This window comes from Triticum aestivum, chromosome 7D (assembly GCF_018294505.1).
Source record: "Triticum aestivum cultivar Chinese Spring chromosome 7D, IWGSC CS RefSeq v2.1, whole genome shotgun sequence".
NCBI classification, from domain to species: Eukaryota; Viridiplantae; Streptophyta; class Magnoliopsida; order Poales; family Poaceae; genus Triticum; species Triticum aestivum.
The window spans coordinates 582,701,078-582,772,999 of NC_057814.1; the positions used below are offsets into that span (position 1 = coordinate 582,701,078).

Here is a 71,922-nt window from a genome sequence, read left to right on the forward strand (position 1 = left end):
CGTTGATCAATAGATGGTTACGGTTTCCTGACCATGGACATTGGATGTCGTTGATAACGGGATCACATCATTAGGAGAATGATGTGATGGACAAGACCCAATCCTAAGCCTAGCACAAGATCGTGTAGTTCGTTTGCTCAGAGCTTTTCTAATGTCAAGTATCATTTCCTTAGACCATGAGATTGTGCAACTCCCGGATACCGTAGGAATGCTTTGGGTGTACCAAACGTCACAACGTAACTGGGTGGCTATAAAGGTGCACTACAGGTATCTCCGAAAGTGTCTGTTGGGTTGGCACGAATCGAGACTGGGATTTGTCACTCCGTATAAACGGAGAGGTATCTCTGGGCCCACTCGGTAGGACATCATCATAATGTGCACAATGTGACCAAGGAGTTGATCACGGGATGATGTGAGTTACGGAACGAGTAAAGAGACTTGCCGGTAACGAGATTGAACAAGGTATAGGGATACCGACGATCGAATCTCGGGCAAGTAACATATCGATAGACAAAGGGAATTGAATACGGGATTGATTGAATCCCCGACATCGTGGTTCATCCGATGAGATCATCGTGGAACATGTGGGAGCCAACATGGGTATCCAGATCCCACTGATGGTTATTGACCAGAGAACGTCTCGGTCATGTCTGCATGGTTCCCGAGCCCGTAGGGTCTACACACTTAAGGTTCGATGACGCTAGGGTTATAGGGAAAGTATGTACGTGGTTACCGAATGTTGTTCGGAGTCCCGGATGAGATCCCGGACGTCACGAGGAGTTCCGGAATGGTCCGGAGGTAAAGATTTATATATGGGAAGTCCTGTTTTGGTCACCGGAAAAGTTTCGGGTGATATCGGTAATGTACCGGGGCCACCGGGAGGGTCCCGGGGGTCCACCAAGTGGGGCCACCAGCCCCAGAAGGCTGCGTGGGCCAAGTGTGGGAGGGGACCAGCCCTAGGTGGGCTGGTGCGCCCCCCCACCAAGGCCCAAGGCGCATGGGAGAGTGGGAGGGGGCAAACCCTAGGTCCAGATGGGCCTTAGGGCCCATCTAGTGGGGCGCCCCCCCCCCTCTCCTCCCCTTGGCCGCCCCCCTTGATGGGATCTAGGGCTGGCCGCCTCCTCTTGGGGGTGGAAACCCTAAGGGGGGCGCAGCCCCCTCCCCCCCTTATATATAGTTGAGGTTTGGGCTGCCCAAGATACAGGAGAACGTCTCTCTTTCGGTGCAGCCCTACCCCTCTCCCTCCTCCTCCTCTCCCGCGGTGCTTGGCGAAGCCCTGCGGGATTGCCACGCTCCTCCATCACCACCATGCCATTGTGCTGCTGCTGGATGGAGTCTTCCCCAACCTCTCCCTCTCTCCTTGCTGGATCAAGGCGTGGGAGACGTCACCGGGCTGCACGTGTGTTGAACGCGGAGGCACCGTTCTTCGGTGCTTAGATCAGAATCAACCGCGATCTGAATCGCTACGAGTATGACTCCCTCATCCGCGTTCTTGCAACGCTTCCGCATTGCGATCTACAAGGGTATGTAGATGCACTCCCCTTCCCCTCGTTGCTAGATTACTCCATAGATTGATCTTGGTGATGCGTAGAAAATTTTGAATTTCTGCTACGTTCCCCAACATCCCTCCCCCCCCATTCTACATAAAGTGATCAACTCTTTCACATTAGCCATTTTTTATGGTACTTGTGCTTCAAAGACGAGTTTTGGTCATGGGCCCAAGGATAATTTTTCGCCGTGCCATACCAATTGACTCAAACATAGGTGGCTCCGGCCACCGCCCTCTCCTTGGAGAGTTTGTGTCTCTTTTTGTCTGTGTTGTCTCTTGCCTCTCTTCTTTCGTGTCGAGCTTGTGCTTGTGGTGTCCAGTGTGTTAGCTCTTTGGTGTGGTCTCTCGCTTGAAGGATCCGTGCTTCGGTGTTCTCTCTTTTAGGTGAAACTGTCTTTTCTTGAGCTCACGGTACTACCGCGGCCTGCCACAGTACTACCGCAAGGGGGGCGCGCGGTACTTCCGCACCCAGCGCGGCAGTAATTTTTTACTGCCGCCTGGGGGAGCGGTACTACGGCCTCGGTGCGGTACTTCCGCCCGGGCGGTACTACCGCAATGACGTGCAGTACTACCGCGTGAGGAGCGCACGGTACTTCCGCACCCAGCGCGGCAGTAATTTTTTACTGCCGCCTGGGGAGCGGTACTAAAGCCACGGTGCGGTACTTCCGCCCAGGGCGGTAGTACCGCGATGACATGCGGTACTACCGTACGGTCGAGGGTGCGTGGGGGGTTAAACACGGGCAGGGGGAGTTCTAACTCCCCCATACCCATTCGTCTCTCTCCCCACTCCGTCTCTCTCTCTCTCACTCAAGAACGGCGCCGGAGGTCCTCGCCGGATCTCCGTCTCCGGCCGCTCTCCTCGGATTCCGACCGGTGGGATCGTTCCCCACCACTCCCTCTTGCCATGGAACAAGGTTTCTCCACAATCCCTCCCTTTTTCTTGTTTGTCTTGTTGCTTTTAGGTTTTGGGGAGATGCAAGTTGTTCTTGAGATTTTAGGCCAAATCTATGCAAGAGTAGGATGTAGGAGAGTAGTTTTGTGTAGTGTTGGTACTTGCTATAGTTGCCCCGTGATGGATTTGATCGACCGTAGTACCGCGTGTTGACACGGTTGTGCTCAGATCTCCATGGTTGTTTCGGATCTGCAACCGTGCGGTACTACCGCTCTTCAGGTGCGGTACTACCACACGTCCGGTACTACCGCCCTGCTAGTGCGGTACTACCGCGTCTACGGTACTACCGCTCCTTGGAGCGGTACTACCGCACGTGACGCACCACACGATACTACCGTTGTCTCAAATCCCTCTTGTGGCACTTCTCATGTGCCATGTCTACTTGTTTCTCCTGCTTTGCTATGGTCTTTGCATTGAACCTTATCGTGTTTTGTGCATGTTTGTTTTGTGGTGTGTGTTTTAGGTGGTGGCTCAGGTGCTCCGGCTCGCCGCTCCAATCCAAGCCGTGACACGGGATCCAAGCGTATGCGCAACACAGAGGCAGCAGAGGGCTCCAATGCCCCCCAACGCAGAACCAAGACCACTGCCACCAAGGAGAAGGAACCCTCCCAGGGTATGGATGAGATACCGCTTGCTGAGTTCATCGCTCGGAGGAAGATCAATCCGTATGGAAACCCTCGTGCCAACTTTCGAGGGAATGAGCTCTTCTGGACCAAGCAGCAGAATCTCATCTATCTGGATGTCATCAAGGCCAAGCAAAATACCTATGTGGAGGTGAAGTGGATCAACATGCATCACATGCGTAAAGAGGCGCACCGGGAGTACTTTGGTGAGGCTTTGGACCTAGTGGAGCAATTCGGCATTGAGCATATCATCTCATTCCACAAAGACTATCATCCTGAGATCCTTGCTCAGTTCTTTGCCTCAGTGCATTTTCATCCCAATGAGGAAAGGACCATGACTTGGATGACCAATGGTCCGCAGCTGACTGCTACTTGGAAGGAATTCATGACCTTGCTTGGGGTTCCGGATGAGGGGCTCGCCACACCCCAAGGTGTTCGCCCTCATGCCAATTCCGAGTTTGCCAACAAGAACAAGCTTATGCCCTACTATGTGGAGAAGAGGCTCTCCAATGGCAAGTCATCTTGGGTACTCAACTCCTTTCTTGACATCATGCACCGGATCTTCCGCAACACTCTCTTCCCACGCATTGGGGACAAGGACAAGGTGCATGCCTATCTTGCGGATATGATGCTCCTGTGTGAAGATGCTCGCAACTCTCAGACACTACCACTTGATGTCTCACATATCATGTGGCATGAGCTTCGCTTTGCGGTCTACAACCGCAAGGTCCCCATCTATGGACCTTATCTGTTTGAGTTGATATCGGCTACCTGGGAGCGGGTCTACCCTCAGGATGTGTTTGAGGCCCCTGGTTGGATCCGGCATGAGCCCATCAACCTCTGTATCAAGCCTCAGTGGTCCAACACTACCTCTCGTGCTGATACTGCGGCTGCCATGAACATGGATGCAGATGAGGATGAGGAGGAGGCAGCAGATGAGGATAGCTCTGAGGGTTACATCCCTCCCACCTCTGAGCCTTCTTGGGCTAAGCGACTGAAGAACAAGATGAAGATGTTGTTCTGTATGCAGGCAAACGGGCAGTACCAGACCCATGTGGCTTCCAAGGAGACTCGCCGCCGCGACAAGCAGATTTTCAGGACCTTTGGCGAGAACATCTCTAGCGGGTCAGAGGTGAACATCACCCCAGAGGCAGAATGGCTGCACAAGTAGGGTTATCGGTGGACCGAGTCTGAGGAGGAGTCCGTCCCAGCTGCAGAGTCTGACGAGGAGCGTGCAAGTGACTACTCCGCTTGAGCCACCACTATTGCTGTAGGTGTCCTCTCTGCCTTTTTGGCGTCTCGATGCCAAAGGGGGAGAGAGTGTAGGATTTGCGAGTTGTGTCGTGTTTGGGTCAGTTGAACTTCGTTTATTTCGTTTGCTTTGGTTTGCTTTGGTTTGTGCTCCTGAGACTTTCGATCATATGGTGTAAGACATATGCACTCTATCGTTCCGTAGTGAGCTTACTCTATCTTGTGCTTATTACCTATGCTCATGTCGATCTTGCTTAGCTTTAGCCTTATTGCAAGATTTGCCATGTCTATAAAATATAGGGGGAGTGTTGATCCTAGTATGTGTGCCGTGCAGTCCAAAGCACTCATCGAGATAGCACACATCTAGGGGGAGCCCGTCTATATTTTAGAGACTTGGGGTTTGCCCCTGCTCTTTGCGTTATACTCTCGTGCAAATCCCGTGTTGTCATCAATCCACCAAAAAGGGGGAGATTGTAAGGGCATTTTTATCCCTTAGTTGGTTTTGGTGATTGATGACAATGCTTTTGCGGACTAATCATGTGCATCGAATATTTCAGATATATTGACTTGGCACAAGATGATTTGGTTCCCCTCGAAGGCTATGGAAGACGGTGTTTCTCTTCGGTTCTTTTCGGTGGTATTGAGTCGTAGGGAAGCCGTACTATTAAGAGGGGGTCCGCGTTGGAAAGGTTGGGTGGATTCATCACGTACACATCTCCCTTTGCTCCTCCTTTCCTCTAGCCTTTGGAGCATCCTATGTTTTCCTTGTCTATGCAAATATTGCTCTTGCTTGCCGAACTAGGGCATGCGGTAGTACGGCTCCCTAGAGCGGTAGTACCGCAGGACCTTGCGGTAGTACCGCCCACTGGTGCGGTAGTACCGCAAGGGCCCATGGTAGTACCGCTTCTAGTAAGCGGTAGTACCGTGGTCCCTGACTTAGTTCCGCAAGTACGCGGCAGTAAGGGGCGGATGTAATTTTTTACATCCGCGCCCCGCGGTAGTATCGCTGCTGGCTTACGGTACTACCGCGTCGGGTTTTTGCATCGACTCCAACTCTGCGGAAGTAGCCACGGATGTAATTTTTTATATCCGTGCCTTCCCATCCCTGGACAGTCCCTGCCTTGCGGTAGTACCGCAAGGGGGAGCGGTAGTACCGCGCCAGCAGTACTACCGCCCTCTGCTTTAGTGCACCTTTGGCTGTTCTGGTCTCTGCTGCGTGGGCGGTAGTACCGCGGGGCCCTGCGGTAGTACCGCGTGCCCCTGCGGTAGTACCGTGCCTCAGGTGCGGTAGTACCGCGCCTCAGGTGCGGTAGTACCGCGCTGCGCAGGCTGAGTTGGTGGATAACGGTTGGATTTGTTCTTCCACTATATAAGGGGTGTCTTCCTCCTCTAGTTGACTACCTCTTTCACCTCCAAGCTCCATTGTTGCTCCAAGCTCCATTTTCGCCCGATCTCCTTCCCTAGCCAATCAAACTTGTTGATTCTCTAGGGATTGGTTGAGAAGGCCCCGATCTACACTTCCACCAAGAGAAATTTGAATCCCCCCACTAATCCCTTGTGGATCTTGTTACTCTTGGGTGTTTGAGCACCCTAGACGGTTGAGGTCACCGCGGAGCCATAGTCCATTGTGGTGAAGCTTCGTGGTATCGTTGGGAGCCTCCAATTAAGTTGTGGAGATTGCCCCAACCTTGTTTGTAAAGGTTTGATCGCCGCCTCCAAGGGCACCACTAGTGGAATCACGGCATCTCGCATTGTGTGAGGGCGTGAGGAGAATACGGTGGCCCTTGTGCCTCCACACCGCTCCAACGGAGACGTACTTCCTCTCAAGGGAAGGAACTTCGGTAACACATCCTCGTCTTCACCGGCTCCACTCTTGGTTATCTCGTGCCTTTACTTGTGCAAGCTTATTTGTGTTGTATCTCTTGCTTGCGTGTGTGCTTATTGTTGTTGCATCATATAGGTTGCCCACCTAGTTGCATATCTAGACAACCTACTTTGATGCAAAGTTTAAATTGGTAAAGAAAAGCAAAAAATTGTTAGTTGCCTATTCACCCCCCCCCCTCTAGTCAACTATATCGATCCTTTCAGAGGGTATTTAGGTCCTACCTCATACTGATGATCATGTGCTAAGAACAAAGTAGGGTTGGCTCGATGACTATCAGGATGATGATCGTATGACTTGTTATTAATAACGAGTAGAAGTTGTACGATGATGATTAGTAGGACTTGTTATTATGATGATGCATGATGCGAGCATGAAGAGTTATTATATATCTGTGGATGAAATGAACATGGATTGGATTGAAGTGAAGGCAACATGCATGTGGTGCATGTCGAAAGTAGTACAATCCATCAAGTTTGGATTGTACTACTTTCGACATGCAACACATGTTGTCTCACTTCAATCTAAGTCATGTTTAGGCATAGCAGTAGCAGTAGCACGGAGATAAGAGAGGACACATCTCTCTATTAGCTACCTATCCCAACCTAAATTAACCCCCAAAACCCCTAAACCACCTCCTTTAAAAAAAACAGCCGCTGAAATGCTGACGCGTGGAAGCTTATTGGTCCCGGTTGGTGCTACCAACCGGGACCAAAGGCCCTCCTGCCTGGGCTCGCCGGAGCGGCCACGTGGAGGCCCATCTGTCCCGGTTTGTATAAGAACCGGGACTAAAGGCCTAGGGCATTAGTAACGACCCTTTAGTCCCGGTTCCCCAACCGGGACAGATGGGCCTTATGAACCGGGACAAATGGGCCTTTTTCTACTAATGCTCCTTGCCATTGACAATGCAGTGATTGTTCCTGGTTCTATAAAATATTGCAAGGAAGTTTTGCTAGGCATGAATCAAGAAATGCGGCATTTAGATATGCGAGCAACCATCTATAAAATACTGTGTGTATTGAACTATTAAAGAAATTATCATCTTCTAATCTCCCTATTTTGCAGATTTTGTATGCTAGATCCCCACCCGGGTTGAACGGCTGCATCCACCTGTTGTTATGGTAATGGAATCCCTCCAATTACATGAAGAAATATAGTTATTGGTTTATCTGATAGGGATCGTAATTGTAGCACCCTAGCCTGGATTTCTCAAGGGTGACCATAGTGATTGTTGGAAACCGACCTAATGATTGATGGTGTTATCATGAGGAGGCAGTGGACCAGCGGTGGCGTGATTCAAAAGTAAGTTCAGATTGCCTCTGATATTTGATTTTTCTTTTGAATCTAAAATATCAGTCTCTGTGTTGTATCCAATCTATTGGATTAGAAATAGTTGGAAAACTATCACATGATTTTGATTGCACACTGTCCAATGGATGTAACAAGATTAGGTACTTAGGTTAGTTATAATATAATTCATTCTGCCATTTTATCGACTATAACCATTAATTATGATTCATTTTGATCCTGTTTATACACAGGAATCTTATGTTGTACTTAGATTAGGTACTCATCTGTTGTTCTCATGTCGTGCTGCCTTTTCTTTTACATAGCTGCTGTACTTAGATTAGGTACTCATCTGTTGTTCTCATGTCGTGCTGCCTTTTCTTTTACATAGCTGCTGCTGATTCTGCATTTGAGGATTTCACGGAGCCAAGCGATCTTCTCGTGCTCCGAGGAGCTTATAATTCAAGCAACCACGGGTTCACGGCGGCCTCCGCGCTTCCGCACCGATAAGGCGGTAATGTACAAGTATTTGCCCCAGCCGACCCACATGGACATGGCGTTGTACTACTAGCACCAACACAACAATTAAAAAGTTCTGTGTGATTCGTTGGTATAACTGTCTACACCAAAATCTGAATTCCAATTGGATAGGTCAAGTCCAGCTAGCTAGCATGCACACACTTTAGCAAATGTATTTCCGTCAATTATCTCTTTCAGAAAGAAAAAAAATATACAATCCTCATGATTTTCAAGTCGTGTTTAGAGGCACAAATTATAGCAGAGCGGCATTGCAAAGGAAATCATGTTTTCCAAACTGCACTGCAAGATGTTGGAAACCCTGTCAAAGCTTGAATATGAAATCTTTGTTGAGCTCACCCAAGTAAATTAATTAACACACGAGGGGCATGCAGTTAGTCAGAAGCAGAGGATATCATTCCAACATCACAATGAATCTACAACAGAAGGAGAGCAAATTTTTGAGAATGCATCTTTTCCCCCATTTTATCAGTTATTCTATACCTAGCGGTTTACTTTGCAAGTGTGCTTTCAAGCAGGCTAAAGTTCTCCACCGCAAAAATAAAAATAAAAATGCAGGCTAAAGTTCTAGAAGGATAAACATGCAATTTTTCGACAAATTAGGTAATGTCGATCAGAATATAACTGCACATCGCACGAGCAAGGTGCACATGGATATTCAACGGGTGTGCCTCACACCAGAGGCGGAGGCAGGAGTGCCCAAGCCACGATACCGAAAACCATGACTCCAACTACAAGCTGCTCAAAAGGCATAAATGGCAATCCATGCATAAATACTAGCTAGATAGAACTTCAGCTCAGTTTACATCACTGAATCTCCGTGCACTGCAGCTGCTACTGGTATGTAACCCGCACTCTAACTTTACCATGGTGGCATTCTCCATGGTTGGCACTGCAGATTATTTTTTCTTCAAACTGGTCACGGTAAAACGTAACGTTGTCACGGAAGGCCATGGTACGACGACCACCATCATCATGATCACAATGAATTGGAACATGCAGGTCGAACTTGAGCATCAGGACCGGCTCCAAGTATACAGGAACAACCGACCTCCGCTTTCTTCTCTTCTCCGCGAGAGAAGAGCAAGACGCTCCGGCCGTTGTAGAGCTGATGGTGCGCGGTGATTTCACCGTAGACATGGTAGACGGCGCCCGTCCTCGTGGCATCATCGCAAGATGCAAAATCAAGGCTGACATGCACATTGGCCTGTATGGCCGAGTGCAGTGCCATGAAGGTCAATTCTATTTTGCGGTTGCGCGTAACCGAGATGACGCGGGTCATGACATTGTTGCAAACGTATGGGTCGACTGTGGAGAAGGAATGACAAGCATCATGATCAGTTGTGCCGTCATCCTCTATGGTTTTGAACCTTAACCCAGAAGGTGTCGGTGAGGGCGCCGCCTTCTAAGTGGAGGATCAAATTGTTCTGCACATGTATTTTAAGTTAGCATCATATAATTAACAACTCAGAAGGAGATACAAAAAATAGAAAATAGAAAATATTGCATACCTTTAAATCAACACTGTGATAGTCTTTTTCTTCCTGGGAGGCCCAGTAGTAGGAATGAGCATTGGTCGCAACTAAGGTGCGCACGGCAAACAGCTCCACCCGGTACTGAGAAAAGGAGTACGCTGCGCGTAAATTATCACCGTCTCCATCATAGGAAATTCCATGACTTGGTGGTGGCAACTTGTTATGACCGGCATATTAGGGGCTTAGCCCAGTTAGTTGTGGCTTAATCCAATTATCTTAGTAAAAGGATTATATAAACTTGTGTAAAGATCCGTTTTGGAATTAAGCAAGAAGCAATCATATAACCCTAGCCGCCGCCTTCCCTGCGCCACATCTCCCTCTCAGCCGCCGCCTCCTCGCGCACGACAGCGCCCAGCCGCCGCCGGCCGCGAGTTCGCCCACGACCAGCTCCCTCCTTCCCCTACAACCTCCGGCCTAGACCCGGTAGAACCCTAGTTTCTACCACAACTCCCTATCGATATCGTCGTCACTGCTGCTGTAGAGGCCACGGAACCCGTTGCCGGCACCATCATCGCCAATGTCGTCATGGTACCTGCCATCATCCTCATCATCTTCTATGCTGCTGCCAACGCTGTCGTCGTCATTGATACCATGGTATCCGTCGCCGTAGTTGCCGTCAGCATTTTTGTGATGGCAGTCACCGGAATATTCTTTTTCTTCCGTTCCCTTCATCGTAGCATCGACGGTTTCTCCTCCCTCTTGGGTTTTCTCTTGCAATTTTCTTTCCCGGTCCTGGATTAACAAGTCGTCGAAGAATACTCCGTGTCCAGTAATGAATAACCCTAGCGGGTGCCTGTTTCAGGAGAGGGAGGATCCAGTGCTGAATGCGATGAAAAAGTCGACATATTGATATAACCGGGCAAATCAATGATGCTTCAATCGATCTACGTAAATCTCTTGAAAGTTACTTGCCTAGCTAGCTAGCAGAATCAAAATAAGAAGGGCGGATACAGGAATGATCGTACTGCCTGCAGATGACCCTCCGGCGACAACGGCCGGCGACATACCGCTCACGTACGCCCTTGGCTGGGTTGGCGGCAGACCTTCACGGGTAATGAAACCCTGGCTAGATGGAGCAGACGGTGCTTGCCTTCCTGATCGACCACTGCCATTTATACAGGATATCCACAAACCAATGCTGGCTCCTCCTGGGCTCATCTATTTCCGTTTCTCATCTAGGAGTTTAGTCAGCCAGGCCCACTGCTGCTTATATTTCCGGCGAGGGAGGTATACGGGGCACCTGGTATGATGGCAGACCAAGGCGACGGTGACTAAGCCGATGAGGAACAGCTGGAAGGCACCGGTCAGGATCATCGGCCCAGCGATCTGCCAAAGGGTCTTGCACACGTCCGGCAAGGTCCTGCAGCCGGTCATGGGCGACCGTCTCCGCGGCGGCCGGCGCCACCACCTGCTCTTCCGGCACGCACGGACTACGTACACTGAAGCTCCTCACAGCAAGCACACCAAGCTAGCCGCCATTCGTACATGCCTCGTACCTTTCGTAGTTCTGTACGTACAGGTTCAGTTTGCGGTCCAACCTTCCAGTTGCAACCAAGTGCTGACTGACCTATGGTTTGAGACTTTGGGCCCAAACTGTAAGTAGAAAATGGTCTGGATGGATTTGGCTTGCCTGACAAGGGCTATTCCTAAAGATATGTTTTCAAGACAAAAATCTTTATCGGCGTAGCTGCTTTATAGTGCATTATAGTGCATTTTATCGGCGTTTGTTGATAAAATTATAGTGCATTATAGTGCATTTACATGTGTCTTTTAATACTAGTTTGAGTTTGTTGAATTTTATCGGCGTAGCTGCTTTATAGTGCATTTTTTAAAGACACAAATGCATCTAAACCATTTCTTCTTTTATTTTGCAGGTGACCTTTTATTTACAAGGTAAACCATTTATTCCCAGTCTACTGATGGTTCATTGTGTTTCCTCGCCTCTGTTTCCTTGACAACGAACATGTTACTCAGATACTCCAAAATTCTAAACAGTCACAAATTTTTTTTTCTACTTTTTACTTCCTGGTGTAGCAAAAACTCTTTAAAATGTTCTACAAAAAGAGGTGACGTGCAGAATATGGTTTCTTCAAATAATAAATCGCTAAGAGATTAAAGCATGATTCAGCTCAGGTTTGCGCATTAAATTTCACAGGTGAAGAAAATACTGCTTGTTTAGACTCAGCTTCCCAAGCAAAGTCATTTACCTATATTTCAGATCGTTGCTGGCTGCTAAGGTTATCAGCCATATTCAGGCTTTCTTAATAAGCCTAACAAAAACTGTGTAAATGAGGCGAGTAATGGTCTCATGGAAACACGCATGCAAAATCATTCAGCCACTCACCAACACTATATAAACCAGGTAGCTATAGAACCAACTTTGTCTGATCATATCACCAACACCTAGGACCTAGTACTAATTAACAACAGACCATCATAACTCGTAACAAATAATCTCCTTCAAGTCGCCTTCGGCTTCTTGGGCATCCTGTAGCCACCGACGACGCAGGCATGGTCACGCTCAAAGGGCTCCAGGGTCACCTGCTCCGAAGGCTTGAACTGCTCAAGCTTCAGCTTCTCAACTTCGGCGGCGAACACGGCCTCGGGAGCCTGGGTGGAGTCGATACAGTTGGCCTGGCAAGAGGAAGAACCGTCAGATCAATGCAAATCTCCGACATTTCCAGGACATCATCTTCCAGGGCAAATGCAATGTTTCCTGAATCTGGAATCAGTACATACCTTGATTGAAATGACAAAGTGACCACCATTCTTCAAGAAGTATGAAGCATTAAGAGCTAAGATCCTAGCCTGCAGGACAGAAGATAGTTTGACAGGTTTAAGAACAATGGCACAGTTCAGAATCACTGATAAACATTGGCATATTTGTTGTTCAAGCTGATATTTGAACACTAAATTATAAAACAAACGACCTGCATATAATGTACTCCCTACGTTCCTAAATATTTGTCTTTTTAGAGATTTCAAATGGACTATCACATACGGATGTAGTCACTTGTTGAATCATTTCATATAGACATTTTAGGGTGTAGATTCAATCATTTTGCTCCGTATGTAGTCACTTGTTGAAATCTCTAGAAAGTCAAATATTTAGGAACAGAGGGAGTATTTAGCTAACACAAAAGACAATTTACATTATTAATCTTGGTCAATAATCATCAGTATGTTGTAAGAGATGAAAGTGCAGACTAAATATCCCAAACAAAGCGAGGTACTCCCTCCGCTCCTAAATATAAGTCTTTAGAGATTGCACTATGGACTACATACAGAGCAAAATGAGTGAATCTACACTCTAAAATATGTCTATATACATCTGTATGCAGTCCATAGTAGAATCTCTAAAAAGAGTAATATTTAGAAACAGAGGGAGTACAATTTAACCAAACATAAATAAATTCAGTTGACACTTCACAACATTAACCGGCCATTTAACCCTGCAACCTTAAAACGTATACATATCAGTAAGACAACACCGTAAGTAGTTTCAACACAATTTAGCCAAGTTAGTCACTTATAGGGCTTCATGATAACAATTTCAGTCAGTCATCAGCAGTAGTAACTAAAATGAACCACCATATGCACACATAATTCTTAGTATTATAGTACAGAAGCTACGCATGCCGCAACAAAGATCAAAGCAAAAGACTTTCAAGGAGCATCGTTCTATCAGCAAGGGAAAGTTGCAAACCAAAGCGGAAAAACGGAGAAGCAATTATACTTTCATCAAATCTGAAATTGTGCAGTCGCAAGGTTCGAAAAGTAAGGATAAATCAAACTTCCAAACTGAAGGTTACAAAAAACTACCAAGGAAAGGGGCGAATGAAATGGAATCAACTCATGCACCATTCAAAGTGAAGTAAGAAAACCCAAGTGTAATCAAAAATCAAGAAGAAAAATATGGTGATACAAAAAGTAAGAATTTTGGGCATTAAGAGCATCAGAGACTCGATTTTGCATCATCCATTGTGATGTCCTGAAGGGGAATCCGAGTAAGCTCATCATCAGCAATTGCACCAATACACCCAAAGAAAAACAGGAAAGCAATGCAAACAGATAAACCATAACAGCAAACAATAATCCAATGTAAATCATTATTACAAAAACTGAGCGGCCCTGTTCGAATAATTATAAACATAGGGAGTACCTAGAACTCATCTAGATGAGACGTAATTTGGTCTCATTCACCTGGAAAGCAAGAACGGATACAACCCACGTCAGCATACACGCATCTTATAGCATCACATCCAGTGGCTATAAAAGATGAATGAGACCAAATTAAATCTCATCTAGATGAGTTATAGCAAAACTGATAAACATAAATGCATAGTGCTATTTGATACCATTGCAATGGGAACAGTTTCATGAAACATCCAATGGGAACAGTTTCATGAAACATACAACAAAATGGAAGCCTAGCAAATTCAAGACAAAAGAATGCAGCAAGATAAATAAGAAATGGACTGGCATTGGGCATAAAATGCATCAGATACTCGATTTTGCATCATCCATTGTGATGTCCTGAAGGGGAATCCGAGTAAGCTCATCATTTGCTAAGCTCCAATGTAGCCACAGAAGGTGATCAAAACATAGCAGACAATGAAATATCACAACGGACAGGGGACAGGTCTACCGATAGGCAATCTTAATGAGCAAATAGTTATTGTGGGCATTTATATGATGACAGGTATACCTGGTCAGGCTGTGCAACATCTGAGAAGATAACATCAACCATGCCGACCAACATGCGGTACTTTGCAGGGTGCCTAGCATCCTCAATGATGGGGATCACATTGGTCCTCTTCTTGGCCATGTTGACAAGATCCCTGCCACTGCGGTGCGAGAACTCCACGGCATACACCAACCCAGTCTGCAAGTCACAAGATTTCTGTAAGACAATCTCACATAAATGGAAGCCTTTTATCAATCGTAAGTAGGTATGAGATCTCACCGGGCCAACAATATCAGACACATGAGACACTGTCGTTCCCGAGGCAGCACCAAGATACAGCACACGAGCACCAGGAGCCTGAATTAACAAGCGCAGGGTGAGCACATAAATAATGCCACAAGTTTAATCTACAGAACAACCTGGAACATGAAGGTTTTGACACAAAGAATGCATGCTAAAGCACAACGAACTTACAATCCAGATGTTGTCGACGCCGCCGAGAACAGCGGCAGCCAGCTTTGACCTGAAGGGGTTCCACACCCTGTACTCAACCTTGGTCCCGTCCTCGTTCTGCAATACCAGAGCAGAAATAAGCATGTTTTCATTAATATAGGTGCACAATGAGCACAGCAGAGCAGGAAATCTGATATCACAAGGAAACAATCATCTAACAAGATCCTACGAACAAGCGATTGCACTGAAGCTAAGCTGGTTCAACCTAGGTCTATCAATCCTCCTCCCCTCGTGGCAGACGGAGGAGCGTGATATGGTGCCGTATGAGAGTAAGAGCGGGGGCAGCGAGCGAGCACAGACCTGGACGGAGACTCGCTTCTCGCCGTAGACGGACTCCCCGGCGACCATGTTCTTGGTGCAGAGCGCGTCCTCCTTGGCCTTGGCGATGAAGACGCCGTCGTGCTTGTGCGGCACCACGACCACCTTGCTCCCGCCCTTCATGCCGGGCCCTCCCCTTCCGCCGCCCCCACGGCCGCGGCCCCTGGGCGTCCTGCCACCCCTGCCCCCGCGGCCTCCGCCGTCGCTTCTCCCGCCGAAGCCCCTGCCCCCGCGGCCGCCGCCGTCGCTCCTGCCGCCGAAGCCCCTCCCGCCGCGTCCTGCGTGAATCGTAACAGCGTCAGCGGATGAGAGGAAGAAGAATAAGGCAGAGGGCAGGGAGAAGGATGATGATTACCTCCTCGTGCCGGTGGCCTCATGGTGTCGGAAATTTGTCGCTGCCGCCGCCGGAGATGGAGGGAGGAGGAGGAGGAGGCTAGGGTTTTTGAGAGGGTTAGCGGCCGCCGGGGGAGCGGTCTTTTTATAGACGAAGACTAGGCCCATTTTTTTAGAATAAGACTAGGGCCCATTTAGAAATACGTAATGGTTGAAGCAGGCCGAACAATGTAAGATGATCCGCTGGCCCATGTATTAAGGTGGCCTTGTGTCCCAATAACATTTAGGTTCTGGGTTTCGCCGCTTGTAACATAATCAATCCGTTATTTTTCCGTCATTTATCGAGTGGATTTACCTCATCGAACGTGTTTTGTTAGGTCATCACATGCTAGAGAAGACCCGCAAACTATTTAATCTATTTCTTCATTCATTCAAGGAGATTTTAAGGTTAAAATTCCATAATATGAAAGTGAGGCGGGTCTTATTTTTTTCATGTACAAGCCACTGATATAGTACAATCCGAGTTAATTCTACTTCGTTATTTTTTCGTTCATTGATCGAGGTGATTTAAGGTGTGAAGTTCCATGTCTTCTCTTTTTCGTGCATCTAGCTCAAGTAGCTGTGTCTTCTCTTCTCTTTTCCTCGCGTAGCAATCCTCAGAAAATCCAGGGTCCTTTCGTAGCTAGTTCATCCATCCATCTAGCTCACTAGAGCTAATTCCTTTTTAAATAAATTAAGGGTCCTTTTCAAGCTACCTCAAGTACCAATCCATCTAGATTAATCCATCCATCCTTCACCAAGCTTACTATGCGTAGTTTCGCACATGTATATAAATTGATATGACTATATGTAAAGTAGCAATGTGATAATATTTAAAAAAATCCTTATTTCATAGGTCGTTGGATGGCTAAGTTGCTTGGGCTGTGAAAGGCCCAGGCACACAAACAACCTTGTAAGGCGCGAGCAAAAATCCAAAAAGAAAGACAACATAAAGGATCAAACTCACGACATCAAAGTCCCGACCATGTGTTGCCAGCCACTCAAACAAAACACATCCTGCTATTTGACTGAATGTAGAGCAACAATGTGTGACTATTTAAACTTTTTTTGCCTTGAATTTTGAATGAATTTTTCTGTAAAAAAACTCAAACCATTTTGTGAAACAAAAACAATTTTTAGAAAATGGGAAAGTTTTTTAATTTGAACAAAGTTCGGAATGAAACCAAAAATTTAAAGTTCCAAACATTTTCCAAAACAGGAACAAACTTATGGAATTCTGAGCTATTAAATTTGTTTTTTTAATTATGAACTTTTTATATTGAATTTTCAAAACAAAAGTGAAAAAAACGAAAAGCAAAATTTGAAAGGCAAAAAAGAAAAAAAAAAGAAAGAAAAAGAGAAAGTAACAGAAACATAACACAAACAAAAAACTGGCAGCCCAATCTTCGTAGCCCTGTGCGAAGCTCCGACTATTTTTGCCACAAGCGGCCAATAGGGTTTTTTCTAGCTGCGTGAGTAGAAAAAAAAAATGGCTGGCTTCACTGGGCCACAACGCTCGCGACCCACGTACATAATTCTGAACAAATCGTTTTTCATTTTCTAGCATATGGACACACAAAATTTAGGAGCACCTTGAATAAAAAGGAAATGATTTAGGCAGTGAACCGATGAAAATAATCAGAGAAACGCACCTTACTTTATTAGTAAAAAATAGTAAAAAGATAAGATATACTAGATCTCTAGCGCCGGCCCCGCTCAATGCTTGTGGGATCGCCCAATAAGGGACGCATTGAGGAGCGGTTTCGCGTTGATTTTATTTTTCCTCTTTTTTTCTTTTTCTTGATTTTCGTTGTTTCTTTCTTATTTTTCTATGTTTTTCTTTTTTGTATACACAAGAAATATTTTTTATATGTGTTTAACATTTGTCAAATACATGATTATCAGTTTTTCAATATATGTTTTGACACCTACTATTTTAATGCATATTACTCATTTTTTAATAAATATGAAGCTATTTTATAACGTTAATATATTTTAAATACATGATTTTTTAAAAATATATGTTTTTCTACTTTTTCATACTCATTGTACATATTTTATACACCTAAAATACTTTATGTACATGGTTAACATTTTTCAAATACATGGCCAATACTTTTTTAAACACACGTTCTTGAACATTTCTTCGAATGCGTGTTCAACATTTTTTAAAATTAGGTGAATTTGTTTTTGCATTTGTATAAATATTTTTCATGAACACGTTTTTTGGAACTCAAGAACATGTTTTTGAATGCTATCAACATTTTTTGTAATTACGCTAACAAAAAAATTATGCCGCGCTAACATTTTTAAAATTCACTTATTTTGTAAAATTTTAAGTTGTTTCAGTTTTTTGGAAATATGCATTCTAGTATATATTTTTGAAAATAAAGGAAAAGAAAAAAATGAACAAATGAAAGAAAACATTGAACTAAACAAACTAACCTGGGCCGGCCCATAGTGACGGGAAGACATGCAGAATTCGCTGCTTGAGGCGACACCTCCTTCTGATTATGTATACGCGGCATATAGCCGCGCCCATCAGAACACCATCAATGTTCATCTTCATGTTGTCGGGTGCGGAACAAGGGTGCAGTTAGAGTCTTCTCAATCAAGAAACAAAAAGATGCAGATGGAGTTGTTTGCCGAGATGAGCATGGAAAGTTCCAACGGGCGTCAGCACTCGGAAGTGTTGTTTGATGTTATCAGTGATCTCCCCACCCATTTGTACATTCTTTTTTAGGGTACATTATGCAATAAAACGGCGTTGCTCTTCCAGAAAAAAAGAGTCGAAACGGAGCCTAGACTTAATTTGCCTATATCTTCTAAAAAAGCACAAATTTTACCTAGAAAAAGGAACACAGCATTAATTATGTCATCTAAAAATGTTAATTATGTCTCTATAAGATAACCAGGAATCATTCTCCAAATTTTTTTCCTAAGGAGGAAAATCGAATCAATATGAATTGTTGTGCATGATGACAGCCATTCCATTCCATGATAAGGTGTTGCTTTTTAAAGTTAAGAGACTCTTGGCCCTTGACTAGTCCCTGTCCTGGCAGAAGCATTCAGCGGCTGGTGGCTGGCCAGATGGCTGGCCTAACAGAAGGACAAAACAGCAAGGAAGAACCTGATCCACGGCCATGTAAGATTAGGTTGCAAGAAAGATGAGGGCCTACCAGGATAGCCATCCAGCTTTGTCCCCAAAGGTTCTTCCAAAGGAGACATGGGAATGAAAGCGAGGCTCCTGTCATGATGGCTGACAGGGACACCAAATCTGCATAAAACATTTAGTAGTACGTCTGAGTCATGGTGTACTAACCAGCACCACCATAGCCTGAACAAAGAGAGAAAGAAAGAGAAGGTACGTAGTACAACCATGTAGCGTATTTTGATGTTTTGCCTTTTGTTTTTTACTCAAAATGTTGATCGTTTTAGCTATAAGTGGTTGAGAGCAGAGCTAGCTGCTAGCACCCATCCTCCTGCTGATATGATACGCATGTCACACCGTTAATGTACACTGGCTTATGTTTGACAGCTCGACCTGACGGCTACCCCTCTTGTGCTGTTGTCCGGTCATGTCGCCGATGGCCTTGCTTCAGGCATGGAAAGTTTGATGATCATGCATGCATCGGCGTAGCTTGCGCAGCAAGATCTCCAAAGTAATGCACAGTGACATGCACCTAGAACCTGACAGGTCAACTATCTTTTCTTTTCTGAGGGCCACCAGAGGACATCGCTCTGATTTGAGTTGGATTACCGGGCGGTGACGGCAGAGAGTAGCACGTACAGATCCCCAAGGACTCCATGAACCGTCGTACAGGTGGTACCTGTGCTGGCCAGATCACCATGGCAGATGGCACTACACTTGTACTGCCGCGAAATTTGCCGGTGTACTAGTACTACTCACCGGTCACCACCGTCCGGCCGGTGACCTGCCTTGGGGTGTGAAAGGTTGATAGGCAGCACAAGAAGATAGCTTTGCTTTGGAGAAGTCTCAAGGGAAGCTCCACCAACCCTTGGCGGCACACGCCGACGGACAATTTGCCGGTGACGTTGCGGGACACACTCATGCCGCGCACCGCACCCACGTACACAACACATGATGGGCACGCCAACAACTCCTCACGCATGGCATGGATCGGACGGCCACCTGAATGTATAATGTGCCCCTCCATTATTCTAGTTGGTGCAGTGTATTATTCTACCGCTGTCACCCATGATTCACTCGATCGTCAGGGTCTCCTCGGCGCACGTGCAGATGCAGAGCAAGCACACAGGATCTGGCTCTGTTGAGTAAATCAAAGCCGGTGGTACAGCTGAGTGCTTCGTTTAGTCTGCATTTTGCTATGCTAGTTAGTAGTATACGTTGTTGCAAAACCTGCTCCCACGAGGGCATCCACTTCGAGCCATGGCCTCTGGTACGTGTGGCGGTTGGGACTTGTGGGAGCGAGAGGCGATCAAGTGAGGCGCGACGCGGCGTGCACCGGGTGGGTGGGCTTTTGGGCGATAGGTCTCCATGTCTTGTCCTCCTGACCTTGCTTTCACTTCACTTGCCGTGCTGGGGTGGTCCAGAAAAGGAGTGTCTGCACGCGACCGACCAGCGTCACCGTCACTTTGGTAGTATCATGGACAAGTGGTGCTGCCATGCATCTCCGCAAACAAGGTGCCTTGGCTTTTGAGTGGACGAGTTATTAGGGCGTGACAGTCCGACAGATGATCAACGACTTTTTTCTTCAAGCGTTTTCTCGTTTTCCCCTCGGCAACTAGGGCAAACTAGGTTTCGTCGGCGAGCCTATGAACCCGCCCTCACTTTGCCTGCCGCTCCGACAGTCGGTGACACCCGAGCACACGGGTGCCACTTCGTCAGGTTTGTCTTGGAGACTTCGGCCATCCTTGAGTTTGTCCAATTGGATGTACACGATGGAGCTCCGACGTAGATTGCTGTCGCCTCCATGGGGCGGCGAGGTTAGAGTTTCTCATCGTGTGTGCGCGATAACAAGATTTGATGTCCGTTGTTTCATATGTATTCACGGGTTCAACGGCGACGGCAACGGCTCCATGGGAGTTGGTCCTTGGTGCACGTGCACAAAGACTTTCCAATTGTCCAACAAGGTCAAGCCGGCTCAAGTAGGGGAACGGTGACAGCGACACGAGGCAGTAGTGGTCACTCGGTGGTCTAGAGGCCTTAATATACGTTTTTTTTATGTTTCACAAACTTTTATACTTCCGATGAATATTGATAATAGAGTATATTTTTTTCTCTCGAAAAAAGCCTTTTCGGGCAGAGTTTCTCAGCGGCATAAACTTACTTTGTTTCACGCACAGTGGTGGGGGAAACGCTCCATAGAGCCATAGTCCGATTTTCTCGATTCCTGACTACCGTAAGTTCTTGATGAAGTTATTCAATGAGAAAGTGATGGAAGCATGGACGGAGGCTGCAGCCGACCCAAACGTGACAAGCATACATGAGAAACTCAATAAAATGCATGCTAGCTTCCATGATTGGGATCAGAGGGTTCTCAAAAAACCAAAAAAACGGTTACGTAAAGCTCAAAGGGAGCTGGAGAGAGAGTCATGAATGGCCCTATGTCAGATGAGAATGATGAAAAGAGGAAAGAACTGACAGAACTGATTGAATATCTGTTAGAGCTGGAGGAGATCCAAGTCATGCAGCGATCTCGAGCAACTTGGCTGACGAGCGGAGACCGTAATACGGGGTTCTTCCAAGCATATGCATCAGCAAGGAGAAAGAGAAATTTTGTGAAGAGATTGAAGGATGATGGAGGTAATTGGCTTGAAGGTATGCCAGAACTGAATTCACATGTTCTGAACTACTTTACGCAACTTTTCTCGTCTGAGGTGCAGCACACAAATCCAGAAATCTTACAGAAGGTTCAACATAAGGTAACGGACCAAATGAATAGCTTCTTGATGGCACCTTATTCAGCCTAAGATGTCAGGAAGGCAATGTTCAATATTGGAGATATAATGGCCCCGGGACCTGATGGCCTTCATGCAATATTCTTTAAAAAATATTGGCATATTCTGGGAGACGAGATCACAAAGGAGGTTCTTCATGCAATTAATTCTAGGGTAATCCCAGCTGATTGGAATGAAACCACGATTGTCATGATACCAAAAACTGATGGTCCTGAACTGGTAACACAATTCCGCCCTATAAGTCTTTGCAATGTTTTATATAAGATTATCTCTAAAATGTTAGCCTTCCGGCTAAAGAGTATTTTGCCGGAGATCATTTCCCCTACGCAAAGTGCCTTTGTCGCAGGAAGAATGATCACTGACAATATCTTGATAGCATATGAGTGTGTGCACAAAATCAAGAATAAAAGGGCTGGTCAGACAGGATTATGCGCTGTAAAATTGGACATGCATAAAGCCTACGATAGGGTGGAATGGCCCTTCCTCCATGATATGATGATGGCACTGGGTTTTAATGAGCAGTGGATTGAACTTATGATGGAGTGTGTAAGCTCTGTCTCTTATAAAGTCAGATTCAATTCCCAGGAGACGGACATCTTTAGTCCAACAAGGGGTATAAGGCAAGGGGATCCCCTCTCCCCATATATTTTCCTTCTCTGTGCAGAAGGCCTTTCCAGTTTATTGCAGTATGAAGAAGAAGCTGGTGGCATAGAAGGAGTTAGAGTGTGTAGAAATGCACCGTCAGTATCACACCTACTTTTTGCTGACGATTCTCTAATTCTAATGACAGCGGATGTTTTAAATACAGCTTCCTTACAGCATGTTCTGGAAACCTACCGCCAAAGTTCGGGACAGTTGGTGAGTTTATCAAAATCTAGTGTGTTTTTTAGTCCTAATACCCCTGCAGCTTCAAGAGCTGAAATTTGCCAAGAACTGAATATTGATACGGAAGCACTCTCTGATAAATATCTTGGTTTGCCTGCTATGGTGGGAGCAGATAGGAGTGACTGTTTTAAACACTTTGTTGAAAGAATCAGAGAGAGGCTTAAAGGGTGGATGGAAAAGATCCTCTCAATTGGTGGCAAGGAAATCCTTATTAAGGCAGTGGCACAAGCCATCCCAGTTTTCTCCATGTCTGTGTTCAGTATACCTAAGGGAATTTGCAAAGAGATCACTGACTTAATTTCCCAATATTGGTGGGGAGATGATGAGGAACACAAAAGAATGCATTGGTTTTCTTGGTGGAAATTATGCTGCCCTAAAAGTGATGGAGGGATGGGCTTTAGAGACCTATACTCCTTCAATTTGGCAATGTTATCAAAACAATGTTGGAGACTGATCACTCAACCGGATTCATTGTGTGCTAGAATTCTGAAAGCAAAATACTATCCAAATTGTACCCTTCTACAAGCCACCTTAAAAAATGGTTCATCATTCACTTGGCAGAGCATCATGAAGGGCCTAGAGACTTTCAAATTGGGATATATTTGGAGAATTGGCACGGGTGAAAATGTAAACATATGGTCTGACCCATGGATCCCTGCCAGTCCGGATAGAAAGGTGATCTCTATACGAGGTAACTCCATCCTCACTTCTGTTGCGGAGCTCATCGATCCAATTTCTGGCACCTGGGATGAAGATATCCTCCGTTCAAATCTTAGTCCGGTTGATGTCAACAGGATTTTATAGCATGGCACCCTGATCGACGAGGGAGTTTTTCTGTCCGTACTGCATACAAAGTTCAATGGATTCGATCTTTTGGGCCCCATGCAACTGCCCTGGCACAGCCGGGCAGGTCGTGCTCCCTGGTAGTATGGAGTATCTTATGGAAGCTACCTATCCCACGTAAAATTCAGATCTTTTGTTGGAGAACTCTTCATGGAATCCTGCCGCTAAAGTCTATACTCACTAATAGACATATCAGTTCAGTGGGAGCATGTCCTATCTGCCATAGAGAAGCTGAGGATATTAAGCATCTAATCTTCGATTGCTTTCATGCAAGAGAACTCTGGAATCGATTGGGCATCATGGATATAGTTGAGGAGGCAATGGCGCTAGACCGGTCCGGTTCGGTCGTCCTCGAAAATCTTTTCTTAGCTGATCTGAGACCAATGCCATTAAAACCAAACCTGGACATCAAGCAAGTTTTAGCGGTGGGGAGTTGGTATCTATGGTGGATCCGTCGGCAACATACCCACAATGGTACACCTCCTCCGGTCTTTAAATGGCTCTATCGGTTCTTGCTATTACTAATAATTTCCACCAGGCTAATGAGAAGAGAAGGAGTACTCCTGAGGAGAGATGGGCCCGACCAGATATCAAATTCATTAAGTTGAATGTGGATGCAGCTTACTATATAGATGAAGGTGTGGGCGCGACGGCTGCAGTGATTAGGGATGAGAAGGGCATTTTCTTGGCGGCGCAATGCATCTTCATTCCCCATGCAGCTAGTGCAGTTTCCACCGAGGCAATGGCAATGAGAGATGGTCTGGCGTTTGCAAATTCCTTGGGCTTTCCTCGGGTTGAAGCAGAATCGGATTCTTCAACTGTGATTGAATCATGTGCGGGTCAAACGACATGGTGGGATGAAGCAGCAGCAACTTTCGCCGAGTGTGTGGATCTATCTACGTTGATCGGGAAGGTCAATTTTAAACATTGTTCACGCTCTTGTAACCAAGCAGCGCATGTGCTAGCTAAGTTTAGTTATTGTAATAAGCTTTCTTCTAGTTGGACGGACGAGCCCCCGGGCTGTCTCGTTTCCGCACTTGTGGATGATGTTATTCCCTCTTTTAATCAATAAAGCTAGCCATGATGGCCTTCCCTCAAAAAAAAAGTTCTTGATGAAAAGTATGTAATGCCCTCATATTGTAATTTTGTGATGTCTAAACTGTCATAATGTGGATTTTGTTGTGCTTAATTTTGTGATGTCTAAGCTTTTATAATGTAGATTTCTTGTGCGTAATTTTGTGATGTCTAAACTTTTATAATGTAGATTTTGTTGTGCGTAATTTTGTGATGCCTAAACATTTATAATGTAGATGTTGTTGACTTATCATAGATATGAGCAAGAAAATGATTTGCAAACTTGTATTTTTAGCATAATACACATATGCCTAAAGTTACATGCACATGCACAGCTTGTAGCTCGCGAGCTTAATGAGCGCTCGATAGTACGGCTCGTTAAGCTCGTAGCTCGCTTCTTAATGAACAGAGCCAATCATTGATTTCAGTTCGTTAAGCTTAACAAGCTTAACGAGCGAGCTAACGAGTTGCACGAGTAGCTCGCTAAGCTCGTTAGTAACAACACAACACATATTTTCATCTTACGTGGCAAACTTTCTGTAGCACCTCAGCTCATTTATTCAATCTAATCGACATAAGAGGTAACAAACGAGTGTATTTCCTTCGTAGCCACCATATTTCATCTTAAAAACCACAACTATGCACTCATCATGCATACCGTAACACATTATAATCGAGCGCTCACGAGCTTAACGAGCTTCAAACGAACCGAGCCGAGCAGGGGTTTCTGCTCGTTAATCTTAATGAGCTTAACGAGCTGAGCCTTAACAAGCACGAGCTTAACGAGTATGAGCTTAACGAGCCGAGCAACTCGTTAATCCACCCCTATGCTCACCCCTATGAATGCACATCCTACCCCTATGAGCATCTCAGGGATACCGAGCCGATATTACATCTTGAAATTGACGAAGTCATCATAGACGCCTCGTAATTGACGGGAACGTCTCCTCCCACTGAACGAACATCGCCGGAAAGCCTGAAATAAATTCAGAAAAATGCGAGTATCAATGCCAAGTCTAGGTTAAACCTTGGTGGGCTGGTTCACCACAAGGAACCTAAGCATGTACCTCCTAGCTCGCGATTTGCAAGCTTGTTGATACTAAACATTACATTTAAAATGTTGTGTCATTGACATTTAAGAAGAAGTCACATGAAAGGAGGATTGTTGGGGTATTAGGGCATCTTCAATAGCGACCCGTAAATTTTCTCCCGCATCCGTCCGCGAACATGGATGGCGGCCTCTCGCCATCCAACGCTGGCCGCATACATTTCAAACACTTATTCAACAAACCGGTTGGAATTCATGCAAACACAACCGGATTTCACAAACATGACAGATTTCATACAAACACGACGGATTTTCATTAGATTTCAAACATTTAGGAAAAAACGACCTGACCCTAAACCTATCCTATGGCGGCCGCACCCGGCGTACAAGACCTTGTCGTCCTCCATCCGCAGTCTTCATGACCACCAGCGACAAGACCGATGAAGTGAAGCTACAGTCTTCGATGAGGAAGAGTAGAACACGGAAGATGGACTGAACCAGATGAGACACAAGGCCATGACGCCTCCAATGCGCTACTCATCCTTGGAGGAGTCTGCGCCTTGTTTGTCGCCGGTGGACGTGAGGTCCACGACGGAAATGGTGGGGCCCCGCGCTGTCGTCTGCTCCTCGTCGTCTTAGGAGATCGACTCTGGCTTGATGTCTGACAGTGCCCTGGATGATGAGGGACACGGAGACCTTGGGCGGCGGCGCCATGATCCGGTGCTCCCCTTGATTTGGAGGGCGCGAAGAACCACTTCGATGCGTTGGATTTGCCCATTGTGGCGGCCGGTGCTGGAGGCGTACAAGTTTGAGAGAGAAGCGGAGAGGAGAAGCGGCAATGTGGTGATAAAGGGCTTGTGTCCTTGGGTGGCCGGCTTAAAGCTAGCGCCGCTTCATTGTAGGCAACGACTGGAATAGGCTTTGCATTCACCATGCCAATGTGAATATTGTGCCGGTCAGCTGTCCGGTCATGTCCATATGACCGTCATGAATGCAGGTAGGCGAGTGTCGGACCGCGTGTGATCCGAGTGACATGAATGTGGGTGAAGAGTTTTCGAACGACCGCCTCGGCTAGGGTTTAGGGTAGGTCCACAATGTCGGAGTCTGACATGGCGAACGTCCAGGCGTCCGCAAACATACGCTTCGTTTGGTGCCGATTTGAAGAATTTTGATGAATGTTCACTAGTGCAGAATCGGGCTATAGTCCCGGTTTGTAAGGGCCTTTAGTCCCGGTTTTGCAACCGGCACTAAAGGGTGGGGACTAAAGGCCCCCCTTTAGTCCCGGTTCAACACGAACCGGGACCAAAGGCCCACCACGTGGCACGAGCCCGCGTCGGGGGCTGGGGACCTCTAGTCCCGGTTGGTAACACCAACCGGGACCAAAGGATTTTTTTTGATTTTTTTGACAATTTAATCTCTAATCACCCTCACTGCTCAAGTGTGGAGCACTCATTATTCCAAATCGTCTAAATAACTACATCTCGAAGGATTTTATTTTTGAAGTTCTTATCATTTGCTTTTGTTTTTTTTTCAAAACTGAAAAGGCGATTGGGGCGCGGGGGGGGGGGGGGGGGGTAGAGTTTGAAAATTGCAGAACCCCTTTAGTCTGGGTCAACCTGGATTAAAGGTCTAACCTATAGTCCCGGTTTGTAACACCCCGGCCTGACGCCAGTCTGCCACCACCCAAACCGGGACTATAGGTACACCACGAACCGGGACTAATGATGCCGTAATCGAACCGGGACTAATGGTCACATTAATACCGGTCCGTAATTGAACCGGGACTAATGTGCTGAACATTAGGTCGTTTTTCTAATAGTGGTTGTTGGGTGACAAAAAATGTCCGATTCATCCGGTCTAAATATTTAGAGGGTGATTTGATAATCCCGTTGGAGTTGGCCTAAGAACGACAAGCTGCATGTGTGCGGCGGCGTGTTACTCGTGTAAAAGCGACACAATTAGTTCTAAAAAAAGAGCAAAAAACCTTGGGGCCATCAAAACATAGCTATCAGCGGCAGCTGCCTTGCGAACCATCATGTGGTTGGATGGTTAGGAGTACGGTGGTATTCCGGCCCATCAGAGTTTAAATCCCGATGCTCGCATTATTTCTGGATTTATTTCAGGATTTCCGGCGATGCGCATTCAGTGGAGGAGACGTTCCCGTCGACTACGAGGCTCATGTGGTGACTTTGACAATCTCAAAATGATATGCTGACTCAGTCTCTCGAACATAGGTCTGTAGTTCGTTATTATAAAAAAAAAGCAGCAGCCGCCTTGCATGAAAAAAATAATAATAAATGCAGCAGCCGCCTTCGGCTCCCATGGCAAGGGTACGTACAGGCTTCCGCGGCTTGTGTCGGGACTACACGGGCCGGGCGTCGTCGGGTGCGTGGACCTGGTTTGGTTTGGTTCGGCTGCCGTGTCGCGTCCGCCGTCGCCTCTTCCCTTCGCTTGCACACCACACCACGGAACACGCGCGCCCGCGCGTCGACCCACCCCACCCCACCCCACACCTACCCCTTTCCTTCTGCGGGGTGCCCACACGCCCACCGCTCCCGCGACCGTATCGTCGTCGACTGGCGCAGCCTCCGCGACGCGGCACGGGCTCCCTCGCGCGCGCACGTTTGGCAGGTGCTGCTCGCCGGTCCGGTCCGTTCCGCGGCGGCAGGCGACGATGCGTGCAGTGCAGCCAAGGAGGAGGATATTTATCTAACCAGCATGTGGATGATATATTGATATTATTTTAGTTTTATACGGGATGACATGGGCCATGGCGGGCCAAAGCTTATAGCTAACCAAACTCAACCTCCCCTTGATCCAAACTTAACCACCCCTTAACCAATGGAGTCTTTTCTTAACTAACCCTTTTTTGTGTGTGAAGGCAACCATGCATTTGGAGGCAAAAGCATATGCAGACAGCTGCATTGTCCATATATATGACGACGTGTTATGTGATCTAGCTCGCCCACTCTCTCACCCACTCTTTCCATTTAGCCGAGGAGTGGTTTGAGACTAAAAAAAATTGCGAGAAAACTTTCGGTCTATTCATCAACAGTCAAGGTAATATAAACTCATCCAAAGTGAAAAATACATACACGTCAGTAGACCACCTAACGATGATTACAAGCATTGGAGCGAGCCGAAGATGCACCGCCGTCATCGCCACTCCCTCAATGGAGCCCTCCCGCCGATAAGGGCCGGGATCCATAATGCCTCTGTGGTCCAAGGACCATAGGCGACGAGGCGGACCGGCGCCAACACCAGCGAGAGGCAGTGATAGCCTAGCCGAGCGCCTTGGTCGCAGGAGCGAAGGGGTTTAGCGTCGTTTAGAAAATAATACAATGTATTTTAAATATATCGTACTACCCTTTAAAAAATACTATCTAAATGCATATGATACAATGCATTAAGAAAATTGTAGCTAAGTTTTAAACACATATTTAATGCATTAGATATACAATACTAAAATACTACCCTTTTTACAAAAATACTATCTAAATGCATACGATAAAATGCATCAAGAAAATTAAACACATATTTAATGCATTAGGGGTACAATACTGAAGTAACAACCCCTCGCAAAAAAGAAAAGAAAACTGGAATAACACCCATTAAAATAGTCTCTATCTAAATGCATATTAATGAATATGATACAATGCATTGGGAGTGCTCTTATTTTCGCGCTTGCTACAGAAAACAAATGTGAATTTCCCAGTGTTATGTTTCTCCAACAGCCACCACATAGTTGGATACGTATACGTATATGTATATGTTATTTTATTTTATTTGTCCATGACTTCATTTTAAATATATTTTACTCCGGATAAACCCAGAAGCTGAGGTGCGACACAGAAACCATATACTTCCTCCGTCCGGGTTTATTAGCCCCTCGTATTCTATCAAAATTGAACTAGACGTATGACTAATAAAAATATGAGATATATCTATAAAATATACATCGTTGGATTTGTATTCAAAAAAGGTTTTACATGGTATAACTTGTGTGACATATAGCTCGCATTTTTTAAGTTAAATTTGTACTCAAACTTTGACCCAAAATAAAAGGGGCCAAATAAATCCGAACGGAGGAAGTAAATGCCGGGGAAACAGAATCACCGTAATCTACCACACACCAAATGCAGGCCAAAAAATATATTATCGAGTCCATACCCCATATTAAAATCCGCAAAATTAAATAAAACAAATCCCTTATACTCATATTTCAATTGGAAGATGTCAAACCTCGTTTCCAACGGTAGTAATCTTTCACATTACATATGCAGTTATGCAACCATGTTGGACCGCATGCTGACTTCCACACCGAACACGAAAACCAAGTCAAACCGAAACTGCAAGCCTCCCTCGAGGGACCACATTGCAAAAAATAACACCACGTAACATTTGCAGAAACACCCCTCTGTTGCGTGAACAAAGATCAGTTTGGTCCTCCCTCCCCTTCGCCTTTCCCCCCAGTTTATAAACCAGCCCCACCCTCTGTCTCCTTCCTCCGGTCTCCGTTCCCTCCCCCCCACGAAAATATTCCCACCTCCGTCGCCCGCCTCCTCCTCTGACAGCCATGGCCCACCTCCAGCTCGCGGCGGTCGCCGGGGGCGGCCGCGCGGGCGACGACATGGAGGACGTGGCGCTGCTGGGCTCCTACGACGAGGAGATGGGCGGGGCGGCGCCGGCGGGAGGCGGCCGCGGCGGCGCGGAGGAGGATGCGGAGGCGCACGTGCGGGTGACGGGCATGACGTGCTCCGCCTGCACCGGCGCCGTCGAGGCCGCCGTCTCCGCCCGCCGCGGCGTGCGGCGCGTCGCCGTCTCCCTGCTCCAGAACCGCGCCCGCGTCGTCTTCGACCCCGCGCTCGTCAAGGTGAGGCGCCGCGATGTGATCCCTGCGCGTTTGCCCCCGCCGAGGCGGAGGCCTGCGCCTCTACGGGCCATTTCGGAGCTCGTCTATGCATTTGGGGGCGGTAATTTTTTGCGGACAAAATCGTTGCGTCTGTGATATTGATTATTAGTAAATTTTTTGGTTAGAACAGTAAAATGGACCGCGTTTTTGGAGGCTTTCGATTACCGCAAAAGGCTCGGGGAGTTGGTGCGCTTGCTCCACGAAGCTTGCTTCGACTCCGTGCGATTTACTAGCGGATTGGGTACGGGCTTGCGATTTTTGGTTTTAGTACAAGTATAGACGTGAGAACTGAATTCGTGGGGTTGTCTGTCGGGTTGGAAATGCGCCGTCAGTTAAGTGCGGTGCTGTACACCTGGGAATCAGACTGCGGGATCGGCCGATCGCCGGCGGTTGATGATTCGAGCCCGTTTTGCTTTCGGGGTTGGTGAGCTGTAGACTTTGTTGGAGGCTCGTGGTCGCCGGTGGATGGATCGTGGATCGCCGGATTTAGTGGGGGAGCATGGCGCCGCAGTAGCTTTTTGTTGGTTGGTGAGCTGATGGGTGAGCTGCTGGCCCTGCGGCTGTTGAATCATATTTTCCGGTGAAAAGTCTAAAAGCGGTGGGGTGCTGAGCTGATGGTTGACATTGCACGGCTCAACTCAACCAACGTGATGTGGAGATTGGTTTCGAAACACTGAACTGTGTGGCAAACTTTTACTAGTACCATTTTGCCATGTGCTTGCTGGAAAATGGCAATGGGATGGTGAATTTGTACTCACTGTACTGATGTTGCCTGGGCTGTATGGAACTTTGAGCTTGTTTTGCAACACCTTTAAAAGCCGCGACCACAGCTTATTAATCATACTTGTGTTTTGATTTTTTGCCCCCCACCATGAGCAGTGAGCCGCCCCTTTTGACCATTTTGCTTTCTGGCTAGAATTTTGCTGCTTAGCTTTAGATTATGAATATCATTAGCTTCGAATGATTCCTCAGAAAAGTGTGAGCAGTCTTTCCCTATCAGCGGCCGATAAAAAACAAGCTCAAGCAATCATACGAGCTGTTTGATCCCTCTTTTCCACTCTTCCCTAGAATGGTTCAACTTCAGTTCGAATGTACTAATCCTTGTGTGCCAAGTTCTGCTCCACTTTAGATGACTGATTCCATAGTGAAACATATTGGCTCTAGACCTTTTGGCATGTTTGGGTCTCTTTGTTAACTGCAATTTTATTTTGGGACTTCTCTGTGCAGGTCGAGGATATAATAGAAGCTATAGAAGATGCTGGATTTGACGCTGAGATTCTCCCAGATTCTGCAGTCCCTCAACCTAAGTCACAGAAGACATTGTCAGCACAATTTAGGATAGGAGGAATGACATGTGCCAATTGTGTAAACTCGGTTGAGGGTATCTTGAAAAAACAACCTGGTATAAAAGGAGCAGTCGTTGCCTTGGCAACCTCATTAGGAGAAGTTGAGTATGATCCGTCTACCATTAGCAAGGATGAAATTGTTCAAGCTATTGAGGATGCTGGTTTTGAAGCTGCATTCTTACAGAGTAGCGAGCAAGATAAGATATTGCTAGGTCTGACTGGCATCCACACAGAGAGGGATGCAGATATACTACATGATATCCTTAAGAAAATGAATGGTTTGCGAGAGTTTGCTGTAAATACTACCCTCTCAGAAGTTGAGATTGTATTTGATCCAGAAGCTGTTGGTCTGCGATCAATTGTGGATACTATTGAAATGGGAAGCAATGGGAGATTCAAAGCGCACGTGCAGAATCCTTACAGTCGAGGGGCTTCGAATGACGCACACGAGGCCTCCAAAATGCTCCATCTTCTCTGCTCTAGCTTATTCCTAAGTGTAAGTTTTGATCTTTGCTTCTCTCTTGCTCACCCTAGACAGTTTTGCTCAAAGGTTCAAGTATAATACATGTGCTGTGATTATAGTGCTGTCGGCATAGTTGATAGTTGTATTTGGCAAGACAACTTACAGTACAATAGGGAATGTATGATGTGTTGGCAACAGGTAGCATATAAATGACACTCACATATTATTGTCATCGTGTGGCATCTAACTAACGAAAGAAATATTTTAGATTTTAGAATACTTTTTCACTGTTCTTTTTTGCGTACATGTGAAACCCAACAAGATAAGATGACATAAGAGAGCAATATTGTTCAATTTCAATGTTTGAGCAAGTAATAAACGAGAACACAGACATCTTACATGGTATTCACATCAAATCTGGCAATTGACTAAACAGTAGAGGTATTGTAGAAAACAAATAAAATGCAGGGTCGTCTACTTTTTTAAAATAATTTACCACGAGTAGATGTAGGGATATTTGGTATTTTTGCCTAGTAATATATTTCGTTTGCTTCCTACTGTTCAGAATACGCCGAACTTTTGCTATGCTACTACTTGCTTACTGACTCAATTCAATTGCCTCTTTGCAACAGATTCCTGTATTTTTCATACGTATGATCTGCCCGAGTATACCTTTCATCAGTACATTGCTTCTCAGGCACTGTGGACCATTTCATATGGGGGATTTGGTGAACTGGATATTGGTTAGCATTGTACAGTTCGTTATTGGCAAGAGATTCTATATTGCAGCTTACAGAGCCTTAAGACATGGTTCTACAAATATGGATGTGTTAGTTGTTCTTGGCACCACTGCATCATATGTATATTCCGTTTGTGCACTACTATATGGAGCATTCACTGGATTTCAACCTCCCATATATTTTGAGACAAGCGCAATGATAATCACGTTTGTGTTATTTGGGAAGTATCTTGAGGTTCTTGCAAAGGGGAAGACATCAGATGCTATTAAGAAGCTTGTAGAACTTGTCCCTGCTACTGCTATTTTGCTTCTGAAAGATAAAGGTAAGTGGTACACACACATAACTGTTGTACTCAAATGCAGATTGTCTAAAACTGCAAGCAAACTGACATTACCATTTCAAATTCAGAAGGAAAATATGTTGGGGAGAGGGAGATTGATGCTCTGTTAGTCCAACCTGGTGATGTCTTGAAAGTTCTTCCTGGTTCGAAAGTTCCTTCTGATGGTGTTGTTGTTTGGGGAACAAGCCATATCAATGAAAGTATGATAACTGGTGAATCTGCACCGATGCCTAAAGAAGTATCAAGTGTAGTAATTGGAGGGACAATCAACTTACAGGGCATCCTTCATATACAAGCAACGAAAGTAGGATCCGGAACAGTTTTGAGTCAGATAATATCTCTGGTTGAAACTGCTCAAATGTCCAAAGCCCCTATTCAGAAATTCGCCGATTATGTGAGTTTTTTTTTGTATGTGATATCCCATATTCGCTTTGTCACTATGTATCAAATATCTCTGTCAACCATGCACCTTTGCTAATATTATTTTAGATCCCAAAGCATTGTCTGCGATAATGTGCTGTTTGCCACATTTGAAATGATGCATATGGACATTGTTTTTATGCCATTTTTTGTATTTCAATGCCTCTTACAGGACAGCACTTTACTCTTTTATGTTGTCTGAAGTACATGTTCATTTCACACGTTGCCTTCTGGTCCTCTTATTATTTTAAGTAACCATTTTTTTGTGGTAATTTTGGAGGACAAGCTTACTTCTGAAATAGCTATGTGTTCACCAAAAGCATTGCAACATATTGTAGATGCATATTTTGGTTGGTGCTGACATTCCGCTGTTGCTATTTCAGGTGGCTAGCATTTTTGTCCCTATTGTCATCACCTTGTCCATTCTAACGTTCTCCGTGTGGTGAGTTCAATAAACATTGTGCAAAATTCATAGTAATGCTTCGTTCAAGTTTCTCACGTGTGGATTCTCTACATTTATAGGTTCTTATGTGGATCGTTTGGAGCATATCCACATTCATGGTTTGACGGAACTAGCAATTGCTTTGTTTTCTCCCTCATGTTCTCCATATCTGTTGTGGTGATTGCTTGTCCTTGCGCCCTTGGTCTGGCAACACCAACTGCTGTAATGGTGGCAACTGGAATCGGGGCTAACCACGGAGTACTTGTAAAAGGTGGAGATGCATTGGAGAGGGCTCAAAATGTAAACTACGTGATCTTTGATAAAACAGGGACACTAACACAAGGGAAGGCTGTTGTAACAACTGCAAAGGTTTTCTCTGGAATGGACCTTGGAGATTTCCTCACACTAGTAGCATCTGCAGAGGTGAGGCAATCAATCTTGATCACAAATTACTCTTATGGTTCATATCATGGTGTTTTGAGAAAAAAGACACGTTTTGATGTTTTTATTTGTCATATCACTATGTGGTTCATACCAGTGTGTGGTAAAAACATGTTATGGTTTGCTCCTTGCTCAGGATCTTAGCTAGCCTGTGAGTGCAATATTTATGATTTTGTTTTGTACACAGGCAAGCAGTGAGCATCCTCTTGCAAAGGCTGTATTGGAATATGCATTTCATTTCCATTTCTTTGGCAAGCTCCCTTCCTCCAAGGATGGCATTGAGCAAAGAAAAGAGCAGATATTGTCCCAATGGTTGCTTGAAGCTGAAGATTTCTCTGCTGTGCCTGGCAAAGGAGTTCAATGTTTGATCAACGATAAGAAAGTTTTGGTGAGTCGTAAGCTGCCATTGTCCTTCACCCCTTCTGTAAAATACCTCAAAGCAGTGTGTAACTGCAGAGCATCAATCTCACATATGTATTTATAAATGTTTCCAAGTAAATTGTTGATTATCTGTAATAAAAATGTTACTGCAGATTGGAAACCGTGCCTTGATGAATGAAAACGGGGTGACCGTTCCCCCTGAAGCTGAAAGTTTCTTGGTAGACCTGGAACTGAATGCAAAAACCGGCATTCTGGTGGCATATGACAGCAGTTTCGTGGGGTTGATGGGGATAGCCGATCCCCTGAAAAGAGAGGCTGCTGTAGTCGTGGAAGGACTGAAGAAGATGGGCATTCATCCAGTGATGCTCACAGGTGACAACTGGAGGACTGCACAAGCTGTCGCGAAAGAGGTTTGTATTTGTTTGCTTCTGAATTCTCATCCATTTGTTGATTCTTACCACCTCAGGTGCATAACTGTTTTCATTGGGTTATTGTTGTTTGTCAGGTTGGCATTGAGGACGTGAGAGCAGAGGTCATGCCCGCGGGGAAAGCCGACGTGGTCCGGTCGCTCCAGAAGGATGGGAGCATAGTGGCCATGGTCGGGGACGGCATCAATGACTCGCCGGCCCTCGCGGCGGCGGACGTCGGGATGGCCATCGGGGGTGGCACGGACATCGCCATCGAGGCCGCGGACTACGTGCTGGTGAGGAACAACCTGGAGGACGTGATCACGGCCATCGACCTCTCGAGGAAGACCTTCAACCGGATCCGCTGGAACTACTTCTTCGCCATGGCGTACAACGTGGTGGCCATACCGGTGGCGGCCGGCGCGCTGTTCCCGCTGACGGGGCTCCAGATGCCGCCGTGGCTGGCGGGCGCCTGCATGGCCTTCTCGTCCGTCAGCGTGGTGTGCTCCTCGCTGCTGCTGCGGAGATACAGAAAACCCAGGCTCACCACCCTGCTGCAGATAACTGTAGAGTAGAGCGATGGATAGCTTTTGTGAATACCGTAACTGTAAGTCCCCCTTCACCATTTTTACAGAAATGAAATGAAAAGAAAAGGAAATGGCTTCCTGTGTACTCTGCTCATGGCCGCGGGGAATTCCTGCTTTCAACTTCAGCGGTTCTCCTGATTCGGTGCAGCATAGATTTTGCAATCCCCAAAGGTTTAAATATGCAAAAGAAAAAAAAGTATTTGTAATCTTCGCCTGAATCTCCAAAGATTTGGAAGTCCCGCTCACAGATTTGGGAAATTCCCAGCTTGGCAAGTTCTCACATGGTATGATTGTGTGACTCGGGCAAAGTTTAGCCTATTTAGACTCGCACGGACGGCCCGTTGGATCAGGCACGGCAAAGTTCCAGACTCCATGGGCAGGTTTACGTTTGTTCGTGGCCCTAGTCCAGGCTCGCCGGCGCCACCGGCGCCGCCTTCTTCCGGCATGTCCAATCCGGCGGCTCGCTCTCCCACGCGGGAGGAAGGTCGCCGCGGTCCGACGACTCGTGCCAGGTACGCGGGGCATCACCACCATCGATCATCGCAAGAACCTTGCCCTGCCTTCTTCGCTGATCCATTGTGTCCGTACAGGTCTTCATCGTCTACGGAAAGCGCCATGGTCCTGGAGAGGCTCACCGACGACCTCCTCGCCGAGATCCTTTCACGGGTCCCCGCAAGTTCAGACAACGGCTGCAATCTCGTCTCCAAGCGTTGGCGCAGCCTCATCGACCGCCCCGACCACCGCAAGAGGCTTCCCCAGCCCCTGGCAGGCTTCTTCTACAACAGCACCAGCAAGCATAGTTTAAAAACCCGGACCGGTGAGGCTGCCGGTTCAGATTTTCACCTGTCCGACCGCCGGTTTTTTCGGTTCAATGTCATGATGAATGTTACGTGGCTCTACATGTTTGGTTAACATTTACCGCATGAGCGAACGAGTGCAATGATTAGCTAGTAAAAAGCCATGATGAATGCTATGTAGCTTAAACATATATCTCCAGACGATGTGTGTGATCATTTCTTGTTTACAGCTAGATGTGCTTTCTGATGGTAAAACACTTCAAATGAATAGTGTCACTTCCTTCTATGCTAATTACTCACCGCATGTTGTAAATATAGTTATGTTGTTAACACGAAGGAAGTATCCTGAACATTCTTTATTTAGTTTCGAGTAATAAACTAATAAAACCTTAATCAAGACTATTAAACTAGCCTAAAAATAACTTCAAAAACCTTACCTTGTTTTGTTCCCCTCTGTTTGTCCACTACCCTCGGCTAGTACTGGGAGTACATCCTCTTTGTAAGTGGGTTTTGTTCGGGTAGGCAGGTCAAAGGAGTTTGAAATAAGCGATGATGTGCAATAGTTGAAAGGTACTTATAATCAAGCAGTTGGTTAACAAGCTCCACTTCTCCAATGCAACTTCACATCTTTTCTTCTGATCTACTCCTATAAAACTAATACACCTTATATTTTTAATGGAGAAAGTACTAAAATACCAAAGTGGTTGTTGTGTAAATGATCTGGAGTTAGAATGTATGATAGCTAGCCACGTTGTCAAACACAAGGGGGAGTAATTAGTCTCATGGCCTTTGCTGATGTACCGAGTCAGGATTGTGATGCTTTTAATATGTGTCATCCAGAATCTTTAATTCAGTTTTTTTCAAACTTATCCAAGGTCATGTAAAAATAACTATTCATGTTTATCAAAACTTTAAGTCCATTGAACATTAATAAACTTATAAACGATAAACGACATGGGTCAATTTTCTCCCGAACTCTTTTGTCTCCTTAACCCTAGCGAGACACTTATCCTCCACCGGCAGGTCGCCGCTCCCTTCCTCCTGCACCGGCCTATCGGTGTGGGAGTGTATCCCCCTTTGGGGATTTTAAGTAGGCCTTTGATGTTCGTCCTTTCGGGTTTCGGCCCTTCCGGCAGTGGCGCGGCGGCATACAATAAAGTCGTCTCTGGGTTGCACATCGTTGATGGTAGCTGCGGTGTCAGCTTGATGAATGATTCTTCCTCAAGCCTTCCCATTTTGATAATGGTGTCTATGGTAGTGTCGTACCGTCCATTCTAGTGGTTGGAGGGTTACTCGGCGTGGTGGCGGTGGTTGGTGCAGTTGTTGGAAATATGCCCTAGAGGCAATAATAAAATGGTTATTATTGTATTTCCTTGTTCATGATAATTGTCTGTTGTTCATGCTATAATTGTATTAACTGGAAACCGTAATACATGTGTGAATACATAGACCACAACATGTCCCTAGTAAGCCTCTAGTTGACTAGCTCGTTGATCAATAGATGGTTATGGTTTCCAGACCATGGACATTGGATGTCATTGATAATGGGATCACATCATTAGGAGAATGATGTGATGGACAAGACCCAATCCTAAGCATAACACAAGATCGTGTAGTTCGTTTGCTAAGAGCTTTTCTAATGTCAAGTATCATTTCCTTAGACCATGAGATTGTGCAACTCCCGGATACCGTAGGAATGCTTTGGGTGTACCAAACGTCACAACGTAACTGGGTGGCTATAAAGGTGCATTACAGGTATCTCCGAAAGTGTCTATTGGGTTGGCATGAATCGAGACTGGGATTTGTCACTCCGTATGACGGAGAGGTATCTCTGGGCCCACTCGGTAATGCATCATCATAATGAGCTCAATGTGACAAAGGAGTTAGCCACGGGATCATGTGTTACAGAACGAGTAAAGAGACTTGCCGGTAACGAGATTGAACGAGGTATTGGGATACCGACGATCGAATCTCGGGCAAGTAACATACCGATAGACAAAGGGAATTGTATACGGGATTGATTGAATCCCCGACATCGTGGTTCATCCGATGAGATCATCATGGAACATGTGGGAGCCAATATGGGTATCCAGATCCCGCTATTGGTTATTGGCCGGAGAGGTGTCTCGGTCATGTCTGCATGGTTCCCGAACCCGTAGGGTCTACACACTTAAGGTTCGGTGACGCTAGAGTTGTTATGGGAAATAGTATGTGGTTACCGAAGGTTGTTCGTAGTCCCAGATGAGATCCCGGACATGACGAGGAGCTTCGGAATGGTCCGGAGGTGAAGATCGGTATATTGGACGAAGGGTATTGGAGTCCGGAATTGTTCCGGGGGTACCAGGCTATGGCCAGCATGTCCGAAAGGGGTTTCGGAGGCCCCAGCAAGCGTTGGGGGGCCTTATGGGCCAAGGGGAAGGGGCAAACCAGCCTACTAAGGGGCTGTGCGCCCCTCCCGGCTTGGGGGGAAAGTTTCCTAGGGGGTGGGGCCACCCAAACCCATCTAGGGTTTCCCCTGGCCGCCGCCTCCTCCTCTAGATCCATCTAGAGGGGCCGGCCCCTCTCCCCTTCCCCCTATATATAGTGAGGGGGTGGGAGGGCAGCCGCACCCCTTGCCTGGCGCAGCCCTCTCCTCCTCCTCCTCCTCCTCCTCCGTAGTGCTTAGCGAAGCTCTGCCGGAGAACCACGAGCTCCATTGCCACCATGCCGTCGTGCTGCTGGAGTTCTCCCTCAACTTCTCCTCTCCCCTTGCTGGATCAAGAAGGAGGAGACGTCCCCGGGCTGTACGTGTGTTGAACGCGGAGGTGCCGTCTGTTCGGCGCTAGATCGGATCTTCCGCGATTTGAATCGCCGCGAGTATGACTCCATCAACCGCGTTCTTGTAACGCTTCCGCTTAGCGATCTTCAAGGGTATGAAGATGCACTCCCTCTCTCTCGTTGCTAGCATCTCCTAGATTGATCTTGGTGACACGTAGGAAAATTTTGAATTATTGCTACGTTACCCAACAGTGGCATCATGAGCTAGGTCTATGCGTAGATTCTATGCACGAGTAGAACACAAAGTAGTTGTGGGCGATGATTTGTTCAATTTGCTTGCCGTTACTAGTCTTATCTTGATTTGGTGGCATTGTGGGATGAAGCGGCCTGGACCGACCTTACACGTACTCTTACGTGAGACAGGTTCCACCAACTGACATGCACTTGATGCATAAGGCGGCTAGCGGGTGTCTGTCTCTCCCACTTTAGTCGGATCGGATTCGATGAAGAGGGTCCTTATGAAGGGTAAATAGCAATTGGCATATCACCGTTGTGGTTTTGCGTAGGTAAGAAACGTTCTTGCTAGAAACCCATAGCAGCCACGTAAAACATGCAACAACAATTAGAGGACGTCTAACTTGTTTTTGCAGGGTATGCTATGTGATGTGATATGGCCAAAAGGATGTGATGAATTATATATATGTGATGTATGAGATTGATCATGTTCTTGTAATAGGAATCACGACTTGCATGTCGATGAGTATGACAACTGGCAGGAGCCATAGGAGTTGTCTTAATTTATTGTATGACCTGCGTGTCAATGAAAAACGCCATGTAATTACTTTACTTTATTGCTAACCGTTAGCCATAGTAGTAGAAGTAATAGTTGGCGAGACAACTTCATGAAGACACGATGATGGAGATCATGATGATGGAGATCATGGTGTCATGCCGGTGACGAAGGTGATCATGCCGCGCCTCGAAGATGGAGATCAAAAGGCGCAAGATGATATTGGCCATATCATGTCACTTTATGATTTGCAATGATCAGCTAGTAAAAAGCCATGATGAATGCTATGTAGCTTAAACATATATCTCCAGACGATGTGTGTGATCATTTCTTGTTTACAACTAGATGTGCTTTCTCATGGTAAAACACTTCAAATGAATAGTGTCACTTCCTTCTATGCTAATTACTCACCGCATGTTGTAAATATAGTTATGTTGTTAACATGAAGGAAGTATCCTGAACATTCTTTATTTAGTTTCGAGTAATAAAATAATAAAACCTTAATCAAAACTATTAAACTAGCCTAAAAATAACTTTAAAAACCTTCCCTTGTTTTGTTCCCCTCTGTTTGTCCACTACCCTCGGCTAGTACTGGGAGTACATCCTCTTTTGTAGCGACCAGACCTCAGATGGTCAAGTCTCTGTGCATCAGTGTCATCCCTGGATCAGTAATGCTGACACGCACAGTACTCGAAGGATTTATAACAGAGTAGCAATCACACACTTATTACATCGAATGTCTCCAAAAGAGAACTTATTACAATAAATAGGGCTTAAGGCCATCTAATAACGATAACAGCGGAAGGCTTGGAAGATAAGCGAGTCCATCAACTCCAACGGCATCACTGAGTATAGAACCACGACCTAAGGCACCTTACTCGTCGTCTGAAAAGTCTGCAACATGAAATGTTGCAGCCCGAAAACGGGTCAGCACATGGAATATGTTAGCAATGTAACACATAGAGAGTAATGAACAGAATAATGCTATACTACATGCATATATGGCTGGTAGAAGGCTCTATGGCTACAGTTTTGCGAAAAGCCAATTTTTCCCTACTGCAAAGGAATAAATTTTATTTAACTATCATGGTGGTTGTTAAACATTGAGAATGGTTGACAGCATTCTCAATCCCAATTAAGTATCATCAACAAAACCCAACAAAATTAATTAAAGTAACATGATGAGATTCACATGAAAATCCAGATACTAGATACTCAAGTTGTCCATAACCGGGGACACGGCTAACCATGATTAGATTGTACACTCTGCAGAGGTTTGCGCACTTTTCCCCACAAGACTCGATCTCCTCCGTTGGGATTCTCGCACTTCATGGTGTTTGAGAAACGGATGACCGAGACACAGTCTTTCAGAAGCGTTAACTCTCTACTCCGGGTAGACAGTACCACCTACATCCCCTACATCTGCTAGTCTACCTCTTCAAGAGCTCACACAACCTACTCAACTATGCTAGAGCCCATAATAGCTTGTGGCTGCACACGGAAGTTTCTAGCATGAATAATCTCATGATCCCTTTGAGCCTGGGTGGCGGTCCAAAAGAAAAACAGGCAATCCTGGAATACCCAGGTACCTCAATCCACCCAGATGTGTGTTTTTGTTGCCACCTTAAGTTTAACCATTAATTAACAATCTCACATCTGTCATGGTAACACTCAAACCCAATCCACGTCTACTAGCATAGCATAACAATATAAGCAAACGTAGAAGTAACTCCCAAGGGTTTGATAATAAACAGGGCAATAGGTACTACCTCATCTACTTCCCAGAACCCACAATTTAATTAGATCCTAATCATGCAATGTTTGAGGGTTGATCTAATGCAATAAAACTGGGTAGTAAAAGAGGTATGATCAAAGTGTTACTTGCCTTGCTGATGATTCGGGAAACCTAGCGATTCGAAGTAGCAAGCGGCGCACTCCGGGTACTCTATCGCAAACAAACAAGCATACAATAAGTACTTATGTAATGCACAGGTAAAACTCAAATAAGAGATTTAACCAGAAAGTTCAACTTAAGAACTCTGGTTTGCAAAAGAATCAAATCAAACGAAGCAAGAAAAATCAAACGGCGAAAGAAACAAGCTTCGTTTACTAATCTGGACCTAAGTCAAATTTTACCGAAGCAAAAACTTGTTTGAGTTGGTTAAACGGAAAGAGGGCTTCGAGACGAAACTCTAGGCGCTTGAATTTCCTGATTCCGATAAACGAGCGAAAAGAAAAACGAAAACGAAAAACAGATCGGAAATCGCGATCTGGAATAATCGCGGAAAATCCGAGAAAAAGAAAACTGACGAACAGTTTAACAAACGGACGTTCGTTAACTGTAACTAAACGAAGAACGCGTTCGTTGAAACGAACGAACGAGCGAACGCTCGCTAAATAAGAAAACCGAAACAAAACGAATCCGATCTAAAAAAACCTAGGGTTTACAAAAAAACCAAACCGTTTTAAAAAAAAAAACCGGACCGGGCGGCGGGCGGCGGTGTACCTCCGGCGAGGCGCTCCGGCGGGGTGGCGAGGGGGTGGCGGGGCTGCGGGGCTGCGGCGGCGGCGGCTGGCGGCGCGAAGGCGGCGGCGGCGGCTGCGGCGCGGGAGGCGGGGCGAGTCGAGGTGGCGGGGTGAGGGGGGGGGCGCTATTTAAGAGGGGGGTGGCGGCTTGGAGGAGGGGGCAAGGCGGCGGGGAGGAGTCCCGGCCGGACTCGGCGTGCGGCGGCGGGGCGGCTGCGGTCTCCGCGCGGGAGACGGCGGCGCGGGAGCTGGGCCGGCTCGGCTGGGCTTCGGCCCAGTCGAGCGCGCGGGTTTTTTTAAAAACAATTCCGCCGAAACTAAAAAAAATTCTAGAAAATTCTAAAAATGCCAAAATAAATTTTCACCGTCTAAATAAAATATTTAGAACGAGATGAACATTTTCTTGGCCCTAAATGCAATTTTGAAAAACGTGCAATTTTTCTAAATTCAAATAAAATAGCCAAAACACCAAATAAAATAAAATATGATTTTTTTATTAAATCCTCAATATTTCTTATTTTTGGGAAAGTCATTTTATTCCCTCTATCTTATTTTTTATAAATGAAATAATTGAAGATAAAATAAATAAAATCAAATGATCCTATTTTCAAAATTTGAAAAAACTCAAATATGAAAATAACGAAATCCCCAACTCTCTCCGTGGGTCCTTGAGTTGCGTAGAATTTCTAGGATCAACCAAAATGCAAATAAAATATGATATGCAATGATGCTCTAATGTATAACATTCCAAATTGAAAATTTGGGATGTTACAAACCTACCCCCCTTAAGATGAATCTCGCCCTCGAGATTCGGGTTGGCTAGAAAATAGGTGAGGGTGGTCCTTCCGTAGATCTTCCTCTCGCTCCCAGGTGGCTTCATCCTCGGTATGGTGGCTCCACTGAACTTTGCAAAACTTGATAACCTTGCTGCGTGTGACTCGGCTGGCATATTCGAGAATCTTAATTGGTTTCTCCTCGTAGGTCAAATCGCTATCCAACTGAATCGCTTCCAGCGGCACGGTATCTCTCAGCGGTATATCAGCCATCTCTGCGTGGCACTTCTTCAACTGGGAAACGTGGAACACATCGTGAATTCCTGACAATCCTTCGGGTAATTCCAACTTGTAAGCAACTTCTCCCATACGTTCCAAAACTTTGTATGGTCCTACAAATCGTGGCGCTAACTTTCCCTTAACTCCAAAGCGCTTAACTCCTCGAAGTGGGGATACACGAAGATAAACTCGGTCTCCGACTTCGTAAACTGTCTCCTTGCATTTTGAATCCGCATAGCTTTTCTGCCTGGATTGGGCTACCTTGAGCCTATCGCGAATCAACTTCACCTTCTGTTCAGACTCCTTAATCAGATCTGGTCCAAACAACTGGCGGTCTCCAACTTCATCCCATAACAATGGTGTTCTACACCTCCTTCCGTACAAAGCTTCGAAAGGGGCCATCTTCAAACTGGATTGATAACTGTTGTTGTAAGAAAACTCTGCATATGGCAAATTGTCATCCCAACTAGATCCATAATCTAGCGCACAAGCTCTCAACATGTCCTCCAAAATCTGATTTACTCTTTCGGTCTGTCCATCTGTCTGTGGATGAAAGGCTGTACGGAACTCTAGCCTGGTACCCAAGGTTTCATGTAATTGATGCCAAAACTTTGAGGTAAACTGGGTTCCTCTATCTGATACAATGCTCCTCGGAGCTCCATGCAGACATACGATCCTGGTCATGTATATCTTTGCCAACTTAGCACTGCTGTAAGTGGTCTTCACTGGGATGAAATGAGCTACTTTCGTTAAACGATCGACTACAACCCATATTGAGTCATAGCCTGAACGAGTCCTTGGCAATCCAGTGATAAAATCCATTCCTAACTTGTCCCACTTCCATTCGGGTATCGGCAATGGCTGTAGCAATCCTGCCGGCTTCTGATGCTCTGCATTCACTCTCTGACATACATCACAAACTGCTACATACTCCGCAATATCTTTCTTCATTCCGGTCCACCAGAAAGTATCCTTCAAATCCAAATACATATTGGTATTTCCTGGGTGAATCGAATACGGTGAATCATGGGCCTCTTGCAGAATCAACTTCCTAATCTCCGAGTCGTTAGGCACATAAACGCGGTCCTCAAACCATAAGGTATCGTGCTCGTCCTCACGAAATCCCTTGGCCTTTCCTTTGCTCATGTTCTCCTTTATCTTGGCAATCTCCTTGTCAGTCTTCTGAGCTTCCCTGATCTTATCCATCAGAGTAGACTGAATTTCTAATGCTGCTACATAGCCTCTCGGAACTATCTCCACGCATAGCTCGCGAAGATCCTCGGCTAATTCTTTCAGTAACTCTCCGGTCATGAGTGTGTTGACATGGCTCTTGCGGCTCAACGCGTCTGCTACTACGTTAGCCTTTCCGGGGTGATAATGCAATCTCATATCATAATCCTTTATGAGCTCCAACCATCTCCTTTGCCTGAGATTCAACTCCTTTTGCGTGAAGATATATTTCAAACTCTTGTGATCCGTGTACACCTCACAGTGGTTTCCGATGAGAAAATGTCTCCATGTCTTTAGCGCATGTACTACGGCTGCTAACTCCAAATCATGCGTAGTGTAATTCAGCTCATGGGGCTTAAGCTGTCGTGAGGCATATGAAACAACTCTTCCTTCCTGCATCAGCACTGCTCCAAGTCCTCGACGTGAAGCGTCGCAGTAAACTTCATAATCCTTGCGCTGATCTGGCAAAATCAACACTGGTGATGTAACCAAACGTTTCTTCAATTCCTGAAAACTAGCTTCACATTCCTCAGTCCAATTGAACTTGGTGTCTTTCTTCAACAGTTCCGTCATGGGTTTTGCAATCTTCGAGAAATTCTCAATGAATCTCCGGTAGTATCATGCGAGTCCAAGAAAACTCCGGATTTCTCCCGCTGACGTGGGTGATTCCCAGCTTGTTACTGTGTCAACTTTGGTGGGGTCTACTGCTATTCCTTCTCCGGATATAACGTGTCCGAGGAATCCAACTTCCTTCAGCCAAAACTCACATTTGCTGAACTTGGCGTATAACTGATGTTCTCTGAGCTTCTCAAGTACCAAACGCAAATGCTCCTTATGCTCCTCTTCGTCCTTTGAGTAGACCAAAATGTCATCAATGAACACTACGACGAACTTATCCAAAAACTCCATAAACACTTTGTTCATCAGGTTCATGAAATAGGCAGGGGCGTTAGTCAGACCAAATGACATAACGGTATACTCATATATCCCATACCTGGTGGTAAAAGCCGTCTTAGGTATATCTGTTGGGGAACGTAGCAGAAATTCAAAATTTTCTACGCATCACCAAGATCAATCGGAGTCATCTAGCAACGAGAGAGAGGAGTGCATCTACATACCCTTGTAGATCGCGAGCGGAAGCGTTCAAGAGAACGGGGTTGATGGAGTCGTACTCGTCGTGATCCAAATCACCGATGATCCTAGCGCCGAACGGACGGCACCTCCGCGTTCAACACACGTACGGAGCAGCGACGTCTCCTCCTTCTTGATCCAGCAAGGGGGAAGGAGAGGTTGATGGAGATCCAGCAGCACGACGGCGTGGTGGTGGAAGTAGCGGGATCCCGGCAGGGCTTCGCCAAGCGCAAGCGGGGAGGAAGAGGTGTCACGGGAGGGAGGGAGGCGCCAGGGCTTAGGTATTGCTGCCCTCCCCCTCCCCACATATATATAGGGGCAAGGGAGAAGGGGGGGGGGGGCGCAGCCTTGGCCCTTCCTCCAAGGAAGGGTGCGGCCAGGGAGGAGTCCATCCTCCCCAAGGCACCTAGGAGGTGCCTTCCCCCTTTAGGACTCTCCCTTTCCCTTATCTCTTGGCGCATGTGCCTCTTGGGGCTGGTGCCCTTGGCCCATATAGGCCAAGGCGCACACCCCTACAGCCCATGTGGCCCCCCGGGGCTGGTGGACCCCCTTGGTGGACCCCCGGACCCCTTTCGGCACTCCCGGTACAATACCGATAATGCGCGAAACTTTTCCGGCGACCAAAATAAGACTTCCCATATATAAATCTTTACCTCCGGACCATTCCAGAACTCCTCGTGACGTCCGGGATCTCATCCGGGACTCTGAACAACTTTCGGGTTACCGCATACTAATATCTCTATAACCCTAGCGTCACCGAACCTTAAGTGTGTAGACCCTACGGGTTCGGGAGACACGTAGACATGACCGAGACGACTCTCCGGCCAATAACCAACAGCAGGATCTGGATACCCATGTTGGCTCCCACATGCTCCTCGATGATCTCATCGGATGAACCACGATGTCGAGGATTCAATCAATCCCGTATACAATTCCCTTTGTCTATCGGTATGTTACTTGCCCGAGATTCGATCGTCGGTATCCCAATACCTCGTTCAATCTCGTTACCGGCAAGTCTCTTTACTCGTTCCGTAACGCATGATCCCATGCGTAACTCCTTAGTCACATTGAGCTCATTATGATGATGCATTACCAAGTGGGCCCAGAGATACCTCTCCGTCATACGGAGTGACAAATCCCAGTCTCGATTCGTGCCAACCCAACAGACACTTTCGGAGATACCTGTAGTGCACCTTTATAGCCACCCAGTTACGTTGTGACGTTTGGTACACCCAAAGCATTCCTACGGCATTCGGGAGTTGCACAATCTCATGGTCTAAGGAAATGATACTTGACATTAGAAAAGCTCTAGCAAACGAACTACACGATCTTGTGCTATGCTTAGGATTGGGTCTTGTCCATCACATCATTCTCCTAATGATGTGATCCCGTTATCAATGACATCCAATGTCCATGGTCAGGAAACCATAACCATCTATTGATCAACGAGCTAGTCAACTAGAGGCTTACTAGGGACATGTTGTGGTCTATGTATTCACACATGTATTACGGTTTCCAGTTAATACAATTATAGCATGAACAACAGACAATTATCATGAACAAGGAAATACAATAATAACCATTTTATTATTGCCTCTAGGGCATATTTCCAACAGTCTCCCACTTGCACTAGAGTCAATAATCTAGTTCACATCACCATGTGATTAACACTCAAAGTTCACATCGCCATGTGACTAATACCCAAGAGTTTACTAGAGTCAATAATCTAGTTCACATCACCATGTGATTAACACTCAATGAGTTCTAGGGTTTGATCATGTTATGCTTACGAGAGAGGTTTTAGTCAACGGGTCTGCAACATTCAGATCCGTGTGTGCTTTACAAATCTCTATGTCATCTTGTAGATGCAGCTACCACGCGCTACTTGGAGCTATTCCAAATAACTGCTCTACTATACGAATCCGGTTCACTACTCAGAGTCATCCGGATTAGTGTCAAAGTTTGCATCGACGTAACCCTTTACGACGAACTCCTTTTCCACCTCCATAATCGAGAAAATTCCTTAGTCCACTAGATACTAAGGATAAGTTCGACCGCTGTCATGTGATCCATTCCTGGATCACTATTGTACCCCTTGACTAACTCATGGCAAGGCACACTTCAGGTGCGGTACATAGCATAGCATACTGTAGAGCCTACGTCTAAAGCATAGGGGACGACCTTCGTCCTTTCTCTCTCTTCTGCCGTGGTCAGGTCTTGAGTCTTACTCAATACTCACACCTTGTAACACAGCCAAGAACTCCTTCTTTGCTGATCTATTTTGAACTCCTTCAAAATCTTGTCACGGTATGTATTCATTTGAAAGTACTATTAAGCGTTTTTTGATCTATCCTTATAGATCTTGATGCTCAATGTTCAAGTAGCTTAATCCAGGTTTTCCGTTGAAAAACACTTTTCAAATAACCCTGTATGCTTTCCAGAAATTCTACATCATTTCTGATCAACAATATGTTAACAACATATACTCATCAAAAATTCTATAGTGCTCCCACTCACTTCTTTGGAAATACAAGTTTCTCATAAACTTCGTATAAACCATCTTTGATCATCTCATCAAAGCATACATTCCAACTCCGAGATGCTTACTCCAGTCCTTAGAAGGATTGCTGGAGCTTTGCATACTTGTTAGCATATTTCAGGATTGACAAAACCTTCTGGTTGTATCACATACAACCTTTCCTCAAGAAAATCGTCGAGGAAACAATGTTCTGAGATCCCATCTGCAAGATTTCATAAATAATGCAGTAACTGCTAATATAATTCCAACAGACTCTTAGCATCGCTACGAGTGAGAAAGTCTCATCGTAGTCAACTCCTTGAACTTGTCGGAAAACATCTTAACGACAAGTCGAGCTTTCTTAATGGTGACACTTACCATCATTGTCCGTCTTCCTTTTAAAATCCATCTACACCCAACAGCCTTACGACCATCAAGTAGTTCTTCCAAAGTCTATACTTTGTTTTATACATGGATCCTCTCTCGGATTTTATGGCCTCGAGCCATTCGTCGGAATCCGGGCCCACCATCGCTTCTCTATAGCTCGTAGGTTCATTGTTGTCTAGCAACATGACTTCAAAGACAGGATTATGTACCACTCTGAAGTAGTACGCATCCTTGTCGACCTATGAGGTTCGGTAGTGACTTGGTCCGAAGTTTCATGATCACTATCATAAGCTTCCACTTCAATTGGTGTAGGTGCCATAGGAACAACTTCCTGTGCCCTGCTACACACTAGTAATAACCTCATCAAGTCTCCACCATCCTCCCACTCAATTCTTTCGAGAGAAAATTTTCCTCGAGAAAGGACCCGTTTCTAGAAACAAGCACTTTTGCTTCCAGATCTGAAATAGGAGGTATACCCAACTGTTTTGGGTATTCTATGAAGATGCATTTATCCGCTTTGGGTTCGAGCTTATCATCCTGGAACTTTTTCACATAAGCGTCGCAGCCCCAAACTTTTAAGAAACGACAGCTTAGGTTTCTCTAAACCATAGTTCATACGGTGTCGTCTCAACGGAATTGCGTGGTGCCCTATTTAAAGTGAATGCGGTTGTCTCTAATGCCTAACCCATAAACGATAGTGTAATTCGATAAGAGACATCATGGTATGCACCATATCCAATAGGGTGCAGTTATGATGTTCGGACACACCATCACACTATGGTGTTCCAGGCGGTATTAGTCGTGAAACAATTTCCACAATTTCTTAATTGTGTGCCAAACTCGTAACTCAGATATTCATCTCTATGATCATATCACAGACATTTTATCCTCTTGTCACGACGATCTTCAACTTCACTATGAAATTACTTGAACCTTTCAATAATTCAGACTTGTGTTTCATCAAGTAAATATTCTCAGCATCTACTCAAATCATCTGTGAAGTAAGAACATAACGATATCCACTGCGTGCGTCAGCACTCATTGGACTGCACACATCAAATGTATTACTTCCAACAAGTTGCTCTCTTGTTCCATCTTACTGAAAACGAGGCCTTTCAGTCATCTTGCCCATGTGGTATGATTTGCATGTCTCAAGTGATTCAAAATCAAGTGAGTCCGAATGATCCATCTGTATGGACTTTCTTCATGCATATATACTAATAGACATGGTTCGCATGTCTCAATCTTTTCAAAAACGAGTGAGTCCAAAGATCCATCAACATGGAGCTTCTTCATGCGTTTTATACCAATATGACTCAAGTGGTAGTGCCACAAGTATGTGGTACTATCATTACTATCTTATATCTTTTGGCATGAACATGTGTATCACTACGATCGAGATTCAATAAACCATTCATTTTAGGTGCAAGACCATTGAAGGTATTATTCAAATAGACAGAGTAACCCTTATTCTCCTTTAATGAATAACCATATTGTGATAAACATAATCCAATCATGTCTATGCTCAACGCAAACACCAAATAATAATTATTCAGGTTTAACCCCAATCTCGATGGTAGAGGGAGCATGCGATGCTTGATCACATCAACCTTGGAAACACTTCCAACACATATCGTCATCTCACCTTTAGCTAGTCTCCGTTTATTCCGCAGCTTTTATTTCGAGTTACTAACACTTAGCAACCGAACCGGTATCTAATACCCTGGTGCTACTAGGAGTACTAGTAAAGTACACATTAATATAATGTATATCCAATATACTGTTGTCGACCTTGCCAGCCTTCTCATCTACGAAGTATCTAGGGTAGTTCTGCTTCAGTGACCGTTCCCCTCATTTCAGAAGCACTTAGTCTCGGGTTTGGGTTCAACCTTGGGTTTCTTCACTAGAGTAGCAACTGATTTGCCGTTTCATGAAGTATCCCTTCTTGCCCTTGCCCTTCTAGAAACTAGTGGTTTTACTAACCATCAACAATTGATGCTCCTTCTTGATTTCTACTCTCGCGGTGTCAAATATCGCGAGTTGCTCAAGGATCATCATGTCTATCCCTGATATGTTATAGTTCATCATGAAGCTCTAATAGCTTGGTGGCAGTGACTATGGAGAACCATCACTATCTCATCTGGAAGATTAACTCCCACTCGATTCAAGTGATTGTAGTACTCAGACAATCTGAGCACATGCTCAACGATTGAGCTTTTCTCCCTTAGTTTGCAGGCTTAAGAAACTTGTCAGAGGTCTCATACCTCTTGACGTGGGCATTAGTCTGAAATCCCAATTTCAGTCTTTGGAACATCTCATATGTTCTGCGACGTTTCAAAACCGTCTTTGGTGCCACAATTTTAAACCATTAGCATCACACACTGAACTATCACGTAGTCATCAAAACGTGTATGTCACATGTTTCGTAACATCTACAGACGACGCTCGAGGTTCAGCACACCGAGCGGTGCATTAAGGACATAAGCCTTCTGTGCAGCAATGAGGACAATCCTCAGTTTACGGACCCAGTCCGCATAATTGCTACTATCAACTTTCAACTAAATTTTCTCTAGGAACATATCTTAGTAGAACTAAAGCGTAAGCTACGACATTATTTGCAAAGACCTTTTGACTATGATCATGATAATTAAGATCATCTGATTATTTAATGAACTCCCACTTAGATAGACATCCCTCTAGTCATCTAAGTGATACATGATCCGAATCGACTAGGCCGTGTCCGATCATCACGTGAGACCGACTAGTCATCATCGGTGAACATCTCCATGTTGATCGTATCTACTATACGACTCATGTTCGACCTTTCGGTCTCTTGTGTTCCGAGGCCATGTCTGTACATGCTAGGCTCGTCAAGTCAACCTAAGTGTTTTGCTTGTGTTCCGAGGCCATGTATGTACATGCTAGGCTCGTCAACACCCGTTGTATGCGAACGTTAGAATCTATCACACCCGATCATCACGTGGTGCTTCGAAACAACGAACCTTCGCAACGGTGCACAGTTAGGGGGAACACATCTCTTGAAATTTTAGTGAGGGATCATCTTATTTATGCCACCATCGTTCTAAGCAAATAAGATGTAAACATGACAAACATCACATGCAAATCATAAAGTGACATGATATGGCCAATATCATCTTGCGCCTTTTGATCTCCATCTTCTAGGCGCGGCATGATCACCTTCGTCACCGGCATGACACCATGATCTCCATCATCGTGTCTTCATGAAGTTGTCTCGCCAACTATTACTTCTACTACTATGGCTAATGGTTAGCAATAAAGTAAAGTAATTACATGGCGTTTTTCATTGACACGCAGGTCATCCAATAAATTAAGACAACTCCTATGGCTCCTGCCGGTTGTCATACTCATCGACATGCAAGTCGTGATTCCTATTACAAGAACATGATCAATCTCATACATCACATATATCATTCATCACATCCTTTTGGCCATATCACATCACATAGCAAACCCTACAAAAACAAGTTAGACGTCCTCTAATTGTTGTTGCATGTTTTACGTAGCTGCTATGGGTTTCTAGCAAGAACGTTTCTTACCTACGCAAAAGCCACAACGGTGATATGACAATTGCTATTTACCCTTCATAAGGACCCTCTTCATCGAATCCAATCCGACTAAAGTGGGAGAGACAGACACCCGCTAGCCACCTTATGCATCAAGTGCATGTCAGTCGGTGGAACCTGTCTTACGTAAGAGTACGTGTAAGGTCGGTCCGGGCCGCTTCATCCCACAATGCCGCCGAATCAAGATAAGACTAGTAACGGTAAGCAAATTGAACAAATCATCGCCCACAACTACTTTGTGTTCTACTCGTGCATAGAATCTACGCATAGACCTAGCTCATGATGCCACTGTTGGGTAACGTAGCAGAAATTCAAAATTTTCTACGCATCACCAAGATCAATCTATGGATTCATCTAGCAACGAGAGAGAGAAGTGCATCTACATACCCTTGTAGATCGTGAGCGGAAGCGTTCAAGAGAACGGGGTTGATGGAGTCGTACTCGTCGTGATCCAAATCACCGATGATCCTAGCGCCGAACGGACGACACCTCCGCGTTCAACACACGTACGGAGCAGCGACGTCTCCTCCTTCTTGATCCAGCAAGGGGGAAGGAGAGGTTGATGGAGATCCAGCAGCACGACGGCGTGGTGGTGGAAGTAGCAGGATCCCGGCAGGGCTTCGCCAAGCGCAAGCGGGGAGGAAGAGGTGTCACGGGAGGGAGGGAGGCGCCAGGGCTTAGGTATTGCTGCCCTCCCCCTCCCCACATATATATAGGGGCAAGGGAGAAGGGGGGGCGCAGCCTTGGCCCTTCCTCCAAGGAAGGGTGCGGCCAGGGAGGAGTCCATCCTCCCCAAGGCACCTAGGAGGTGCCTTCCCCCTTTAGGACTCTCCCTTTCCCTTATCTCTTGGCGCATGGGCCTCTTGGGGCTGGTGCCCTTGGCCCATATAGGCCAAGGCGCACACCCCTACAGCCCATGTGGCCCCCCGGGGCTGGTGGACCCCCTTGGTGGACCCCCGGACCCCTTTCGGCACTCCCGGTACAATACCGATAATGCGCGAAACTTTTCCGGCGACCAAAATAAGACTTCCCATATATAAATCTTTACCTCCGGACCATTCCAGAACTCCTCGTGACGTCCGGGATCTCATCCGGGACTCCGAACAACTTTCAGGTTACCGCATACTAATATCTCTATAACCCTAGCATCACCGAACCTTAAGTGTGTAGACCCTACGGGTTCGGGAGACACGTAGACATGACCGAGACGACTCTCCGGCCAATAACCAACAACGGGATCTGGATACCCATGTTGGCTCCCACATGCTCCTCGATGATCTCATCGGATGAACCACGATGTCGAGGATTCAATCAACCCCGTATACAATTCCCTTTGTCTATCGGTATGTTACTTGCCCGAGATTCGATCGTCGGTATCCCAATACCTTGTTCAATCTCGTTACCGGCAAGTCTCTTTACTCGTTCCGTAACGCATGATCCCGTGGCTAACTCCTTAGTCACATTGAGCTCATTATGATGATGCATTACCAAGTGGGCCCAGAGATACCTCTCCGTCATACGGAGTGACAAATCCCAGTCTCGATTCGTGCCAACCCAACAGACACTTTCGGAGATACCTGTAGTGCACCTTTATAGCCACCCAGTTACGTTGTGACGTTTGGTACACCCAAAGCATTCCTACGGTATCCGGGAGTTGCACAATCTCATGGTCTAAGGAAATGATACTTGACATTAGAAAAGCTCTAGCAAACGAACTACACGATCTTGTGCTATGCTTAGGATTGGGTCTTGTCCATCACATCATTCTCCTAATGATGTGATCCCGTTATCAATGACATCCAATGTCCATGGTCAGGAAACCATAACCATCTATTGATCAACGAGCTAGTCAACTAGAGGCTTACTAGGGACATGTTGTGGTCTATGTATTCACACATGTATTACGGTTTCCAGTTAATACAATTATAGCATGAACAACAGACAATTATCATGAACAAGGAAATACAATAATAACCATTTTATTATTTCCTCTAGGGCATATTTCCAACAATATCTTGCTCTCGAATCTTCAACTGATGGTATCCCGATCGCAGATCGATCTTGGAAAATACCTTGGCTCCTTGCAATCGGTCAAACAAATCATTGATCATCGGCAGTGGGTACTTGTTCATGATGGTCACTTCATTCAGTCCTCGATAATCAACAACCATCCTTAACGATCCATCCTTCTTCTCCACTAGAAGCACTGGCGATCCCCAAGGTGAAGAACTTGGGCGAATATAGCCTTTATCCAGTAACTCCTTAATCTGCTTCTTAATCTCCTCCAAATCTTTTGCGGGCATTCTGTACGGTCTCTTAGATATTGGCCCTGTGCCTGGCAAAAGCTCAATCAAAAACTCAATGTCTCTATCCCGTGGCATGCCTGGCAACTCTTCTAGAAATACGTCAGGAAAATCCTTCACCACTGGTACTTCCTCCTGTATAACTCCTGATAAGGAATTCACCTGAGTCCTCTTCGGCATATGCCGGGATACATACTTAATCCTTCTTCCTTCTGGGGTGGTAAGCAAAATTGACTTACTGGCGCACTCAATGTTCCCTCCATACTTCGATAACCAATCCATGCCTAATATCACATCCAATCCTTGCGATTCCAGTACTATTAGGTCCGAGGGAAACACGTAGTTACCAATCCTTAATGGTAACCGATCACACCATAAACTTGCCATATACTCTGCTCCTGGCGAGGTTACTAACATGGGTGACCTAAGGGCTTGGGTTGGCAGTTTATACTTATCCACAAATCCCCTTGATATGTATGAATGCGATGCACCAGTATAAAAAAGAACGAGTGCAGTAAATGACTTAACCAAAAACTTACCTATTACTGCATCTGGCTGAGCTTCAACCTCCTCCACGCTAACATGGTTCACATGTCCTTTGTTAAAAGGGTTCGGCTTCTTCCCAGAGCTTCCATTGCCATTTCCATTCTGGGCTTCAGGACAGTCATTGGCATAATGTCCAGTCTTCTGACACTTAAAGCAAGTGACTTGGCTCAGGTCTCTCTTAGCTGGGGTTGAAGGGTTGGTACGGTTCTGGCCGTTGCTTCCTCCATTCCCATTACCATTCTTGGGGCCATTATGGTTGTGCGAACCTCCTCCATGGGTATGCTGAAATGGTCCTCCCGATTTCGGGGTAAAACGTGGCTTCTGCTGAGCTCCAGAATTGTACTTCCCTTGTCCATACTTCCTCTTACGGTTTTCAATCTGCTGCTGCTTCCCTTCAATCATGAGAGCTCTATCTACCAACTCCTGGTAGTTGTTGAAGGTTGCTACCATCAACTGCATGCTCAGCTCATCATTCAGTCCTTCCAAAAACTTCTCCTGCTTGGCTGCATCTGTAGCAACGTCATCTGGGGCATAACGTACTAGTTTACTAAAGTCCTCCACATACTGGCCTACGGTGCGTCCTCCCTGGCGTAAGTTGCGAAACTCACGCTTCTTCATGGCCATAGCTCCTGCTGAAACATGGGCGGTACGAAAAGCTTGCTGAAACTGGTCCCATGTGACAGTGTCAATAGGGTGTGTGGCTGTATAATTCTCCCACCATGATGCTGCGGGTCCATCAAGCTGATGTGCGGCAAAACGCACTCTTTCCGCATCTGTGCATCCTGCAGTGGTCAACTCCCTTCCAACTTTGCGGAGCCAATCATCTGCAACAATTGGCTCGGTGCTACTGGAATACACCGGCGGATTCAGTCTAAGGAAACGGGTTAAGTGATCAACAGGTGGTGGAGGTGGTGGGTTGTAGTAGTAGTAGTTGTTGTTCCCCTGATTCTGATTCTGGACTACTAACTGCATCAACGCATTCTGCTGCTGGATCAACTGGGTGTGCTCCGGTGGGAAAGCAAATCCGGTGTCATGTCTCGGAGGCATCTGAGGGTTTTAGAAAAGATGAGAAGTCAGAATAGAATGAGGTCTAGAGAGGAAACACTACCCATATGCACATGAGACAAAAGCAAACAATATCACTCAATCAATTCAAACAAGGGCATACAATCGATCTAACTATCGTTACAAAGTGCTCGGACTATACTATATACATGGGGTATACTACTACTGATATGGTGGTCTACTAGAAATTTTGATCGGTCGAAGACTCCATGATATCTGCTCCAGCTTCATCAACAAAGTCATCTTCACTGGGGTCTGAGTCGGTGTCGTCGATGATGATGTAGTTATCCGGGCAAGTGCAATCATCGTCTTCTCCTCCTGGTGCTGGGTCTCCCATGAATACTCCGATCTTCTTTTCCAGGTCGTCATTCTTCTCCACCAGTGCGACGATTTCCTCCATATAATCCTCGTGTGTAGCCTTGAGTTCTTCCTCCAGCTCCGTGATCTTGGTCAATGCCTTCTTCAGATCCGTCATGCCTGCACACATCTGGTTCTCCTGGCGACGAATGTGCTGGTTTAACTCCTGGATGAAAGCTGCAATTGATCTATCCTTCTTGGTGCTGATCATCTCCCATTGCTCATCTCGACGCCCACAAATCTGGTAGATAGTATCCTTAAGCTCCTTGTGGTAAACTTCTCCAATGCGTCCCATGGTAATGTGGGCTGCCATGCTCCTTCCTAGACTCCAGGTTGGTGCATCAAAGGAAAACTCTATGGGCTCAGTGACGGGCATGAACGTCCTTCCTGGTACTTGAACTTGAATCAACCAACGCTCCTCTTCTGGTAGTGTGGCGTTGTAGGTTCCGGTGAAGCTTGGAATTCCGATGTTCAGGTATCTAGTGACTTCCTTCAAGTGGCGTCCAAAGGGTGTATCCTCATCTGGTTGCATGAACTTGTTCCTTGCATCCGCCATCCTAAAAGAGTAGAAAATGGAGAGGAGTCAGAAATGAGAAGAGAGTAGTGATCTATGGTTTAAGCTTAGTGGTCGTGTCCTATAGTCAGCGTGTGCTCTGATACCATCTTGTAGCGACCAGACCTCAGATTGTCAAGTCTCTGTGCATCAGTGTCATTCCTGGATCAGTAATGCTGACACGCACAGTACTCGAAGGATTTATAACAGAGTGGCAATCACACACTTATTACATCGAATGTCTCCAAAAGAGAACTTATTACAATAAATATGGCTTAAGGCCATCTAATAACGATAACAGCGGAAGGCTTGGAAGATAAGTGAGTCCATCAACTCCAACGGCATCACTGAGTATAGAACCACGACCTAAGGCACCTTACTCGTCGTCTGAAAAGTCTGCAACATGAAACGTTGCAGCCCGAAAACGGATCAGCACATGGAATATGCTGGCAATGTAACACATAGAGAGTAATGAACAGAATAATGCTATACTACATGCATATATGGCTGGTAGAAGGCTCTATGGTTACAGTTTTGCGAAAAGCCAATTTTTCCCTACTGCAAAGGAATAAATTTTATTTAACTATCATGGTGGTTGTTAAACATTGAGAATGGTTGACAGCATTCTCAATCCCAATTAAGTATCATCATCAAAACCCAACAAAATTAATTAAAGTAACATGATGAGATTCACATGAAAATCCAGATACTAGATACTCAAGTTGTCCATAACCGGGGACACGGCTAACCATGATTAGATTGTACACTCTGCAGAGGTTTGCGCACTTTTCCCCACAAGACTCGATCTCCTCCGTTGGGATTCTCGCACTTCATGGTGTTTGAGAAACGGATGACCGAGACACAGTCTTTCAGAAGCGTTAACTCTCTACTCCGGGTAGACAGTACCACCTACATCCCCTACATCTGCTAGTCTACCTCTTCAAGAGCTCACACAACCTACTCAACTATGCTAGAGCCCATAATAGCTTGTGGCTGCACACGGAAGTTTCTAGCATGAATAATCTCATGATCCCTTTGAGCCTGGGTGGCGGTCCAAAAGAAAAACAGGCAATCCTGGAATACCCAGGTACCTCAATCCACCCAGATGTGTGTTTTAGTTGCCACCTTAAGTTTAACCATTAATTAACAATCTCACATCTGTCATGGTAACACTCAAACCCAATCCACGTCTACTAGCATAGCATAACAATATAAGCAAACGTAGAAGTAACTCCCAAGGGTTTGATAATAAACAGGGCAATAGGTACTACCTCATCTACTTCCCAGAACCCACAATTTAATTAGATCCTAATCATGCAATGTTTGAGGGTTGATCTAATGCAATAAAACTGGGTAGTAAAAGAGGTATGATCAAAGTGTTACTTGCCTTGCTGATGATCCGGGAAACCTAGCGATTCGAAGTAGCAAGCGGCGCACTCCGGGTACTCTATCGCAAACAAACAAGCATACAATAAGTACTCATCTAATGCACAGGTAAAACTCAAATAAGAGATTTAACCAGAAAGTTCAACTTAAGAACTCCGGTTTGCAAAAGAATCAAATCAAACGAAGCAAGAAAAATCAAACGGCGAAAGAAACAAGCTTCGTTTACTAATCTGGACCTAAGTCAAATTTTACCGAAGCAAAAACTTGTTTGAGTTGGTTAAACGGAAAGAGGGCTTCGAGACGAAACTCTAGGCGCTTGAATCGCCTGATTCCGATAAACGAGCGAAAAGAAAAACGAAAACGAAAAACAGATCGGAAATCGCGATCTGGAATAATCGCGGAAAATCCGAGAAAAAGAAAACTGACGAATAGTTTAACGAACGGACGTTCGTTAGCTGTAACTAAATGAAGAACACGTTCCTTAAAACGAACGAACGAACGAACGTTCGCTAAATAAGAAAACCGAAACAAAACGAATCCGATCTAAAAAAAACCTAGGGTTTACAAAAAAACCAAACCGGGTTTTTTTTAAAAAAAACCGGACCGGGCGGCGGGCGGCGGTGTACCTCCGGCGAGGCGCTCCGGCGGGGTGGCGAGGGGGTGGCGGGGCTCCGGCGGCGGCGGCGGGGCTGCGGGGCTCCGACGGCGGCGGCTGGCGGCGCGAAGGCGGCGGCGCGGGAGGCGGGGCGAGTCGAGGTGGCGGGGTGAGGGGGGGCAGCGCTATTTAAGAGGGGGGTGGCGGCTTGGAGGAGGGGCAAGGCGGCGGGGAGGAGTCCCGGCCGGACTCGGCGTGCGGCGGCGGGGCGGCTGCGGTCTCCGCGCGGGAGACGGCGGCGCGGGAGCTAGGCCGGCTCGGCTGGGCTTCGGCCCAGTCGGGCGCGCGGGTTTTTTTTAAAACAATTCCGCCGAAACTAAAAGAAATTCTAGAAAATAAAATAAACTTCTAAAAATGCCAAAATAAATTTTCACCATCTAAATAAAATATTTAGAACGAGATGAACATTTTCTTGGCCCTAAATGCAATTTTGAAAAACGTGCAATTTTTCTAAATTCAAATAAAATAGCCAAAACACCAAATAAAATAAAATATGATTTTTTTATTAAATCCTCAATATTTCTTATTTTTGGGAAAGTCATTTTATTCCCTCTCTCTTATTTTTTATAAATGAAATAATTGAAGATAAAATAAATAAAATCAAATGATCCTATTTTCAAAATTCGAGAAAACTCAAATATGAAAATAACGAAATCCCCAGCTCTCGCCGTGGGTCCTTGAGTTGCGTAGAATTTCTAGGATCAACCAAAATGCAAATAAAATATGATATGCAATGATGCTCTAATGTATAACATTCTAAATTGAAAATTTGGGATGTTACATCTTTGTAAGTGGGTTTTGTTCGGGTAGGCAGGTCAAAGGAGTTCGAAATAAGCAATGATGTGCAATAGTTGAAAGGTACTTATAATCAAGCAGTTGGTTAACAAGCTCCACTTCTCCAATGCAACTTCACATCTTTTCTTCTGATCTACTCCTATAAAACTAATACACCATATATTTTTAATGGAGAAAGTACTAAAATACCAAAGTGGTTGTTGTGTAAATGATCTGGAGTTAGAATGTATGATAGCTAGCCACGTTGTCAAACACAAGGGGGAGTAATTAGTCTCATGGCCTTTGCTGATGTACCGAGTCAGGATTGTGATGCTTTTAATATGTGTCATCCAGAATCTTTAATTCAGTTTTTTTCAAACTTATCCAAGGTCATGTAAAAATAACTATTCATGTTTATCAAAACTTCAAGTCCATTGAACATTAATAAACTTATAAACGACATGGGTCAATTTTCTCCCGAACTCTTTTGTCTCCTTAACCCTAGCGAGACACTTATGCTCCACCGGCAGGTCGCCGCTCCCTTCCTCCTGCACCGGCCTATCGGTGTGGGAGTGTATCCCCTTTGGGGATTTTAAGTAGGCCTTTGATGTTCTGTCCTTTTGGGTTTTGGCCCTTCCGGCAGTGGCGCGGCGGCATACAATAAAGTCGTCTCTGGGTTGCACATCGTTGATGGTAGCTGCGGTGTCAGCTTGATGAATGATTCTTCCTCAAGCCTTCCCATTTTGATAATGTTGTCTATGGTAGTGTCATACCGTCCATTCTAGTGGTTGGAGGGTTACTCGGCGTGGTGGCGGTGGTTGGTGCAGCTGGGTCCTATAGCCTCATCGTCGGGTTTGCACGAGGCATGTGAGATTTAATGGAAGTCGGACACTTGGATCTATGCCTTTTCGGCCGTCACAACCCTTTTCTCCTAGGTGATGGTCCGGCGGGACATTGGCCATGATTACTCCGTCCAAAATCAACAATGTTAGGCTGACCCCGGTGTTGGAGCGGTTTGCGGCAGTACATGACCAGCACGTTCAAAGGGGAAGAAGACGGTCGACCCAATGGACTGTGGAGTGTATCTATGTTCTTCCAAAGGCACAAATCTAAAAGAGTGACTAGGTATTTAACGTAGAGGCAAATTAGTCTTTCCGAATTCAGACCCGCTTCAACCTTGGCTCACCCGAGAGTCCGAGACCCCAACTCCAGTATCTAGCAAAATTGAAGTCCATGACGCATGCGGGCGCCGCCATCACCCACCTCCCTCGGCGTATCGGGGGAAACCCCAGGACTTGTCTGGCAGTAGCGTCGTCTCCGTCGCTTCCCCTCCTGAGGGTGTTGCTTGTTTCATGGCGGTTCGAAGCACTAGGAGCGTGGTGGGACGACTTCGGCGGGCGCAGCGGTTGCGTGTCTTCTTCGTCTTGTTGATCCGCCGTTGTCGGCATTGTTTTATTTTATGTTTTCTCTTTTTTTTTCTTCTTTTGGACGCGGTTGTGCTGTTGGTGCCCCAACATTGAATCGGTTGTATCGACAGTTGCTATATTAATATAGCGGGGTGCAAGCCTGTTTTGGCATTGCATCCTTTGCTCATGTTCGTCCTCACTTTCATCCGTGGAGCCAACACCGTGGCCGAACTTCTCCTCGAACGTACACCGCCGTGCCTCCAGCATGCTAAGCCGCTGACCCCATCGCTGGCTCTGTCTGATGCACTTGCGACTCTCAAGCACGTGCAATTGTGCCAACCAGCAGCAACCGGTGCTCGCTCTCAGAATCAAGCTTGTGTCTGTTGAAATTTTCAACACAACACAAAAGCTCCATCGATCGAGTAAATTGCAAGAAACCACCACTTTGAGGGCTAGGTTATCAGAAAACACTACGTTACATTTTTGTGACAGAAACCACCATATCTATGATAATTGTTTGCAAATAACACTGATTGACGGATTATAGCACTTTAAGCACGTTTATGACAGAAGAGTCCCAGTCGTCAGGAGGTGACTTGGCAAAAAACGCCACCTATGCACTTTGACTAGTCAAAATCCCCTTCCACCTACCCACGCTGTCTCCCTCCATCTTCCCACGCCGTCGCCCTCTATCTTCCCCGCCGGCAACCAGCGATGAGCCCAACTGCGACGCTCAACTGCCGCGCCGTCCTTGATCTCAATGGAGCCGCCGCCGCGCCGTCCTCGATCAGGACCGTCCTCGATCTGGATGGAGCCGCCTTCGTGTCGTCCTCGATCTGGATCGAGCCCTCGCCGCGCCGACCTCGATCTGGATCGAGCCGCCGCCGCCCTCTCTCCTCTTCCCCGCCCGACGACGGCGGCAAACTGCGGGGAGGCCCAACGGCAACTAATACGCGCGCGGAGGGTGGGGTGACGGACGGGCGCACATACGACATGTCGTCGAGGCTAGGCGCTATCAAGCTTTGCTCCGGCATCGGTGCTTCCTGGCACGCGTCGTCGTCGACCGCGAGGTGGTCACCGGAGTATAGCAGATCATCCCCGTCACGTCCTACGAAGTGCAGGTGCAGCTCAAGTACTTGAGAAGTAAAAACAGCTGCGACGGCAAGCAGTGGCCGCCGCGCGTGTTCGTCGCCAAGGCCGACTGATTCTCGCCATGGAGCGTCTCGCAGCAACTGTCATCGGACCAGCAGACCTCCGGCTCGAAGTTCTGCGGCGGGGATGGCATATCCGGCAGTCGCACTCGCGCAGCACGTTGGCCCCCGCCTCCATGGCATCCGCCGCCTAGTGCGATGAATGAGATATCCTGGATGCTTCGCCGCGCTCTACACCCTCGGTTGCTATCGTCGAACGCGTCGCTGCACTCTACACCCTCGATCACCGTTGCCAAACGCGCCGCCCGCTCTACACTGCCGGTCCCTATCACCGGATGTGCCACCACGCGCAGAGTAGGAGTGACCAGTCAAAGAGAGAGTGTCCGCATGACGATTTTGACTAGTCAAAGTGCCTAGGTGGCGGTTTTTGCCAAGTCACCTCCTGACGACCGGGACCCGTCTGTCATAAACGTGCTTAAAACGTTTTAATCCACCAATCAGTGTTATTTGAAAAACAATTACCATAGACATGGTGGTTTCTGTCACAAAAATGTAACGTAGTGTTTTCTGATAACCTAGCCCTCAAAATGGTGGTTTCTTGCAATTTACTCCCATCGATCATGCTGAAGCTTTCCTCGACAGACATGTTCTCTCAAGCGTAGTAAGGGCCAGTCTTTTGGACGATTCTCTCAGAATCGCCCTCCTCCTCAACTTCTCCCAGAATCGCCATTCCATAATTTTTTTACAATCCTAGCTAATTAGATTTTAATTAGATAAGATTATAAAAAAAATTGAAATGACGATTCTGGGAGAAGCTGGAAAGAGGGCCGATTCTGGGAGAATCGCCCGAAAAAACTAGGCCAAACTATAACAGGGAATGGTGTAATCCCATGGACGCGGCAACTTAAAGCTAGCGCCGAAGGGAGGTACAGGCGGCAAAATACATCGAACCCCAAAATAAATCGATGCAAAATATATCAACATCTACGATGCAAAGTATATGTTCAGTTTGTAGTTCGGGAAAGTATAAGCATGCTAGTGAGATCGAACTAGTTTGCTAATGATATAATCTCTTCACGGCCACTTCTTTTTATGCTCATGACTTGGCATGCTTTAATTAGGTCACGTGGCTTGCAGAACATTTACACCTAGCTGTGTTTGGACCATAATATTCATTTTTTTTTGCTAATGTGGTCCTCGGTGTCACCTTTGTAAGGACTGCTTCATTTGTAGATACTCCCTTCATCCGAAAATACATGTCATCAAAATGGATAAAAAAAGATGTATCTAGAACTAAAATACGTCTAGATACATCTCCTTTTATCCATTTTGATGATAAGTATTTCCGGACGGAGGGAATTTCTACGGCAAAATCGAAGTCGTCAGATGATGGGTGAAACTTTGTTCTCTTCTCGGCGGTATGGGCCCCAATGTCTAACACTCTTGCCTGATAATGTTATGTGCCGGGATGAGAGCAAACGAGAGATGGCAGGATGCGTGTGCCTAATGAAGAAGGATCTTTGTGCAACACGCCTGATTTCGCCGGACACAAACGGCGCTCACTAAGGAACATATGTTTGTTTTTTTTGAACAAAAGGGGGTTCCCCACGCCGTTTTCAGTTGGTCTCTCCCTGCATCACCTCCATGCGATCCAGAGGAGTTCCCCACGCCGTTTGTCCAAAAGGAGGATGCATCGTTGCAGTAGAGTTGCTTGCACATCGTCGCAGAGAATTTTTCATTGGTGTAAATAGCAGCTTAGTTTTGCAAGAATGCATTTCACACTTCTCCATTTGCGCCCCTGAAAGCAAAACTCATTCCTTAGTGTGCACAGGCTCCACAAGGCAGCAGTTGTCACCAGATTCAAAATAGCATTTTCCTTATGCATATGCCAGAAGGACACAATTTTTTCAAAACTAGTTATTCTGTCAATATCAAAAATTTCTACAACAAAGTCCCAAACTTGTTGGGCCACCACACAGTCAAACAACTAGTGCTGAACAGTTTCATAATCAGAGCAAAATAAACAGGAAGGATCTTCAACCTCTCTTCTTTTCGCAAGATTATCTCTAGTAAGTATCTTATTGTGAACACATAACCATAGAAAGATATGAATGTTCTGTGGACATAAGATTTTCCACATTTTATCACTAATAGCAGAAACTATCCCACCAAAGTTGATTTTTTTATAGAAGGATTTTACTGAGAATATCCCATTGGATTCTAAGCCCCAAATTGGGGTGTCCACTCCATCCAGAGGAGGATGTTGTTTGATCACACAAACAAGTTGATCCCAGCGATTCATACCCAGTTGATCAACACATCTTCTGAAAGTTAGTTTTAATTCATTACCATCCCACACTTGGGCTACTGTACTGCCAGTTTGGTTACAGATACTAAATAGATCCCAAAATTGTACTTTAAGGGAACAATCCCCCACCCACACATCATGCCAAGAACTAATGAGATTTCCATCACCCAGCTTCCATCTATAAAAGGTTTTTGCAACTGCCATGGCCCAAGTTATGCTCTTCCAAAAGGTAGAGCCCCCTTCACTTTTAGCCCAGAGTAGATTGGGAGAATTTACTCTGTATTTATACAGAAGGAGTTTAGTCCAATCTGACTCAGGATTATTAAAGAATCTTTTACCCCAGGAAGCTAGCAAGGCCATATTATATTCTTTAATGTTGGGCACCCCCAAACCTCCAAATTCCTTCTTCCTAGTAATTAAGCCCCAGTTAGCCAGGTGGTATTTGTGTTGATCCCCCAAGTTCCCCCAAAAGAAATGAGCCATTTGAGAGTTAATGGAATTAATTGCCCACTTAGGAAACTTGATCACATACATCAAGTAAGCAAGAATGCTAATCACACAAGCACATAGCAATATAATTTTCCCTTTATAAGTGAGATATCTCCCCAGCCAGCCAGAAATACCCTTAATGATTCTATCGATGATAGGCTGAAGGTCTTCTCTTTTTAATTTATCATAGTGCAGAGGCACTCCCAGATACTTTATAGGGGAAGAGCTTTTTTTTACAACAGAATATTTGTGCAAACTCCTTAGCAATTGCATCATCTACATTGATAGTCATGAGATCACTTTTGTGGAAGTTAATTTTCATCCCAGATAGGTTTTCAAAACATGATAGAAACCATTTAAAATTCTTTGCTTTCTGAGCAGAGTTCTCCAAGAAGAGTATAGTGTCGTCTGCATATTGCAGACTGACCACACCTCCAAGGATTACATGGGGCAGAAGCCCAGAGATTAAATTTTGAGAAGTAGCTTTTTTGAGCATTTTGGTAAAGACATCAGCAACCAAATTAAACAACAGAGGGGAGTGTGGATCCCCTTGTTTGAGACCTTTCCCTCCTACAAAGTAGGGACCAGTAGTGTCATTAATTCTCACACTAAAAGTGCTGTTGATGAGAGTGCTTTTGATCCAAGCAATCCACTTTGGACCAAAACCTCTCGAGTGTAGCATATCAAACATGAATTCCCAACTAACTCTATCATATGCTTTCTCGTAATCTAGTTTAAGAACTAAACCTTGCGAGCCTGATTTTTTAATCTCATGGATCACTTCATGGGCCATGACTACACTCTACAAGATGTATCTCCCCTTGATGAACGCAGTTTGATTAGAGGAAATCAATCTACGGCCGACGGGGGAGACCTATTGGTCATGGCTTTAGAAAAAATATTAATCCCACAGTTGCTCAGACTTATAGTTCTGAACTTCTTCATCTCCCTGGAATCAGGTTCTTTGGGAATGAGAACAATCAGGGCAAAGTTCAATTGCTGTAAATCCAGTTTACCCTCTTCAAAGTCTCTAACCAGTGCCATAAAGTCAGTTTTAGTTACCTCCCAAAAAGTTTGATAAAACAGAAAAGATAGCCCATCCGGGCCCGGAGCACCATGGGCATAAGACCCAAAGATTGCCTCTTTAATCTCTTCCTCAGAAAAGTTTTTTTGCAAGTAGTCGTTCTCTTCTTGAGTAACCAACTCATTTTCCTCCCAAAAGGAAGGACCAAGACAAATATTACGTTTATTTTCAAAACAAAACAAGTTTTTGTAATAGTTAGTAGCCACCCCCAACATTTCCTGAGTGGTGTAAATGGGACCATTTTCTCCAATTAATTCGGATAAATGGTTTTTCCCGTGTCTATGGTTGGCTAGAGCATGAAAATAGGCATTATTCTTGTCCCCATCGATAATTCGACGATCTCTGGAGCGCTGCCACAAAACAGTTTCCTCTTTCTGCAGATTTGTGCAAGTTCTTTTTTAATTTCTTCCATCCTGTTCTTATCTCTATCGTCAATCTGGTTCCTCTCTGAGAAAACATCAAGAATGTCAAACTCGAGCAAAAGCTCTCTCTTCTTTTTCTTAATATCTGCTTCAATGTTAATACTCCAACCTCTAGCTTTCTTCCTAAATAGCTAACTTTTGTTCATCCAAATATCTATAGCTGTTTTCCCCGGAACCGGAGTGTTCCAGGTATCGATTACCATTTTTTTAAAATCAGGGTGGTCAAGTCACCATTTCTCAAAGCGAAAAATCCTCGGGGAGGTAACCCTCCGCGCCCCTGTGTCCAAAATCAAAGGTGTATGGTCACTCCCTACACGAGGGAGTGCAGTAACTACTAACAAAGGAAAATGAGCATCCCAGGAAAGAGAAGTAAAAACTCTATCTATAGTGGCAAAGATGGGATTGTCTTGGTTATTGCTCCAAGTATATTTTCTATTTGCAACATTAATCTCCATAAGAGACCACTTGTTAATCCAGTCATTGAAGAGGTATGAAAACTGATTATTAATAACCCCATTGTTCTTGTCAGCCGTGGACCTGACTAGATTAAAGTCACCCCCAAGTAAAACTGGGTAAGTGAGACCATCAATGATATCATGCAATTCAGCAATGAATTCTAGCTTAAATTCATTATAAGAAGTACCATATACAGCAATGAGATGCCAAATGAAACCATCTACTTTATTTTTCAGTGTTGCAACAATGCAAAATTTCCTATTAACAAAACCAATTATTTCAAACAAATCACTTTTTAGACCCACAAGGATCCCACCAGCCGTGTTTATCGCAGGAAAATGTGTTTGTAACCGTACGTGTTTGAGATTTTCTCTGGGTGTTGTGTTAGGATTTGTATCCCGTTGCAACGCACGGGCATTGTCCTAGTTAGAAAGAAAGAATTCTAGTCAGGGTGTAATTGCGTGTAACTCTTTATACTTTTAGTATTATTGAATGTTTACTACTCAAATCTGCAGTCAATTCCCTAAAAAATAAATCTAGAGTCAATATTTTCATGGTGGACTCAGTATCCTTAATTAGATCACACCGACCATCCAGACGTCCATTATGTGTGTCTAGGAATCAGTCGACTGAGACTTGGCGAAGTCTCAGTCAAATGATGTCACCTAGAGATGATTTGGCCCGTTTTGCCTCCCTGGCTAGTGGGTTCTAATTCCCCCCGTTATGGGCTTCAGTTCTGGGCTTTTCTTTGTCTTTTTATTGGTTTGGGGTGTTTGTTTGTTCGTCTTTTTGCTAAAATGAAAAAAAAACTACAGCCCAGAAAGAGACAGCTAAAAACGCTATTATGTACCTAAACGACGAGAATTCCTTTGGTTCCCTGTTTGTTTGTTTGTCTTGTTTGCATGCACAAGTCAGCTTGGTCTGTGTGTGTGCGCACTTTGGTTAGAGTTGGGTTCAATTAGTGAAAACTATCAGCTTCATTCATCAGTTATAACAAAAACAGAGGTGCTTGGAACCTGACGGCGGCTACTTCAAAAAGCGATCACAAGCTAGTTTGAATATTTCCAGCCACTTCATTTCTTATTAGACACATTGAAAACTGCCCAAGAAAAAGGGGAACCCTCCATTTCGGAGCATCCAAAATTTGGGCTCCGCTCGAGCAAAAAAACAACACAGGCAGAACAAAAAAAAAATCATTGGCACCTTAGTGGCTACTTTGACATTTGGGCTACTCTCTTGCACCGGGACATCTCTATGAATGGTAATTTTGGCACACATAGGTGAACCCTAAGAGAAGATTGAGGTAGGTGTGCTGAATTTTGGGGCGCAGACACAACGACGGGGATTGATTTACTTGGGCAAGTAGGTAGATTACATGCTCTGCAGTGCGCGAGTAGGCTGGAGTTGCACCGGTGTGCCCATGGATCTCGACGCCGACGACCTGCATCACAGACACCTGAGGTATGGGCCCCCATGTACGACCTTTTCTCGTCCTCCCCCCTCTCCATGTCTAAATTTAAACAGTGACGGCTGGATATTTCTGGGAGAACGTTAGAAGTTGAGGATTTGGGCCACATTCCAGTGACCTGAGAGATCCAAGGCCACACCGGTGCGACTTTCCGTTGTCCCTTCCAACAAAACAAAGTCTAGATACAACGATGTTGAAAAGACATGCAGTTTCAGTCAGGGGGGGGGGGGTTGACACTTGCAGTCGCGTGCCTTGTGTACACACGCAACTGCCCCCGAGCAAAACAAAGTATAGTTCATCGTATTGGAAGACATGCAATTGCACCCCTTCTCCTGATGCCCTCCGACAAACCAGAAGTCCAGTTGCAACCATGTTGGAAGAGCCTCGCATGGCATCACATGTCCAGGAGGTGGACATGCAACTGTGGGACTAAACGAGTTATAAAACCCACCCTCTAGTGATTTTGTGAGATGGCTTGATCAAGGATCTACATGAATTGTAGTCGGGTACTGACACTCGCAGTTGCGGGTCTAGTGGCAAACATGAAATTGCAATCTACATGGCCCGCATGCAGTTTCAACTCAGGGAATGGGCATGCAATTGGCATCCAACAAAAATAAAAAATAAAAATACATCCTTATTGTCACTCCGGCGGCGGTGACACACAAGACAAGCTATAACCCATATGAAAATGCAGCTCGGGGTGGACATGAATTGCAATCGGGTGCCGACGCTCACAATTGCGAGTCTTGTGGCACACATGCAATTGCAATCGACATGGCCCGCATGCAGTTGCAACTCAGGGAATGGGCATGCAATTGGCACCCAAAAATTTGAAAAATAAAAATGCATCCTTGTCGTCACTCTAGCGGCGGCACACAAGACAAGCTATAACACATATGAAAATGCAGCTCAGGGGTGGCCATGAATTGCAGGTGGTGCCAACACTCGCAGTTGCGAGTCTAGTGGCAGACATGCAATTGCAGTCGACATGGCCCGCATGCAGTTGCAACTCAGGGAATGTGCATGCAACTGGCACCCAAAAAATGCATCCTTATCGTCACCCCGGCGGCGCGACACACAAGATAAGCTATAACCCATATGAAAAATTAAGCTCGGGGGTGGACATGAATTGCAGTCGAGTGTCGACACTTGCAGTTGCGAGTCTAGTGGCAGACATGCAATTGCAATCGACAAGGCCCGCATGCGGTTGCAACTCAGGGAATGGGCATATAACTGGCCCCCAAAAAAATAAAAAATAAAAATGAATCCTAGTTATCACTCCGCCGGCGGCGGCACACAAGACAAGCTATAACCCATATGAAAATGCAGCCAAGGGTGGACATGAATTGTAGTCGGGTGCCGACACTTGCAGTTGCGAGTCTAGTGACAAACATGCAATTGCAGTCGACATGGCCCGCATGCAGTTGCAACTCAGGGAATTGGCATGCAACTGGCACCCAAAAAAATGCATCCTTATCGTCACCCCGGCGGCGGCGGCACACAAGATAAGCTATATCCCATTTGTAAAATTAAGCTAGGGGTGGACATGAATTGCAGTCGGGTGTCGACACTTGCAGTTGCGATTCTAGTGGCAGACATGCAATTGCAATTGACAAGGCCCGCATGCAGTTGCTACTCAAGGAATGGGCATACAACTAGCTCCCAAAAAAGTAAAAAATAAAAATGAATCCTAGTCGTCACTCTGCCGGCGGCGGCACACAAGACAAGCTATAACCCATATGAAAATGCAGCAAGGGGTGGACATGAATTGCAGTCGGGTGCCGACACTTGCAGTTGTGAGTCTAGTGACAAACATGCAATTGCAGTCAGTGGCGAAGCCACATTTAGGCTGTGTAGTCACTTGACTACACAACTCTTTGGCAAAAATGTAATGCATCAAGTATAAATCCTGCAATAAAACATAAAATTATTATATTTGACTACACAACTTTAAAGTGACTACACACATAATTTTATCCTGGCACCGCCACTGATTGCAGTCGACATGGCCCGCATGCAATTGCAACTTAGGGAATGGGCATGCAATTGACGCCCAAAAAATAAAAAATAAAAAGCATCCTTGTCGTCACTCCGGCGGCGGCACACAAGACAAGCTATAACCCAAATGAAAATGCAGCTCAGGGGTGGACATGAATTGCAGCCGGGTGCCGACCCTTGCAGTTGCGAGTCTAGTGGCAGATATGCAATTATAGTGGACATGGCCCGCATGCAGTTGCAACTCAGGGAATGGGAATGCAACTTGCACCCAAAAAACAAAAATGAATCCTTGCCGTTACTCCGAAGTCGGCGGCACACACAAGACAAGCTATAGCCCATATGAAAATGCAGCGGGCAATTGGCGCTCCCTCTCTCTAGTTTTTAGACGTGTTGCGGTCCTTTTAATTGCAGTCGGCATAATTACGTGCAAATGTTGTGCAACAAAAAAATTAGTAAAAATGGTGAAAAATGAATATGCTCGTTTATAGACTACTACAACAACAAAAACACACAGACTTTGTCTTCCACGTCTAGTTATAAAACTTACATGTGGCCATGTGAGAGATGAACGAACTTGCATCTGGCTATGTGAGAGAGATGAACGGCCAGCACGAGAAAATGGGATCATATTGCTCGCTCCTGTCCCCAGGCAAATACTAGCACCGGAAAAAAGCCCAGCCTAGAAGAAAGCCTAAAAAGAAGAAAAGGCAAAAAAGAAGAAAAAAAGAAGACAAAGAAAACGCACACAACACCCGTCACGGTCAGCCCATGGCGTATCTCTATCCAACACAGATGAAAAGGCAAAAAGGAAGAAAAAAAGAAAGATAACGGGCCGGTCGCACCACTAGAACAGGCTGATACTCCAATACAAGACATCAGCGATCGTTTAAATCTAGAAACGATCCAACGAACGGGGGCATCGACTGA

At 45.6% G+C, this 71,922-nt stretch overlaps 3 protein-coding genes and 2 non-coding genes across 5 annotated transcripts; 2 read left to right on the forward strand and 3 right to left on the reverse strand.

The window, feature by feature from the left end:
• Positions 1 to 11,917: 11,917 nt before the first annotated feature.
• On the reverse strand, positions 11,918 to 15,593 carry LOC123165498 (rRNA 2'-O-methyltransferase fibrillarin 1). The gene is made up of 7 exons (XM_044583156.1): positions 15,490 to 15,593; positions 15,117 to 15,412; positions 14,778 to 14,873; positions 14,583 to 14,660; positions 14,325 to 14,501; positions 12,356 to 12,424; positions 11,918 to 12,250 (listed from the first exon to the last, which is right to left on the reverse strand). The coding sequence occupies exons 1-7, from the start codon at positions 15,509 to 15,511 to the stop codon at positions 12,077 to 12,079; spliced, it is 912 nt and encodes a 303-aa protein (XP_044439091.1). The 5' UTR covers positions 15,512 to 15,593; the 3' UTR covers positions 11,918 to 12,076.
• On the reverse strand, positions 13,568 to 13,642 carry LOC123171761 (small nucleolar RNA snoR60). The gene has a single exon (XR_006485384.1). It is a non-coding gene; the product is annotated as a small nucleolar RNA snoR60 (small nucleolar RNA).
• Positions 14,113 to 14,187, reverse strand: LOC123171759 (small nucleolar RNA snoR60). The gene has a single exon (XR_006485383.1). It is a non-coding gene; the product is annotated as a small nucleolar RNA snoR60 (small nucleolar RNA).
• A 14,224-nt stretch (positions 15,594 to 29,817) lies between the features above and the next one.
• On the forward strand, positions 29,818 to 35,863 carry LOC123165202 (cation-transporting ATPase HMA5). Its single transcript, XM_044582832.1, has 9 exons — positions 29,818 to 30,172; positions 31,439 to 32,053; positions 32,653 to 33,082; positions 33,169 to 33,494; positions 33,904 to 33,962; positions 34,043 to 34,385; positions 34,591 to 34,791; positions 34,937 to 35,194; positions 35,290 to 35,863. Exons 1-9 carry the CDS (start codon positions 29,876 to 29,878, stop codon positions 35,764 to 35,766), a joined length of 3,006 nt encoding a protein of 1,001 aa, XP_044438767.1. The 5' UTR covers positions 29,818 to 29,875; the 3' UTR covers positions 35,767 to 35,863.
• Positions 35,864 to 36,013: 150 nt separating this feature from the next.
• LOC123165203 (F-box protein At5g07610-like) lies at positions 36,014 to 36,819 on the forward strand. The gene is made up of 2 exons (XM_044582833.1): positions 36,014 to 36,290; positions 36,369 to 36,819. The coding sequence occupies exons 1-2, from the start codon at positions 36,151 to 36,153 to the stop codon at positions 36,688 to 36,690; spliced, it is 462 nt and encodes a 153-aa protein (XP_044438768.1). The 5' UTR covers positions 36,014 to 36,150; the 3' UTR covers positions 36,691 to 36,819.
• The last annotated feature ends 35,103 nt before the right edge of the window (positions 36,820 to 71,922 follow it).

Bases quoted from the DNA above. Each gene is read 5' to 3' on its own strand.
- LOC123165498 (XM_044583156.1), bottom strand. From the start codon at position 15,511: ATGAGGCCACCGGCACGAGGAG. The intron at 15,413-15,489 runs GTAATCATCATC...CGATTCACGCAG, and splicing joins GAGGCCACCGGCACGAGGAG to GACGCGGCGGGAGGGGCTTC. The intron at 12,251-12,355 runs GTATGTACTGAT...TCCTCTTGCCAG, and splicing joins ACTTTGTCATTTCAATCAAG to GCCAACTGTATCGACTCCAC.
- LOC123165202 (XM_044582832.1), top strand. From the start codon at position 29,876: ATGGCCCACCTCCAGCTCGCGGCGGTCGCCGGGGGCGGCCGCGCGGGC. The intron at 33,963-34,042 runs GTGAGTTCAATA...CTACATTTATAG, and splicing joins ATTCTAACGTTCTCCGTGTG to GTTCTTATGTGGATCGTTTG. The intron at 35,195-35,289 runs GTTTGTATTTGT...GTTGTTTGTCAG, and splicing joins CACAAGCTGTCGCGAAAGAG to GTTGGCATTGAGGACGTGAG.
- LOC123165203 (XM_044582833.1), top strand. From the start codon at position 36,151: ATGGGCAGGTTTACGTTTGTTCGTGGCCCTAGTCCAGGCTCGCCGGCG. The intron at 36,291-36,368 runs GTACGCGGGGCA...GTGTCCGTACAG, and splicing joins GGTCCGACGACTCGTGCCAG to GTCTTCATCGTCTACGGAAA.